The sequence below is a fragment of the Coffea arabica genome, chromosome 11c (assembly GCF_036785885.1).
Source record: "Coffea arabica cultivar ET-39 chromosome 11c, Coffea Arabica ET-39 HiFi, whole genome shotgun sequence".
In the NCBI taxonomy this organism is placed as follows: domain Eukaryota; kingdom Viridiplantae; phylum Streptophyta; class Magnoliopsida; order Gentianales; family Rubiaceae; genus Coffea; species Coffea arabica.
In genome coordinates, this window is record NC_092330.1 from 31383760 (window position 1) to 31455848 (window position 72089).

At 34.7% G+C, this 72089-nt stretch overlaps 4 protein-coding genes, 2 long non-coding RNA genes and 1 other non-coding gene across 13 annotated transcripts; 4 read left to right on the top strand and 3 right to left on the bottom strand.

The window, feature by feature from the left end:
* Window positions 1-4816: 4816 nt before the first annotated feature.
* On the top strand, window positions 4817-8106 carry LOC140016546 (transcription factor MYB119-like). The gene is made up of 3 exons (XM_072070088.1): window positions 4817-4882; window positions 7198-7533; window positions 7594-8106. Exons 1-3 carry the CDS (start codon window positions 4817-4819, stop codon window positions 8104-8106), a joined length of 915 nt encoding a protein of 304 aa, XP_071926189.1.
* Window positions 8107-12453: 4347 nt separating this feature from the next.
* Window positions 12454-16121, bottom strand: LOC113717218 (clathrin heavy chain 1-like). 2 transcript variants are annotated; one of them, XM_072071032.1, is made up of 8 exons: window positions 15985-16121; window positions 14787-14899; window positions 14431-14683; window positions 14210-14346; window positions 13857-14135; window positions 13478-13667; window positions 12883-12922; window positions 12454-12776 (listed from the first exon to the last, which is right to left on the bottom strand). In XM_072071032.1, the coding sequence occupies exons 3-6, from the start codon at window positions 14557-14559 to the stop codon at window positions 13646-13648; spliced, it is 567 nt and encodes a 188-aa protein (XP_071927133.1). In that variant the 5' UTR covers window positions 14560-14683; window positions 14787-14899; window positions 15985-16121; the 3' UTR covers window positions 12454-12776; window positions 12883-12922; window positions 13478-13645. The 2 variants fall into 2 exon arrangements, with proteins under 2 accessions (XP_071927133.1, XP_071927132.1); XM_072071031.1 differs by having other exon boundaries at window positions 12454-12922.
* A 2008-nt stretch (window positions 16122-18129) lies between these two features.
* Window positions 18130-22400, top strand: LOC113716447 (uncharacterized). 6 transcript variants are annotated; one of them, XM_072071420.1, is made up of 6 exons: window positions 18130-18810; window positions 19971-20154; window positions 20534-20807; window positions 20986-21077; window positions 21430-21695; window positions 21772-22400. In XM_072071420.1, the coding sequence occupies exons 5-6, from the start codon at window positions 21471-21473 to the stop codon at window positions 22306-22308; spliced, it is 762 nt and encodes a 253-aa protein (XP_071927521.1). In that variant the 5' UTR covers window positions 18130-18810; window positions 19971-20154; window positions 20534-20807; window positions 20986-21077; window positions 21430-21470; the 3' UTR covers window positions 22309-22400. The 6 variants fall into 6 exon arrangements, with proteins under 6 accessions (XP_071927521.1, XP_027096581.1, XP_027096578.1 ...); XM_027240780.2 differs by having other exon boundaries at window positions 20534-20768; XM_027240777.2 differs by having other exon boundaries at window positions 20534-21077.
* Window positions 22401-24770: 2370 nt separating this feature from the next.
* On the bottom strand, window positions 24771-28553 carry LOC140016547 (uncharacterized). Its single transcript, XM_072070089.1, has 6 exons — window positions 28062-28553; window positions 26381-28008; window positions 26186-26264; window positions 25810-26074; window positions 25133-25638; window positions 24771-24989 (listed from the first exon to the last, which is right to left on the bottom strand). Exons 1-6 carry the CDS (start codon window positions 28551-28553, stop codon window positions 24771-24773), a joined length of 3189 nt encoding a protein of 1062 aa, XP_071926190.1.
* Window positions 28554-32206: 3653 nt separating this feature from the next.
* On the bottom strand, window positions 32207-32311 carry LOC113717515 (small nucleolar RNA R71). The gene has a single exon (XR_003454430.1). It is a non-coding gene; the product is annotated as a small nucleolar RNA R71 (small nucleolar RNA).
* A 4495-nt stretch (window positions 32312-36806) lies between these two features.
* LOC140016682 (uncharacterized) lies at window positions 36807-39067 on the top strand. Its single transcript, XR_011822881.1, has 3 exons — window positions 36807-37213; window positions 38342-38398; window positions 38799-39067. It is a non-coding gene; the product is annotated as an uncharacterized lncRNA (long non-coding RNA).
* A 3342-nt stretch (window positions 39068-42409) lies between these two features.
* LOC140016702 (uncharacterized) lies at window positions 42410-44429 on the top strand. Its single transcript, XR_011822898.1, has 3 exons — window positions 42410-42575; window positions 43704-43760; window positions 44161-44429. It is a non-coding gene; the product is annotated as an uncharacterized lncRNA (long non-coding RNA).
* The last annotated feature ends 27660 nt before the right edge of the window (window positions 44430-72089 follow it).

Consider the following 72089-nt stretch of genomic DNA (forward strand, 5'->3'; position numbering starts at 1 on the left):
ACTAGAAAAATCATCTAAAAACTATATTTACTCATAAAAATTATCGGAAAAATTTTTCTAATAAAGAAAATACAGAAAACATGCCATTAAAAAGAATAAAACCTCAAAAATGAGAAAATTACGGGTTCTCACAGGTTTAAATCCAGGGTAAGATTCGAACCCAGGACCACAAGAGTCCTTAAGAGCCCACTTACCGCTGGATCGCCCCCGTGAAGGCATTTATTTATTCGTGCTTTCCATAAGGGATCAGTCCAATGTTTCTATCATTCCCTTTCTTGTATTTTGTGGTGTTAGTTAAAGGATTATTATCACTTTATCCTCTTAATGTTCGGTATTAATATCAATTTTTCCTTAATATTACATTTTAGTCATTTTACTCGTAAAACTAATGATCAAATTTAATAGAGTTTATTAATTTAAGTGAAAAAACATATTTAATCCTTAAAATTATTTTCACTTTATGCCCTTATTATCAGTTTACACCCTAAGTTATTTTTTAGGCAATTTATCCTACCATTAAGTCGACTTAGCAAGTTAAAAACTTAAACAAAGGTACCCTTCTCTTTATATAATAAAAACAATAAAAAATTTAGAGTGGCTTTTCTCTTTTTTAGTATCAAGAAAAAAAATGTCAAGTATTAATTTCTTTCTTCTTGACAATCTTATTAATGTTGAAAAAATAGAAAAATAGGGGGGGAGAGAGAGAGAGAGAGAGCTCAATTCTTTTTCTTTAAAAAATACAAATAAGAAAGATTTCAATATTTTTATTATTTTAAAATTATTTTACTTTTCTGTTTACTATGTAATTTCAATCCTAATTCCAACAATGTTAAATTAATACGATAATATTATTATTTTTTCTTATTTTCTTTCTTTGTAAAATTGAATTTTCTATCTCCTTCTCTTCTATCTCTTATTCTTTTTCTAGTATTAATAAGTGTGAAAAAACAAATTTGAAAAAACTCTTTTATTTTTATGTTTTTTGGACTCTTAGATTGAAAAAAAAAAGAACAACCATTCCAACTTTTTTACTTTTAATTATATATAAAAAAGTATAAACCTATTAAAAAATTTTCAACATACTAGTTAGATTAACGATGGGGTAAAATGCTTAGAAAATAATATTAAGGATTAAAGTGATTGTATCAATATAATTTAAAGGGATAAAGTGATAATAACAATGTAGTAATGCTACAAAATAAAAGAGTATTTTGTCTAAAATTGTTAACATGTTGAGTTATATCACCTATGGGGGTAAAGTGACCAAATATAACATTGGAGGATAAATTAATAGTAGTGATATTATTTTAGGGAGTAAAGTGATAATAACCCTTAGTTAAATGATGACATGGCAAATAATTGTCCTTTTAACTTAGTTTCCTTTAGACAATTAACCTGTTGATTCTGTGACGTGAAAATATATATTTTAATAATTTATCATGTGTTGCATTTTTACAAAATTCCATGTTCCTAAATGGGATTGAGTTTAGGTAAAAAATATCTTGGCGCTACGTTCTTAAACGGTTAAACCTTCTAGTTTTGTATTTTTTCAATCACTTGGAAGCTTGATGGACTATTATAAAGCAACTTTTAGTGGCTCACATTCTTATACTTTTTATCATTCTCTAACCATTTTGCCTGTGTCTAATATTCAAATTAACCATTTATATTTGCGGCTCAAGATTGGAGACTTCATTAAACACAATATTATATCAAATTACTTATTGATACATAGCATGAGTATAGGTCAAGTAAGTGGAAGAATATTGCTTCATATAGCCAAAATATATAATAATTTGAAATGTTCATTGTTGTCAACAACTTCAATTGGTGTGTAAATCATAGGCAATTTTTTTTTTTTGGTTCCAAAAATATAGGTTACAAAAGACAATCCGCAAACATGGAAAATAATTTAGAAGGAAATCTTTAAATATTGGATCAACACATGTCGGATAATACTCATTCTTTAAATTGTGTTCGTAAGAATAAAATTTAATAATTATCCATAAAAAGTAGAAATATGTATTATTCAGCACATGAGGAAAGACACTATTATGGAAAGTAAGTTTTATTCAAGATAAGAGCATATTGGTTTTTCTTTTTGCTTTAATCAATTCAGAATATACTAGCATTCACACACATTTTAGTGTTGTAAATGATATGTAATAGCAACCATTCATATTTATCATCAAGAGAATATTGACACAACTTTGTCAATAAATACAACATAATGCTAAAAAATTTTTATTCCTTTTATCTTTTTGAAAGTATTGAAAGAATTCTAGAACTCAAAAAGAATAAGATTCCGTTTGATAGAACTGAATCTAAATTCTGAAGTCTGAACTCTGAATACTGAATCAATTAATTTGCTGAATTTTAAATACTAAAAGGAAATATATGAATGTCTGAATTTTAATGTTAAACTTATTTATACTGTTTGATAAACATTTATAACTAAATGCTTAACAAGTTAAATTTGACAAATTTGCTCTTATATCTTTTCATCCAAAAAAGAAATAGAACCTATGATTTAATTAGCTAAAAATGTTAGGTATGAAAATAACAATATTTATTTTTAAATCAAATTAATATAAAAGATGAAATATATTATATAAGGAGTATGGAGAAGATATGAAAATCATTCAAAAGGGAGAAAAAAGAAATAGAAAATTATTAGAGAGAGAATATTAGATTGTTTAATTAGATAAGAATTTTGAATATAATTAACAAACAAGGGTAGATTTGGTAGATAAGATAAGGTAATTGAAGTAATTATATTGATTCCTATTAGAATTAAGCATTCATTTAGGATTCTTGTGTTGAAAAAAATACACACAAGTTCAGCAAATGGATTTTCATTTATCAAACACTCAAAACATCTGAATATCTGAAAAAATTCAGATTTAGCACTTTTTATGTTATCAAACAGATCCTAAGTAAGAATGAGTACACTTTTTCGAGTACATAGGCGAATATTCTCTCTATCTAGGGGATGGAGTTTTGTCTTTTTTTTTTTATAGATATTTGTCCTTGATATACTACTAAGAATATTTCAATCATTTTATCACGTTAGAAGTTGCTACTTAAAATGTAATAGAATTTATAGATCCAAGAACGTGATAGTTATACTCTTTTAAAGTTTCATGATTAGGAAAGAAGTAATTTAGCCAAATTAAAGTGTGACATTCGAAAAGCAGAGATTACTTTCAAAAAGAAAAAGAAAAAGAAGAACAGAACTATATTCTTTTCTTTTTTATGTATATACATAATAAGATTACATCGTTAGACAATGATCTTTCTGGATAAGCGGTTCATTTTGTTCTAAATTAGGCAATAGGGAAAAAGAGAAGGAAACGCAATTTCATTTTGCTTTTCAATCACCAATGGTCAAGAATAATTTATATAATTAATATATAAATTTTATTGGAGAAGTTTGATATATAAATTAAAGTATGATATTGGAGAAACAGAGATTACTTTCAACAAGAAAATGAAAAGGAAGAACGGGAATTATATTCTTTTCTTTCTTTTTATGTATATCCATAATAAGAAATAAAATACATCATTAGACAATGATCATTTTGGATAAGCAGTCCATTTTGTACTGAATTAGGCAATACGGAAAAGGAGAAGGAAATGCAATTTCATTTTGCTTTTCAATCACCCGTGGTCAAGGATAATTTATATAATGAATATGACAGAAAAAACTGCATTTCTATTTCCCCCTTGTTTAAAAATTATTCATGTTTCTTCTTCGGTTAGTTGTGTCTAAATACACGTGTTGGTCATTAATAGACTACCTAAATCTTTTGGGTCAAGACGGTAAGTTGAAATTTGCCGAACACATATGGTAACAGCATGAAAGGTGCTAGGCAGAGCAAACACTAAGGAAATAATTAAATGTTGCAGCTTAATTGCATAATTATACACCTAATAAACTCCTTGAGCTTAATTGCTTAATTATACACCTAATAAATTCCTTTAGACTAATATGAAAAGAAACCCCGGTATCCTTCCACATACCAATATTACATCTCACGTAATAATCATTTCCTCCTCACCTTAATTTTACCTCGAGCATTAACCAACTTTTTTCCCATAACAAACAACTAAGACACAGGAAACATAAAACCGAGAGCAAGGGGAAAGGTGAAAAGTCATGGAAGAAGTTTCTTTTCTTAAGCCAAAGCCAACCCTCACAGCCATAGATAAATTTTTATTGGGTCAGAGCCATTTTTGTCAACCTGAAATTCTTGCCAATTTCAAGAACAAAGGAAACCTTGTCCCAGTGAATTTTGATTTTGTTTCCTCTTCAACAAGTGGTGGTGCAATCCATAGCCATGCAAGAGAAGGAGAAGGGCTATTCCCACGGCCAACTATTCTACCTCCTCCTCATGGCACAAGTAGTTTTGTCAATGGAGTTTTTTTCAATGAAGAAAGTACTCCAAACTTGAGTCAAGAAATGAATCTCAATAGTGGCTTTGGAGAGGAAGAAGATTTGGAACCAAGAGTTTGTAGAAGAGTTGGAAGGAGAGGAAAAAGTGGCCCTTCTGTAGCTTTAATCAAAGGCCAGTGGACTGAAGAGGAAGACAAGTAAAAGTCACAGAATTCCCTATTAGTCTCTTCTATTGTTATTGCTACTTCTATCTATTCTTTTTCCATGGATCTTTATCTTATTTGTGACGTGCAAAATTAGTTTGATGTCCAAAGTGTTGGTTAATTTTTGGTTTGCTTTTTTTTTTTTTGGTTATGCAGCACACTGAAAAGGCTGGTGAAGCATTTTGGAGTGAAGAAATGGGCTCAAATTGCTGAGAAAATGGTGGGAAGAGCCGGTAAGCAGTGCCGGGAGAGATGGCATAATCATTTGCGCCCTGATATCAAGGTTTTTTCTAACTTGCCATCTTTTGTACTTCTTTATTATTTTTTAAACCCATCTTTTGTCACTTGTTGGTTAATATATGATTTTCCATGATATTCAGTATTATCTTGATCCGTTGTTGTTTTTTTCACATGATCTGATTGTTTATTTTCCATTCTTGGCCCTCCCCTTATGAAGTAAGGTTCAAAATCTTCTGATAAGAAATAGTAATGAATCTAAGAACTTAGATTCACAGCAGATTCAGTGCTAAATATTTTCTGAAGTTTCTATAAGAAAAACCCCAAATTTTAATTTTTCTGCTTTTTTTTTGGGTCAGAAATATAATTTTCTCCCAATTTCCTTATAAGTAGATATACATATCAGAATTTTGATTAGTGAAGTTTCCAAAACAAGTGTACTATTTGTTCATTTTCTGGACATTTTTGAAATCTTTATCATCTCTCCTTCATATTTGGTATGTACAAAAATCATCATCAACATTACAGCTTAGGGTTTTGTTTGGAGATCATGATCACACGCATATGGTGAGTTGTTAGTGCCCCTAGATTTTTGCTTTTGCTTTTTTTTTTTTTTCATTCTATGGAGATAGCATCATTTGACTCTGAATATGATTTTTTTTTTTAGGGTGAATTACAATGATCTTCCTTCTAGATTTTGCAAAAGTCACACACCTCCCTTGTTGATTGTGAAATAACAAAGTCCTCAATTGTCAAGATTTTCCATCAACTGCCCTTCACTATGGCTCACATTTTACATTTATATCCTTTTGTTACCTTTTTTTAATAGCTTGCCAATTCTCCAAAATAAAAATAAAAAAAAAAAAAGAAAGAAGGGGGGGTGGGTGGGGGGAAATTTTCTCCGCAACTGGCAAACGAGGGCTTGCTCCAAAAAATTGAAGACCAAAAGAGGAAAAAAATAGTCATGATAATTCTGGTAATTGATGTCTCATTGTTTCAATTAAAAGGTAAGGAAGGCTATATGTTGTGCTTCTAGACAAAGGGGTTTTTAATTTGAAGATCGTTTAATAATTTCTTCTTTTAGTTTTGAGGTCTAAAAACATTTGGAGTTGTGCATTTAGAAATCAGGAACCTAATGGATATTGTAAACATGCAAATTTTCGATATAAAGCTGGGTCATTTTTGTACTTGTTAGCATACATCCCATGTTTATTATTTAATATGCAAGGTAGAGTTAACATCTGAGGAAGGAACTAATTTTGCTTGTCAATATGGAGATCTCCAAGTGCAGAGAGAACCATGTGTTTAGATAGTTAACAACAATATCATTTTGCATTTCTGGCTTTAAAGAATCGACAAAAGTTTTTTTCTTAATTACCAAAAAAAATTGTTCTTGCGCTAATATTAAAACATGAATTTTATTCATATGGGTTTTTTTTTTATAAAATTTCTTTTATATTAGAATAGCAACAAAATAAATACACGAGGAGATTAGTTGAGTTTAATTTTTCGGATTGTTATTCATATGGGTTTTGCATGAACTTGGAACTTATGAGTTTGCGTCTATATGTGCTTAGTAAATTTAGTTGGTATAATTTATTCACAGAAGTTTAGTTGGTATAATTTATTTGTACACTACTTACAACTATGAATTTTGTACAACATCAGTACAAATATTCCAATCTCAAATTTGAAGTATAAATAAGTATTTGTAGTTTTAAAAGATTTACATTTGATATGAAAATGAAAGTGTAAATATGTTAAGATGTGTATCATGCTGCCTTAAGAGCTAAAAAAAACTCCTTGCCATCTTTTTCAATTTTATGGAAAAAGAATATAAGATGTCAACATGAGGGCATATTGGGATGTAGGATGATATATACTATTGGCAAGACTAACTAACTTCCATCATCTAGTTAACACAGGGTAAGTGATTGATATTGTATAGCAATCTAGAGGGAGGTCCTTGTTATTTCAAATCAAGAAGAGAGGTGTGTAATTTTTGTAGAAACTAGAGGTGAGATAAATGTAATTTACCCTTTTATATATATCTACCATCATTTTTTTGGGTTTTCTTAATTTTCACCAACAAGTGAGGTATATTTTGCTACATTTTATCATATTCACCACCCTTCTCCTATTGTTTGAGTCCATTTTTCATGTAACATTAGAAATTCTTTTTCTGACAGTGGAATCATGTGTTATGAAAGTTTTTTGGTGAACAACCAAGTAAAAGTTATTGTTAGAAAATTTCTTTCTTGGATGCAATATTACTTTTTTCCTCATAATATTTCTACATTTGTACTGGAAAGTTTTCTAATGTTCAATCTTTGCTGTTCATAAATATTAATCCTATTTCAGAAAGACACTTGGAGTCTGGAGGAAGAGAGACTCTTGGTGGAAGCTCATATGCAGGTTGGGAACAGATGGGCAGAAATTGCCAAAAGAATTCCAGGAAGGACTGAAAACTCCATAAAGAATCATTGGAATGCCACAAAAAGAAGGCAAAATTCAAAGAGAAGGGTCAAGAAACCCGAAGGGGCACAAAATGGGAGAAATCAATCAACTATTTTGCAAGAATATATCAAAAGTACTTGTTCCAATAATAATTTCTTAACTACCATTAGCGCAGACCTCAGATCCACCACCGTGACACCAGCCAACAGTGCAACCACCCACCCGACCCCGCCCAATTCTGTTGTACCAGAGGACCCCATATCACCTGATTTCAATCTGCCTTATCCAGAGGTATGTCAGTCCACCTGTGATGATTCTTCATTCTATATGACTCAACAGTCTTATGATGATGAGATGAAATTCATGCAAAATTTATTTGGAAGTAATAATCTCAATGCCTCATCATTTGGTGAAAATGATAATAGAAAGGCTCCTCTAGACACTGGGATTGATCGGAAGAACAAGTGTTATATTTCATTCAATCCTTTTGGATACAACAGCTCTAATAGTGATAATCAGAGTTTTGGTGGAAATTGGGATTATGGGATTTTTCCATCTTATGCCGAACCAAACATGCCGACCAAACCTCATTTAGGTGATCAAGAGAATATTCAATCTGCCAGTATGTACTTGGACCTCTATCTCCCTCGTATATTGGATGGAAGCAATGCCATAACTGCTCTTTCTGACCCTAGCAAAATGAGCATGGAAACAGTGATAATGGATCATGCTAGCCCTTCAGTTGGAAAGGAGGTGGACTTGATAGAGATGGTCTCAAATTCACAATTTGCTCACAAGAATGCTGCAAAATAACTTTGTGTTCTCACATTGTCTTAGTGAAGACGATGCTTAGATTTCAGTGTCTCAAAGGGCTTTTGGAGTTTTACAAGCTTTTCATCGTTAATGTAGAACCAAAATTTGAACACCTCTAGCTTGGCATATTCCGGACAATTTGGACAAGACCAGTCAAAAAAATCATGTTTAGTGACGATTATATTATATTATGTGAGTGTTTTTCTAGTTTTCTCTTGAATCCTACAATGTTTTTGCTCCAGGTGTTAGTTTTCTGTTTTCAGTTTCATGCATAGCTATGATCTTTTTCTTGAATTGGTGTGTTATGCTTTTCTATTCCTCAGTTTTATATTGTTTCTTCTGTCTCAAATGGCTGGTGTCTTTCTCCGGTTTCTGTTTGACAAGAGTTTTGTTTCCTTTGTCAGAAAGAAAAATGCAACACTATCAGGTCCATTTATCTTGCATTCTGCGAAGATGTTGCCTATATGGTAAAGAAAACGTAGAGTAATAACAAAAACAAAAATGCATATAATGGAGCAATTTGTGTCGCAACATTTCTGACGATGGCAGAATAATACTGCTAGTTTTATTGACACTGGGCGACGGTTTGTTACCAAAACCAATTTCTCTTTTTAGGATTATCAAAATTTTGAAACATTTTAAAAATTAATATTAACGGTCTTAAAACTTTGTTCATATGAAAAAAATTTGGTAGGTTAATAAATGCGTTGATTAGCGCCTATCTCAAAGTACTAATCAATTTCAGTCCACCAATAATGCTAAAATTCAAAATGTTTTTCTGCACCTATTTTGGTAGCAAGGAGGGGTATTACATTTGTATACCATTTTGCAACAAAACATAGTCTCTTTTTAGATAAATAAAAGTCTAAAATTTTTGAAAATTAGTGCTAACAGTCGTAAATAGTTAATTTTAGCAGTATATTATCACCATTATCTAAACAATAATTGACAATTTCTCGATAATTAGAATGATATCATCCTCAACGTCAAAGCTTTGTAGACATGAAAAAAGTTTGGTAGCACAATAAATAAGTTAGTGAGCACTATCTCTCAAAAAAATTTAATCAACTTGGTTGACCAATAAAGAAATTCAAAATGGTTTAGTGCAATTATTTTCTTAGCAAGAAGGGATACTTCAGTTCTGTTTACGAATTTTGTAATGAAAATCAGTGGTCTCTTTTTAGGATAAATAGAATTTTGAAACTTTTAAAAATTAATATTAACAATCTTATATGGTTAAGTTTAATGGTATATTGTCTTTACTACTTTAAAGACAATTAATGACTTCTAAGATGACGTCATGTTGAACGTCGAGATGGAAAAAATTTGTTAGCATAGTAAATGTAATAACTAGCACAATCTCAAAATTTAATCGGTCCACCAATGATATTCAAATTCAAAAAGTTTTGGTGCATTATTTTTATAGCAAGGATGGAAACTATAACATCTTTTGATGTGATATATATGAAATAAAAAAGTAATTAAAAAATATGTTGATGATACAATCAAATAAAATTTGACAAATAATTTACTATCCAAACAAACTCATATTTCTATCACCGTTTTGCAACAATCAAGTAAAATTATGAAACTTTTGAAAATTAATATTAATGGTCTTAAATGGTTAAGTTTAATGGTATATTGTTGTGGTTACTCTAATTATAATTAACGGCTTCTGGACAATTGAAATTATGACATCTTTAACTATAATTAATGACTTCTCGACAATTGAAATGGTGACATCTCAAATGTCAGAGATTTCGTCAACATGAAAAAAAAAAAAAGAAACTGGTAGCATGATAAAAGCGTTAATCAAACTTTGCTGCCTAAACTTTGGAGGTAATCGCACTTTGCTACTCTCAATTTTAAAATTCTACAATTTAGTCCTAATGAAGACTAGTCAACCATTGAAATCTTAACTCCATAAAAAAAAAAAAAAAAGTGAATGTTTTGACAACATTGCCATTTTTGTGGCTTAAATTATCTATAGAATTCTATTATTGCCCGTTTATTCCCAGGAAAATGTTAATTTTGATCTAATCTCTATTTTCCTCTTCTAAGTTTAAAAATAAGGCATGTTAGTCATTTTCACAATTTTAATTATGCATTTAATAGTTCAATAATTTAACAAACAAAAGATGAAAATAATATTTTTCTAATAGTTTGCACATAAAGTAAAATGATAAAAATATTTTTTTTTTTAAAAAAAAGAGAGAATTGTAGTTTTGATCTCAAATGTTTAGGACATGAGCACTTCTAGTTCCTCAAGTTTGGATGGAAGCAAATGTAATTGTAAACATTTCAATTTCTAAGTACATTTAGTCTTACTGATTGATTTTTACCAATAGTTACCAGCATTCTATCACGTGTTGTCACGTGTTGGCAACTATCTTTTAGAAAAAATTTAGAAAATATGAAAAATAATGTTAGCCATAATTTTTAGCAAAAGAGTATTAATTATTTGTATGCCAATCATGTCAGTAATAGTCTTTAGCTCGAAATATTGGTTGACAAAAAAATTTTGGATTAAATACTAATTATTCACTTGATTGGCATATGGGCAGTTAGTCATTTCTCTTTATACATTATGGCTAGTAATGTTTTTCAATTTGTTTAAATTTTTTTAAAAGATTAGTTGCCGGCACGTGACCTGATTCTGATAGTAATTGTTAAAAATCAGTCATTAAAACTAAATATGTTTAGAAATTGAAACATTTATGGCCAAAATTGCTTTCGCTCAAATTAAACTTTGGCATCTAGAAGGAGGACTCATGCTCCAAACATTTGAAATCAAAATTGCAATTCTCTCAAAAATTAACAAGCTTAATGCTGCCTTAAGTTTTCAAATTTTTGCTAACTATAGATATTATTAGCACTATTTTATTTATCCATATGGTTTGACTTAATGCCTAATAAATTTAAAAAAAATGTATAGACAAAATTAATGTTCATTTAACAAGAGTTATAAAAAAATTTTTAAAGATAATAAACTGAAGGTAAATTGGGAGCTTAGTCTGCATTGGGATTTTGCACAGAAGCAATTAGTATTGCTTGCTTTGGTTGCTAGTTTGTAGCTGGTAGTTATGTGCTCCTTAGCACTAGTACTGCTTTATGCTCGCTTACGCTATTTCGGTTTATTCAATAAAAGCCTTTTACCTAAAAAAAATAAAGGTAATTTTTTTTGCTTTTATCAATTTGATATTTTTATATTGTGGATACTATTGAGAAAATGTGCATCTTTTAGCAATAAAAAGAAAATAATATTAAGTTATAAAAATTTCATAAATAAAAATGCAATCATGTCATTCCATTCACCATTTTTCGCAGGAGTTGAGATTTCTAATTTTGATTAATCTTCATGGGAGTAAAGTATACAATTTTAAGATTTAGAGTGCTAAAGTATGACTACCCCCAAATTTCAGGGAGATAAAACGTGATTAATCCAAAAATTAATCCACTCACTCTTTGTGGTTGAAATTCAACAGTTTTGGTAAACTTATTTTCATATTAAGGAGAGAAAAATACAATTATATCAGCCATTTTACGACAAAAACAAGATTCTTTTTTAAAAGATAAACAAAATTCTGAAACTTTAAAAATAGATATTAACGGTTATAATGAGTAAGTTTAACGGTATATTTTCATCATCACTTTAACTATAATTGACGATTTCTTGACAAATAGAATGATTTCATCTCAAATTCAAATATTTGTTGACATGAAAAAAGATTAAGTAGCACAATAAATATGTTAATTAGTTATATCTAAAAAAAATTATTGACTAAGTCCATTAATCATATTAAAGTTCAAAAAGTTTTGAAGAACTTATTTTCATAGCAAGGAGATGATACATTTCTGACAAGAATTGTTAAAGTTAATTATTCAGCTATTTTGCAACAAAAACAAAGTCTATCTTCAGGATACACTACAACAAAAATGACCTTTAACGGCATTTAAAGGTGTCCGTATACATAATCTAACCTGACACTTTACCTTTCCTCACACCTCGGACGAGTGTCGTCCCTTCCAATGTAGGGATAGGTATGTAGTATTCAAATATGTCAGGAAAACTATGATGTTATAACATCTCATCTGCCAACGAAAATTCGTTTTCTTGATAATCGAAAGTGTCAGGATAGTTATAGTTAGTAATAAGTAGGAGTTTTTTTAACGGAGCTATGCTGACACTTTTAACTGCCAGGAGTTTTTTTTTTTTTTTTTTTTGATATAGAAGCAACCTGCGGGTAGTGCTCCCTGCATTACATTCCGTCAATCAAAAAATCCAAAGGACTTGTAAAATTATCCCAAAGAACAGAATGCATATAGTAATCTAAAAGCAAAAGTCAATGCTCAAATATAATTTGTTAAACTAAAAGTCAGTAACAAGTACAAACTTGAAAGATTCCCTAACAAGTATAATTTGTTGAACTAAAAGTCAGCTAACGTAATTGTACAACATTAGCAACGATTCGCGAGAGGTACAATATATATAGTACATTGTTTGGGCGCCTATAAAGCAGGATATTAAAACCGAGCAACCCATACCGTCAGCGAACTAATCAAAGTGAAGTCAGCTCCATGAATTTCTGTCTAATGTGATAATTGTCTGCACCAGTAATGTACTTTACGGGCATTTTCTTTGAACATTAGAAGCTCCATGTTCCTCAAACCTGTTAATCGAGAGATAAAATAGACTGAAAATGGGGAGAAAAAAAAGGAGAAAAGTTGAATATTGAAAGGTAGAGTGGATGTAAAAGCTTAGATTTTGAAAACCACATTTGCTGAAAGGAACCAAGTGACGCCAATATACTCCCACCTATCCAAACAGTGAATGCGACAAGTTAGTCAACGCGCAGCATACTGAGATGCATCTAAAGCAATGTAGCTTCTAAATGCAAAGAAATGTCCACTTCAATCATAAAGCAAAAGCAAATTGGTCTAAACATGCAACTTTGGAGGAAGCACCGAGGCACATCTAGACTATATCGTAAGTAAACATATCAAATACTGTAAATTTTTGTATTTGGAGAAATCTAGCAATTTGCTGACTATAACAAAGTTAATTCTCCTAAAACATCATTTAAATGTTACACGCAAAATTATTGCATAAATTTGCCCTGTAAATTGTATTCTTCCCCATTCAAATTCTCTTACCTTTCATTTTTAAACATCCCCAAATAAAAATTCAGAAAAAATCAAAGCATATAGTTTTGAGAGGGCTTTCGACTTTCTAAGAAACTGATGGACCATTTCTCAAGTTGGAGAAGAAAAGTTCATGAAGAATATATATGCAATTAGCACAAAGAAATTAGTCCGAAATGACGATCATAACAAGGTGAGTGTAAAGAGATGTAGAGTGACAACTACATACCATTTTCAAATAGAAACTCAACTTTTTCAAGAGAACCACGTAATCTCCTTGCAGTAATTTGCAAAAGAGCACCATCTATAAGCATGTGTTGTACCACTCTTGCAATATTTTTGGTATCATCAATTCCAAGATGGTGACTTCCTAGCAGCGGATTTTGGAGTTCCCTCATCATTGAAACCATTCCTGGAGCCTGACAATCAAAAAGTTTATCACTACAATCTGAGAAGTTTAACACAACTTGGTCTAATCAACAGCAGCTGCAAACGAGCATTGGGCTGAGATGAAACACTCTATAAAATGCATAAACTCACAGACCAATCTCACACTAATGCAACGTATTATCTTTCAGCACAAAATTAAGCACAGAAAACCAACCAACCTGGCCTGCAACTTAAACAGGGAGTTCTTATTTGTTACATTGATGAGTTCATCATCACACTGCCCTCTCCGATAGGCAACAACAGCAAGGGTAGGATCACGCTTCTCACAGTATTTGCCCACGACACGTGAATCATAATATGGGTTGGTAGTGAGAAAGTGCTCAGGGTTATTATTACTGTCTATAATGATCTTTCCAAGTGCATTGTGCACATACACATCCTGGCTTCCTTCGCTCACAAGATGCTCCAAAAATTGGGTAAGTAACCGAAGCCGGTTCCTGCAATCAGAAGTTCACAGTTAATAAGTCCACCGACATGCTAGGTAAAGGTTGTTTTAGCAACGAAAAAGCACCTTTTCTCACACTCGTCCACGAGAGGCTCAACAGGAAGAAGCGAACGGACAGAGAGAATCAAGCCTTTAATAAAATCTTCGGGACATTCATCGTCTAGCAGCTGCCCCACAACTAGTGGAGCATTTCCAGGATTGACCTATGTACACATGAAAAAAAGGAATTCAGCTTCAAAGTGTATGCACCATTTACCAAAAATTGTAGGTTCTCAAAAGCAACTGACCTTCTGCACATATCCTTCAATATACCGGAGCATGTTGTTTGTATACAGGTAGTGTGTCAAATCTGGAACAAAACCAAATCGATCGCACACATTTATTAGGGGTCTAGCATCCGGAAGCTTGGCTTCCATCAAGAAATTTTTAGTCTTCTCTAGGTCATAGAAATTTGATTCCCTTGTAACACGCTCAACCTCCTTGATCTGCCCTGTCTTTGCAGCTGCTTCAATATACTTAAAATGGATGTCAGGGTCCTCACTGCAACAACCAGAGTTTAAAATATGAAGGCAACAGACTAAAGACAGAGAAAATGGCCAAGTCAAAAACGAAGAAGAGTCACTTCATTTCCAACATATCTCACCTTGAGCTCAGATAAGACCCCAAGAAGAAGTACAATCCTTCATATGATTTGAATTGCTCAAAAAGTTTTATACAAGGTTCAACACCCAATTGCTCACAATATTCTTTGGCAACCTGCAAGCACCGAGAGATTGGTAAGCTGCGTTCTAATGCAAGGTTTAGTTCAAGGGAAGAGCAGAGGAAGGGAAAGGAAGAAATCTACTGCTTGAAAGCAAGGAGTTGGAGACAAAGGTAACAAGAGAAACAAATCAGCAAACACACAAAATTTATCTTTCAGCACAAAGTATTATCATAGTTACAGAAAATGTACACCAATTAAGTGACAATGAAGTTTTTACATTTCAATACGGTTTCTTAAGCAATGTACTGAGTAACATAATTACTTGGGTATATGATGACAAGCAAGCAGAGCATACTGCCCCCACGTAGATGTTATTTTTTTCTACTGCAAGATTTAGAGGAAATAAAGTCTGCTATTAAACTGAAAGACTACTTGATTGTGTTTGGATAAAAATATTTCGTAGTTAAGTTAGATAGGAGCTTACAACATCACAATAATAATTTCTTTAGCACGAGTAATGAGTTGCTTGCTTAGTAAAAGGGAAAAATACAAGTGATAAATTTCTCAATAGAAAAAATCTGAACAAAAAAAAAATAATTCCCTCGAAAAAGTTGAAGGTTGCACGGCATTATCAAATTGTCATCCATGATCCATCCACTATAATAAGGAATAAGGGTATTTGGAGGCATATGAAAGTGATGGGCTCATTGCTTCTGAACCTTTACAATTGGGTACTATTTACGTATAATTGCTGCATACCTTTCCCTCACAATTGGGCATTGGTTCCAAGGAATTTGATTCGTGTCCCTGTTTTCTTCAAGAAGAATTACGCTCTTTCCTTGTCTTTACTTTCTCATCCCTCTATTCGCTTCCTTGCAAATTTTTTTCTTTTTTCATTCGAACCTTCCGACAAATAGGTAGTGAGCATGAAAAATTTTGAAATTTCTTTTTCATCAATTCCTTATACGGCCTGAGCTTGAATTTTAAATCTAAAGCTCTACTCAAACCTATGATCAATTCCAACCACTTAAAATCGAGTAACAAGATGAAAGTAAAGCATAACCGACATGATTGCAGACAAAGAAGAAAACAATACAATTAAGGGGGGAAAAAGGTACAAGAGTGTGGGAAACTTTACAGTGATGATTTCCGCTGTAGTGGCTGGACTCCAGTGAAATGATAGCGGCAACCTTCGCCTACTCTACTCCTTGGCGCGCTCAACCTGAATATCTAGTCAGTAAGGAGAAGCATGGGGATGGGTTTCAGAGGAAAGAAGAAAAAGGAAAGAGCACGAGTATCTATTTTCTTATTCTTTTTGTCCTAGCAAAGAGAGTGAAGGCTTAATGGTGCAGGTGTCGTGGTTGACTAAACAGGGTAGAGAAGCGGCCGAGTTAGCAACTGAAAATAGGGGAGTGGGGCGGCGGCGAAGGCGGAAGACGGAAGAACCAAAATGGGGGAGTTTTGAGAGAGAGTTTGCCGAGAGAGAGAGAGAGTTTGTGAGAGATATGAGAAGAACCAAAATTTCGCTGGCTTGCGAAATAAAAGTTTTGAAATTTCACTAAGTGTTTTGGCAAAGGAATCTTCCGCCAAAATCAAACAACATCATTTTATGTTTTAATTTTTTTGGTGTATCTCACATTTTTTTCAAGTGTCATGATAGGGAATCTAAAGACACATTATTATTTTTATATCAGATAAAATAAAACAAAATTAAAGTATATATTATTGAATTGATAATAAGTGTCATGATAGAAGTACTATAATGACAAAAACCAGCAAGTGTCCTTTTAGGCGTGTCAGAAAAAGCCATTTTTGTTGTAGTGATAAATAAAATTTTGAACTCGTTAACATTAATGTTAATAGTCCTAAACAGTTTGATTTAATGGTATGTTATTGCCACTATTTCATGATAATTATTAGATTTCTCGATGTGTTGGATGATAGCATCTCGATTGTCAATGTTTTTTTTTTTAACATGAAAAAGCTTTTATAATATAGTAAATGCATTAATCGGTGCGATCTCAAAAAAACTAATCGAATGGATCCCTAATAATATCAATATTCAAAAGGTTTAGATGCTCTTATTTCAAGGTAATGAAAGAAAAACATTTATTACTAAAATTTTGAGGTTAACTATTGAACCATTAGCTTTCAAACTAATTATTCAGTTAAGAAACTTAAAATTGGTAATGACCAATGGTTTTTAGTACTGATGTTAATCCATGCTCTCTTTAGCTTCTCAACAATCCTGTTTGGGAATTAAAAAGAAAAAAAAAAACCGAGAGATACACAAAGATAGGTTGTTTTGGCCATTGAAACAAACTTTTTTTCTAGTGTGAACACTTTGAACTAGTTCTTAGATAAAGTTAAATGGCCCTTGGCCAAATGCATAATGGTGCTAACAAATAACAAAAAATAATAAGAAGGATAAGAGAACCAAACTTACCATGGTTTCCTTGGCTTCGATTTGAATTTCCTTTTAACAAGGTTTCCTGAGTGTATTCTTGCAATATTTATTAGCCTAAATCATCATGTGCCAATTTTTTGTTTTGGAAGAAAGACAATTTCTTTTGTTTATCTATCCTATCCATACTATGTATCATGCAACCTTGTCTACTTAGGGGCACACAAACGATAGGAGTTGTGTACCTAAATGTTGCAGTTTCATTTCTTGTGTTTTAGTTGCTCATTATGGGAAAAAGTGGGTTATTGCTTGAGGTAAAATTAAGGTGAGGAGGAAATGATTTTTTATGTAAGATATAGTATTGGTATATGGTACGATACTGGTGCTTTTTATTCATGTCAATTTCAAAGAGTTTATTGGGTGTATAATTAAACAATTGAGCTGCCACATTTAATTATTTCCTCAGTATTTGCTTTTCCATGTAGCTTTCATGCTATTACCATGTGTTTAGGCAAGTATCAAGTTGCCCAATGACTGTATTTAAACACAATCAAGAGAACAAGAAGTATGAAAACCTAAAAGTGGTCTTTGTTTTCCGAAAAGGCAAATAAAATTTTTGGGGGCAACGGGAAATAAAAATGTAGTTTTTTGTCGTATTAATTATATAAATTATCCTTGACAATTGGTGATTGAAAAGCAAAATGAAATTGCATTCACTTCTCTTTTTTCCTATTGCCTAATTCAGTAGAAAGTCGATTGTTTATCCAGAATGGTCACCGTTTGATGAGGTATTTTAGTAAAGGAAGTGGTAGTCATGCAGAAAGAAATGTCCTTTTTTTTTTTTTTATAAAATGATTTTATTGATTCTAAAATGGACAGAATACAACTCTCACCGCAATCTTCTCCTTCGAAAATTGGGAAAACCTAACCGCTCCAGTTTAATCTCCCCCCTAACCCTATCAGGCAATTCGCGGTAACTCTCAAAAATTGTATCTTCCTCCGTGTTTGCCCCTAGGTTAGCTAAACAGTCCGCTGGCTTGTTCGCCTCTCTATAGCAATGCGTAATAACCCGGAAATGTCTTATTATGGATATATATATATATATATATATAAAAGAGAGCACAAAATTAATTCCCGTTCTTCTTTTTCTTTTCATTTTTGAAAGAAAAATTTGCTTTTCCTATATCGCACTAAATTACCTTTTCCTATTCATGAAACTTTAAAGGAGTATAAGTATCATGTTTTTGGGGTCTGTAAATTCTATTACATCTTAAGTTGTCACTTTTGACAAAGTAAAATTATAAAAAATGTTCTTAATATTGTTTCAAGAACAAATAGCCAGGCCAACCCGATGGCTTCATTGTTGCTACTGAGTCTGCAGCCATGCCCGCTGGCAGAATTGAAACCTTGAACCAAAGAAACTGATAGGATTCACTACTAAGGTCACAGCTTTCCTTCCCTACTTATTTGCCCTTTAACTTTCCTCTTTGTGATGTCAAGGGCTTATGGATCGGTGACAAGGATTAGTGCAGGAGCTCTGATTGAGTTGAGCTGCTTTCTGTAAGTTCTCACTTGGACCTATTTTTCTTTGCGTTTGTTTTTGGACCTAATTTTTTGCCTTAATATGCTTTAGATTACCTTGATGTACATTATGAAATTTAGTACGAGAAAAGAATTAAAGTTCACAATTGCTACTTGAATTTGATTGAGGCAAATTAGCAAAAATTGTCATGTATCCACTACTGGAAGGGGTTGGGGGATTAAAAATTGAATATCCTAGAAACGGCTTGATTAGAGTGAAAGCTATACCATTTATAATTATCATTAATCAGGTCCAGTTCTTGTTATTAGAATGATGGCACCCTTGATGGTTTTTTAGTTAATATGAATTAAGTTGATAATGTTTTAAAGACGGGTAATTTTTCCTTACTTGGCACATAATGTATATTTAGTTAATGGATGTCTATCAAAACAGTTAGTATTATTACATCTCACGCAAAACATTCTGGAGTTGATTGTAATATCTGTGTGTGGCAGAGCGCATGCTTACCTAATTGTCTACTCCCACTTCACAGTGACACATTTACTTAGAATTGTTAGCTGTAGTTTGTTAAGTTTGATACAAATTTCAACTATTTAATGGTTAATGTATGACTCTCTTTGGATAACTCTTGTATCAAAATCAATTTTTCATTTTTAGTTTATATAGGGAGGAGAAAGAGAACCTGGCTTTGATTCACTACAACAAAAATGACCTTTTCTGACATGCCTATAAAGGCACTTGCTGGTTTGTGTCATTATAGCACTCCTATCATAACACTTATTATCAACTCAATAATATATACTTTAATTTTTTTTATTTTATCAGATATAAAAATAATAATGTGCCTTTAGACAACCTAACATGACACTCGAGAAGATGTGAGATGTACCAAAAAAAAAGAAGACACCAAACGGCATCTTTTGATTTTGGCGGAAGATTCATTTGCCGTAAAATACTCAAAATTTTCATTTTGCCGGCCAAAACACTTCCTCAAAATTTTCATTTTTTAGCTCCGCCATTTCCAGCCCCCCTCCCCCTCCCCCTCCCCCTCCCCTTCTCTCTGTCTCTCTATCTCTCTGTTGTCAGATTCTGATGTAGTTGGTGGGAAAAATGGGTAGCAGCCAGGCAGCAGTTTCGTTCCTGACCAAAATAGTGACGGTTTCCTTTGAAAGTGTAGATGTTGAAGGGGATCCACTACCAGTCGCTGAACTTAAGGCCAATAAAGCCTTGTCTTGTTAATGGGAGAAAACAATGAGTTGGTGAAATCAACTGTATCTAGAGAAGAAGTGAAACGCAAAGGAATCAAGAAAGGATTCTTTGGGAGTCTTGAGAAGATGGCAAGCCAAATAATCTCACTTGTGGTAATTGAACTTTCTCCTTTCTAGATTCCTGTCTCATGCTTGTGTGTCTGTCAAATTATGCCGGAACCATTTCATCTATTTGATCGACACAAACTAGATTTGGTTTCAATTCTTTTGTGTTTGCTTAATTGCTTTTAGCTAATGATGTGTGGTGGGTATACGGTGGACTGTAGGAGTTTTGTGCATTAGTGCTTGATTCAGCAGACAATCTTTATCAGAGTGCTTTTCGTGAGATGAAAAATCTGGTACTAGATTCATGTGACTATTTTGTTATGGATTTGTTGTCCATAATCTGTTCAATAAAATGTCAAATAGATGAATAGGAACGATTAGGCATTCATTTTCTGTCTATCCAAATTTGCTTCATACTTGTGTGCAGAATTTGGCACAGAAACTCATATTACAAGATAAGAGGTGAATCTACTTGAAAGGAAAAGTGAAGCAAGAAGTGGAAGATAAGTGTGTGACTTTAAATAGGATTGGTACAGTTTTGAAATGCATATCTCACAAGGTTTCTGTCAGGTCAGATGGGTTCTTACAGTTTGGCTACAGACACTAGTCTGATTGTAAGAGTTCTACAAATCTATAGCTGCTACGCTATTCACTTTTAGCTTGTAAGTTTTCATCCAGCAAATGTGACAGGAAACACTGAGGTCTCTTTCTTTATTCTTATCTTTTTATACATGAGAGACAACAAATGTTTTATTACCTCGAAATGTCATGTGGGAATATGGCTGTTACTTAAAAAAGTTTTCCGATTAATGCATTTAGTCCAGCTAAATGCAGTACTATCAATTTCTAATAATCTTTAAGTCTGATTTGTAATTTCAGAAATAAGCAAGCGAAATAAGGAGGCTCGAAAGAAGAAGAACATGAACCACACAACCGGGAAGAAACCATTTGCTGTGCTTCGAAGCAAAATGGTACTAATATATTTGTGCTACGACTTTCAGAATTTTATGTTAAACTATCACTTGTATATGCTGGACTAAACAAAATTATATAACTACTTCTAGACAAAGGAGTTGGGGTGCTCTACTACAAGAGTTGAAATGTTTGATAAATTTTATAGCCATGCTGATGGGACTCCATCGAGTAGTGTGGTGGTTGAGAATTTGATAAGTGAACTAAGAGCATTTGTATGTTATTTAAGTCATGCTGAAACTGATAATAACTACATTTTGCTTTTCTTTTAAAGTAAAATGAAAGAAAAGTAAGCTAAACTTCCACCAAAAACTGATGACTTAGTTGGCCAAAATAACATATTTGCTTAAGTCATTGGACAAGACAAACCTGGCCACGTCCGGTTGCAGAAGATGACCCCAAAAGAGAAATCTGCGGAGTCCAAACTCATTACTGCAAGGGAGAAGACACCTGCTAGATTGACAACGCATATGCTTCGTGGACAAGCTCTTAAAAGCCTAGAACATACGGATTCCTTAAAGTTGCAGCAGGGCAATGAAGATAACCATAAGTTGGAGGATTGGTCCCAGAGCAATTCACTTTGTGTTCCTGCTCCTACAAAAGAGGAGAGAAAAGAAGTAAATGGCTCTGAAAAATTAGATTTGCATTTATTTCTTATTCTTCTGCGCCTGATTATGGGATTGTATCTTGCAGGATTCCCTGGAGTTGGAGGATGACATAAGCTTAAGATGTGCGTCTGAACCTTTGCGTGAAGGGAGAGAAAATCAAGAAACATCTGCTACAAATAAAAGTTCATCTTCTGCTGAAAAACTGGCACCAGAGAGCGCTGGAGCTTTGCCTGAAATAAGGACATCTCCAGAACTTATATCTGGTAAAAGAAGTGACTTAGAAATTGGCAATGCTATGGATGTTGGTAAAGAAAAAACTGGTGTCACCATACCTAATATAATTGCATCTGGAACAACTTCCCAGCTAGTTACACCTTTATCACCCTTGGGATCAGAGAACCCAAAGCAAGGAATTCAGGAAGTTACAACATTCCAGAGTTCTTCCTCGTTAGTTACTGAAATTTCGAGCCCCAAAAGCATTCCCTTGGACCAAGCAAAAAGCAGAAATTCCCTTGGACAACTCATACTGCATGTTCTTATAGACTTAGAGCTGATTCTCTCATTTAGTTTCTTTTGTTTATTAGATGGCAATGCTTTTCATGTTAGTTTGCAATTCTTTTGAACCCTTTTACTTGGTTACTTTTGTTGTTGAAGGATATTTGAGCATTGACTTTTGTTTTTAAATTACTACATGCATTCTGTTCTTTGGGATAATTTTACAAGTCCTTTGAGTATTTGATTGACGGAATGTACAGCAGGGAGCACAACCAGGTTTCTTCTTTTTTTTTTTTTAAAAAAAAAAAACAATCCTGACAGTTAAAAGTGTCAGCATAGCTCAACAGCATCGACAATATCCTGACACTTTCGATTGTCAAGAAAAAAGATTTTTGTTGGCAGATGGGATGCTATAACAGCATAGTTTTCCTGACACATTTGAATGCTACGAGTCTATCCCCACATTGAAGGGATAACACTTGTCCAAGATGTGAGGAAAAGTAAAGTGTCATCTTAAATTTATCTATACTGACACCTTTAAATGCCGTTAAAGGTCATTTTTGTTGTAGTGATTCCTTTTAAAAATAAAACTAGAATTTAGCTTTCATATATTTAACTGTTGCAATAACTGACATAATAACCAAATTTTTGGTGTGATACTCAAATTTCTTTTTCCCTTCTTTTTCAAAAAATTTTACCTGCTAATTAGATTCATATGCATCACATACCAAAACTCTTATTCAATATTCCTTGTATTACACGTAAAAAAATTTTTCATCTACTACATCCAGTTTACCACTCCTGTTAGCTTTATCGGTATCGTTGGTTTGTGCGGAAATATGAGGAATTGGGATTCAAGTTGAAGGTTTTACCGACATAAGCTTTTTCCTATATAAGCTTAGCTTTCTGGAACTACTTTAGATTATTTGTAAATATTTTCAACGAAGCAAAAGTAAAAATGAAGTCATATCAAATGCTTGAGCAAGTAACTGCTTTTATCGTGTGAGCTTGACAGTTTTATTCCTATGAGGAGTGCAATAATTGTATTCTTATTTGTGCCTCGTTCTTCATATGCTGTATACAATTAGTTTTCGTTATGATGAGTGATTTGATTTGTCATTTTTAATACCAGTAATTTTTTCATGTTACGCCACTATTCGCTGAACCTTTTTATATAGGTTGTAGTTTAATAATCCAGTAGATGATAGAATGACTGTCTTTATTAGCCTATGGTTGAAATGCGAATAAAGTCTTAGGGTATGTTTGATAATATAAAAAATTGCTGAAACTGAATTTTTGCATACATTCAAATGTTTTGAGTGTTTGATAAATGAAAATCCATTTACTAAACTTGTTAAGCAGTGCTGAACTTGTGTGTATTTTTTTTCAGCACAAGAATCCTAACTTAATGCTTAATTCTGATAAGAATCAATAGAATTATTTCAACTACCTTATTTTATCAACCAAATCTACCCTTGTTTGTTAATTATGTTCAAAATTCTTATTTAATTAAACAACTTGATATTATTTATCTAACAGTTTTCTATTTCTCTTTTCTTCCTTTGTAATTACTTTCACATCTTCTCCATACTCTCATATAATATATTTCATCTTTTATATCCATTTGATTTAAAAATAAATATTGTCATTTTCATACCTAATAATTTTAAGTTAATTAAATCATAGATTCTATTTCTTTTTTAGATGAAAAGATATAAGGGCAAAATTATCAAATGTAACTTATTAAGCACTCAGTTATAAATGTTTATCAAATAGTATAAATAGTTTAACATTAAAATTCAAATATTCATATATTTCTTTTCAGTGCTTAAAATTCAGTAAATTTAAACTTCAAATTTAGATTCAATTTTATCAAACGGAACCTTAGTTGCCTTAGTTGTGAAGTACATAAATATGTGAAATGGGTAACAGAGGTTAAGGATTGCTACAAGAGAATTACTTTTTTTTTTCAGAATTACAATGTGATTGGAAACCTATCAAGTCTTAATTTAGCATATTGATTGTCAGTATGAAAATTGGGTAAACGAATAAAGGTTTATATGTATACTATCTGGTCACTCAACTAGACTTTGAATGAGGCCCAACTGATTATTAACTTAAAACCTTTTAAGAAATTTTGCTGCTTCATAAAATTCTATTCTTGGTTCTTGTGCTTGTGGATATTTTCAAGTAAGGATGGCAACGAATAAAGATAAAGCATAAAGTAAGAGGTATATAAAATAAGATCGATTTATCGTCAGTAACATCTACCTATTCTGCGCAGAGTACATTGAATGTACAGAAATGGCTATAATAGAGTTTCTCTTATTCATATTAACAGAGTTTTCCCCGCCCCTTGCCCTACCCCCCGCTCCCCCGCCCCGCCCTGCTTCCCCTGCGGGTATAAAAATTTATTATATAATTTTATTATAGTTAAATTTTATTTATTTATTTTTTTTATTAAATAGGGATGCGATCCCCTAATTTATTCATATCCGAAAAGAGTACAGCGAATTAGAGGGGGGTCAAACCTAACCTCCGTTAAAGTAAAAGGGACAGCTTCTTTCTCTTTTTTTCCAAAAGAGCAGTCTATGCTCGCCTTCTCCTAAAACTCGGAAATCCTAATTTATCCAGTCGTATTTCTCCCCTAGCCATAAGGGGCAAGCTATCAAAGGAATCAAAAAAGATATCTTCCCCCCGGGTCGCCCCCAGCTTGGCCATCCTGTCCGCAGGCTTATTCGCTTCCCGCAAGCAGTGTGTTATTGACCGATCACCTTTTTGAAGCCGTAGAAACTCGTCCACCTCCACCTGCAAACGCCAGGGGCATGCATGATCCCCTGATAGGATCTGAACCAGTGTTAGAGAGTCCACCTCCAAGTGTAAAGGCGTAAATCCCCGCACAACACACTGCTTGACTCCAAAAACCAAGGCTCGTAGCTCTGCGTGCAGACTTGTGGTGACGCCAAAGCAACAAGAGAATCCAAAGAGGAAACCCCCTGGCAATCCCGCAGCAAGCCTCCCCCGCTACTCCTGCCCGGGTTGCCAAGCGAGCACCCGTCCGTGTTTAGCTTATAACCCTCTGCTGGAGGCAACCACTTCATGGGCCAACTAATCCACCGTTGTGGCCTCCCTTCCAAGTCCGAGTGCAAAGTCATCCAAGAGGCATGGTCCCATGAAAGTGACGGGAATTGCAAAAGCAATGCCTCCCTCATCCGGGACAGGGTCCTGGCTATCACCACTCCCACTTCTAATCGCCCACCATGCATGAAAGCGTTAGTCCGAGCTGTCCACAACTCCCAACAAATTAGAGAAGGTATGAGACGGTAGACGAATGCCAGATACCGATTTGAAGCAGGTCGTATCCACCACGGGATCGCCCTATGTCGAACTGAACTAATACAAGCAGCCGACCCACCCGGGAAGTCAAACGCTTTCCACACTTGGCGTGCAGTCTCCCCTGTGCAAAATAAATGATTCAATCGTTCCTCCTGAGGATTGACGCAGCAACAGCATCGGGAAGGACCCTGGACTCCAAATCATCGTAGCTGCTCCATTAATGGTAACCTGTTGGACAGGAGGCGCAACATGAAAAAGGAAATTGTTATCGGCAAAAATCTGTGCCAAATACAAGCGGCGCCAAAGGATCCATTGGAGTGGGTGCGAACAAGCGACAAAGCAGAGGCAACCGAGAACTCCCCACTAGGGGTTAACATCCACACCATCCTGTCCTCCCCCTGAAGTGCTGGAGGTGGAGTCGCCATCACCAATCGAACAACCTCCGGCTGCAATGCTTTTGACAAAAGTCTAGCATTCCATTCCCCTCCAATAACAAAATCTGCTACTCGATGGCTCTGGAACTCCTCCACCCGATGACACAATGGACCGGACCCTGCCTAGTTATCATGCCAGAAATCCATTGTTCCTGATCGAACAATCCAACCAATATTTTCCTCCATTACTCCCTGAACCGCACACATCCTCCTCCAAGTAAGAGAACTCCCTACCCTCTCTTCTGCCAGGCAAGGGTGCCGGCCCCTACAGTACTTGGCCGCTATAAAGGACGCCCAAAGCGAGCGACCCTGTCTGAAAGCCCACCATAGCTTCATGGAGAATGCTTGAAAGACTTCAGTTAACCGCCGGAGGCCTATCCCCCCTCCTCATACGGCCGACACAGGTCATCCCATTTAATCCAATGAAACCTCGGGCCGAACTCTGATGAGCCCCATAAAAATGCTGCCATCTCCCTCTCAATCTCTCGTAAGACCCCCTTGGGAGGCGACGCTGCTGCCAATAGATGAATCGGCAGAGAGGAGAGGATGTGCTTGAGGAGCACAACCTTCCCCCCTGGCGACAAAATCCGCTGCTTCCAAGAAAGAATTCGGCTGACAATGGCCTTGGAAATTTCCCCAAAATACTCCTTCTTTCGTCGACCTGTGTACAACGGGCAACCCAGATACCGGATCGGGAAGCTTCTCTTCTGGAAACCCGTTAGTTGCCTGATAATGCTGCAGCGATGCGGTGAGATGCGGGGATGCACAAGGAAAGCACTCTTTTGCTTATTAATCTTCTGCCCCGATACCTCACAATAATCTTCGAGAACCCTCACTACGAGACATAGAGAAGACTTTAACCCACCGGTGAAGATAACCATATCGTCGGCAAATGCTAAATGTGTGATAACCGGGCATCCAATCGGAACCTTAAACGGTTGAAACTGACGCTGCTCAGCCAAAGCATTCAATGCCCGAGAGAGAGCTTCGGCGCCAAGTACAAATAAGGCTGGAGATAGTGGATCGCCCTGTCTCAACCCACGCGTTGAGCGAAAGAACCCCTGGGGTGTCCCGTTGATCAGAACCGAAAACCAAACATTAGAGACTAGGCGCCAAATAACATCAATCCATGTCTCGGAGAACCCGAACCGCCGCATCACCTGCAACAGAAAGCACCATGACACCCTATCATAAGTTTTCATCATGTCCAACTTAACCACCACATTTCCTCCTCGAGACGGCTTCCCAATATCCGTCACCATCTCTTGCGCCAGTAAGAAGTTGTCTACAATTTTTCGCCCTTTAACGAAACCACTCTGTTGGAGGGAGATGAGCCGGGGTAAAATTTGGGCTAACCGATCCGACAAAATACGTGAAAGCACTTTATTTATAAAATTGCAGAGGCTTATCGGGCGATACTGAGTGAAGTCCTGGGGACACTGAACCTTAGGAATCAAAACAATATTCGTAGCGGTAATGCTCCTTGGCAGCTCAGCCCCGCAAAAGAAACTTAAAACCGCCTTGTAGACATCCTCCGCAACCACATCCCAAGCAAATATGAAAAACTCCCCCGTAAACCCATCCGGACCAGCAGCACTCTCTCTATCCATCGAGAAAACCACCTTCTTAACTTCTGCCAGAGTGGGAGGCTCCATTAGCCCGGAGTTGTCCTGATCTGTCACCAGCTTTGGGATAGCGTTCAAGAATTCATAAGTTGAGGGATACGACTCTGCTGTGAAAAGTCCCTGGAAAAAAGAGACTGCCTCCCTGCCAATGAGATCCCCAGATTCAACCCAAAAGCCATCCGCGCCACGGATCCTATGAATGATAGCCCTACTCCTCCTCTCTGCCACCACCGCATGCAAGTACTTAGAATTCTTGTCGCCCTCCTTCAACCATCGCACCCTAGCCTTTTGTTTCCAAAAGCCTTCTTCTATGGCCAAGGTAACCCTGAGCCGCTCCCGAGCTACATTTAGGTCGCGTTGCACAGAGTCGGAGGAGTCTTGCTCCTGGGCCACTTCCGTCTCTATTACTGCCCTCTTTGCCTCTTTAACAGCCTTGAAGATGTCCCCAAAAGACTCCCTAGACCACCCTTCAGCGCGTGCTTGACCGCCCGCAACTTGGAAGCTAAAATGCCTAACGGCGCACCACCACGCTCCCCTGACCATGCATCACGTATGACATCCAGCAGCCCCGCTTTGGTGGTCCACACATTGAGGAAACGAAACGGCTTCGGTTTATGGTCTAAACGAGAAGAAGCGATCATCAAGAGCGGAGAGTGATCCGACGGATCCCTAGCCAAATGCTGCACCAGGAAACTCGAGTCCATCTGCAGAGCCTTCAAGTTGAGAAGCACCCTATCAAGACGTTTCCAAACCCGAGCCTGCCCTTGCCTATTATTACACCACGTATAATTGGAGCCAGAGAATCCTGCGTCCATCACTCCAGCCTCCACCATGAACCGCGCAAGTTCCAACCCCTCGTTTGGACAAAATGGCACCCCTCCTCGTTTCTCTTCCTCCTGAGCTATCACATTAAAATCTCCTGCTAGGAACCACGGGGTCTCTGTTGGCTTGTCCGACAACAATCCTGCCCATAACATCTCGCGGTCTTGCACTGTGCATTTTGCATGGATAAAAGAGAAAACCAAGGTAGATGGGAACAACGGGCAGTGGGCCTGAAGCGACACATGTTGACTCGACTCGCCAACCACCGAGCAAGATAGAACCGATTTGTAAAAGACCCAAACGGTGCCCCCACTATTGGAGACACTCGCATCCATCCCCAACTTTAAGCGGACAGCAGTAATATTGTCTAAAGCTACCTTCGGCTCACAAATTGCCACCAATTGTAAAGAATATAGTTTAACTAGTTTCTTAAGCCTCCGTAAGTTTGGGGCTCAAGAGACACCCCTAATATTCCAAAACAGCATTTTAATCATTGGAAAGAACCACGAAGGAATTAGATGAAGACTTCAAGTTATTATCAACACAACGCCAAGTTATTATTCATTGTAATTTCACAATTGAAACTCATAAAAACAATCAAACAAAAGTTATTTGAATACAATTCAACATGATAAAATAAATACAACTAAAGTAGTCAAGTTTTTACTTTTGGCACAAATACAATCATTAATTCATTATTGTGCTTGTGCTTTGTTTTTTGAGAAAAAAGTATTATTGTATTAAGTGTAATTAGGAATTTAGTATAAATGTATTAGTAAATTTAGTCTAACTAATTAATAATTTTTATTAGTAGACATATATAATTATTAGTATAATTGATAATATCAACTATATTACATATACTAATATACATTAGATAATACATATAACTAATAATATCATTATCATAAGTTTGTAACTAATTAAATTAAATATTATATATAATTATATACATATATATATTTTATTTACTTATATATTTATTGTTTTAGCGGGTGGCGAGGCGGGGGTCCCATTTCTAAATAGGGGGGAAAAAATTCCCCCCGCCCCATTAGTCCCCCATGGGACGGATGCCCCCATTGTCATCCCTAGTTTCAAGTGTGATAATCTATTTATGGGTCTAAAGCATCTTGTGGGTCAACTGGTTTCTTGCTTTTTAAATGGAAACTGTAGATAAGATGCTGGTTTGGGATTATAGTAGGTTTGTACATGATAAGAGAATATTTTACGTGTTTTTAGTGTGTTTTATTAGTTAGTTTTGGTGTGTTTTATTTAATTTTATAATTAATTAACTAGGATTTTGGTAAAAATGTTGTGGTTTAAGTGGCAAAAATTACATTTCTATGGATTTAAATGGTGAAAACTTCATGTTTTTGTAGATTTAAGGATTTAATCATCAAATGGCATGAATTGAGAAGATAATTGGATAATTATTGATGATTTGAAATGGTTTAAAGAAGACATAAAGTGCAAAATATTCAAATGAAGAAATACAAGTGAAGATAGTTTTGACACATTGTGGTATTTCGACAATTTCTTGAGATAAAAGTATCAGATTGAAGTGATCCTTACACCATTTTGAAGCTAAGAGATAGATATACATTTGATATGAAGATATCGAAATCTAGTTCAGTTGTCTTCCTTGTCAAAAGGTCACAATACAGAAGTGCATGTGCACGGTCGAAAGTTGAGATAGGGCTCTGACTAGTTGATGGTATTTTGGAAATATCTCGATTCACAGAGCTCTAACTTGGATAATTCTTGAAACATTGGAAAGCTAATTCAAAGGGCTACAATTTTCATGTTTTGTACAAGAACTAGTTCGGCTTCTATCATTAAGAAAATAGCAGTTGAAGTGAAACCAAATTCACAGAAGTGAATACGTGACTTGGCAATACGTGAGTTGAAGTCGCGTATTCCAAAGTCACGTATTGTAGCCTGATTTCTGCAATTTGCTCAGCCACTTGCTCTACTTTGACACTACTTTCCAACTCAACTCCAGACAAGAATTTCGGCTGCACATGTTCAAGGAACTTTTTGGAAGAAAAAAAAGGAGCTTTATGTCTTGTCAAAACACCACTTTTTGACTCTCTTAACACTAGAAATCTTAGAATCATTAGAGAGGGGAAAGAGGGGAGAGACTAGAAATAGTTCTCATAAGATTTTAGCATAAGTGTTTAGTAGTTAGTTTTGTTTTGTTCTCTCTAGTTAGAATTTTTGTGAAACAATTGGAGACTTCATTGTACAACCCATTTTGTTGAAAAAATAGAAGATCATTGGGACCTTCTTCACTAATCTTGGCTAAGCTTTCTTTATTTATCTTTCACTTATGATTCAATATGTGTTCATGCAATGAAGCCATGCTCTTTCTTGTTATACATTATATGAGTAGTTAAATTTCTAGATCTATGGAGTAGATGAAACTTATAGCCATTTGATATGAAGTGAATATGATTTACACTTGTTACATCTTGTATTAACTTGTTTATTTATGCATGCTTATCATTTGTTGTTGTTTGATCACCAATAGCAAGCTTTTAGTTATTATTATTCAATGAAAGTTGGCAATAATAATGGAACAATATAAATAGAGTTTGAGTAGTAGACTCATGAAAATAGAGATATCTTAAGTGGATTAAATTTACATTTCATGAAGGAACAAGAGTAGATCTAGTTATTCACTATGAGAATAGGAAAAACTAGTCTATTTTAGGCCATTTTATCACGAGAATGAAATTTGGTAATATTGGAAATGAATCCCTAGTTGAACAAGAGTTGTAGCAAGAGGTAAATTGATTTACTTGTATCTTTTATGCCATAAGTGGAATCTATATCCCTAGACTCAAGTATTTAGTGAATTTTCTTCATTGTTACCTTGCAAATATCTAGTTAAGACTAGTTAGATAGTAGTAATAATAATAACTTCTCTTGCTTAAATCGATCATTAGTTTAAATAGTAGAGTAAGTAAGGACCTAGTACTTGTAAAGTTGCTCTCTGTGGGCTTGACCCGATATTTATCTTAAACTACTAATTTGACCTGTATACTTGCAGTCAAAACGGGTATAATTCGGAATTAAACTTGTACTTATATATAAAAAATCCATCAAATTTTTTGCGCCGTTATCGAGGAGTGGAAATATTAGGGCCAATAAGTTTTATTAATTTAGACATTCTCTATATTAGTTAGTTAAATTTTGTTTCTATTTAAGTTAGAATTTCTAGTAGTTTTGTAAAATAATTCTATATAATCTCTTATTTTTTATTGTAGTGTATGCATCGGGTTTTACGGATAGTAGCATCTTTTGATCCGAAAATTGAAAGGACACTATGTAGACAAAGAACGCGTACACCACAATAAGAAAGAGAAGATGTTTGACAACAAATAAAGGGAATCACAATAGAGCTACCTTTTGAAGAAGAAATAGCGGAAAACGAAGCAAATAGGCGAGCTCTTAGAGATTTTGCTCAATCGAGAATCCAAGGATCTTAAATAGGTATAGCATGACCGACGGTAAATGCTAATAATTTTGAAATTAAACCATCAGTAATCCAAATGGTGCAACAATCTCAATTTGGAGGTAATGTCGTAGAGGATCCAAATGCACATTTAGCCACATTTTTTGAGATATGTGATAAATCAAAATGAATGGAGTTGATGAGGTTGCTACAAGGCTAAGGTTGTTCCCATTTTTATAAAGGGATAAGGCTAAAATTTGGCTACATTCTCATGCCCTTAACACTTTCACTACTTGGGATGATTTGTCTAGGGCATTTTTGAAGAAATACTTTCTACCGAGTAAAACGGTTAAGTTTAGAATGGATATTACTAGTCTTAGTCAATTGGATGGTGAGTCATTATATGAAACATGGGAGGTTTTGAAATTTGTTTCGGAAATGTCCACACCATGGATTTTTCGATTGGCTAATTGTACAAATCTTCTATAATGGTTTATTTTTTTTCTACTAAAACTACTATCGATGCAGCCGCAGGTGGAGCATTGATGGCAAAATCACTTCAAGAAGCTCAGGGTTTGATAGAGGAAATAGAGGCAAACAATTATTAATAGGCTAATGAAAGAGGTAACCAAAGGCGCCAAGCAGGTATGATTGAAATTGATACCATGAATATGCTTCATGTTCAAATGAGCAATATGATGAAGGTGTTAAATAGACAAGTTGGATGTGGTCCAAGTCCTTCTTCCAATGTGCATGTAACTTGTTGTTCCATATGTGGAGGAGAACATGGTACTAACGAGTGTGTTGATCTTGGGCAAGCTCAATTTATCAATAATTACAATAGGAATGCTCAAAACAATCCATACTCGAATACATATAATCTGGGGTGGAAGAATCATCCCAATTTTAGGTGGAAAGATCAAGACAATCCACAAAAGCCGACCAATCCGCAGGAATACGAATACCAAACCGGATTGGGAGATTGCGGTGAAAAAATTGGCAAATGGTACTTTGGAGAGATTCGAGCGGCTAGAGGGGTGGTTGGACCAATTAACCAGAATGTATAGAAATATGGAGATCCAGATTGGTCAAATCGCCAATTCTATTAATAATTGAAATCAAGGGGAGTTGCCTAATAAAATGGAGGTGAATTCGAGGGAACACGTTGAGACCATTACTCTTCGTAGTGGTAAACAACTAGAGGATCCTCTGGTGATAGAAAATGGAGGGGACAATGAGAGTAAGAGATAAGGAGATGAGTGAATAGAGCAAGAGGTAAGCGTGGGAAAAGGTAGTAAAGAAAAATCAAAAGAAGAACAACCTACATCCTCCACTACCGTTTCGATACCTCCGGCAGTTCCATTTTCTTAACGACTCAACCCAAATAAACTTGACAAAGATTTCGAAAAGTTTATCAAAATTTTCAAACAATTGCATATTAATATTCCTTTCGTTGATACTATTGTGTATATTCCTTTATACGCCAAGTTTCTCAAGGAGATCATGACATGAAAGAGGAGATTGGAGGATCGCGAAACGATAGCATTAATGGAGGAATGCAGCGCCATTATACAAAACAAGCTGCCACCAAAATTGAAGGATCCGGGGAGCTTTTCTATACCCTGTACTATCGGTAACATTGAATTTTCTAAGGCATTATGTGATCTAGGTGCGAGTGTATCATTAATTCCTTTAACGGTGGTTAGACAATTAGGGTTGTATGAGTTAAAACGCACTAATATTTCGGTCTATTAGATATCCATTAGGAGTTTTGAAAAATATGTTGATTAAAGTGCAAAAATTCATCATTCCTGTGAATTTTGTGGTATTAGATATGGAAGAATATATGTTTATGCCAATTATTCTGAATAGACCATTTTTAGCAACTGTGCGGGTACTATTATTGATATAAAAAATGGCAAACTTAAATTTCAAATAGGTGAATAAGAGGTAGTATTTAACTTAAATGAAATGAAAAAGTACATTTCTTTTACCAATCATACTTGTTCAATTGGCACTATTGAAATGTTAACCCAAAAGTTAAATCGAGTCAATCTTGATTTGATCCGCTTGAGTTTTGTTTAATAAGTACAGGGATGAAGGAGAAAAATGATGAAGAAATTGAAGCATTGGCCCAATATTTAGATGCACAACCTCCTTATAAGAAAGGGCATATGTACGAGAATCTTGGACAAGAAGAGGGACTTCCACCACTTTCAGAGATAGAAGTTCCAAGACTTGAATTCAAACCACTTCCTAGCCATTTGAAGTATGAGTGAAAATGAAACTCTACCAGTGATTGTTAGTGCTTACTTGGAAGAAGAGTAACTTAATAGGTTGGCACAAGAAGGTTATCGGATGGACCATCTCTGACATTCAAGGAATTAGCCCTTTTATATGCATGCATCGCATTCTTTTGGAGGATAATTGCAAACCGGTGGTCGAATTGCAAAGAAGGCTTAATCTAAACATGAAAGAGGTGGTAAGATTAGAAATTATCAAGTGATTGGATGCAAGTATAATCTTCCCTATCTCGGATAGTGTATGGATTAGTCCAATTCATGTTGTCCTAAAAAAAGGTGGAACTACCATAGTTAAAGGAAAAAATGATGAACTCTCTCTAGACTTGTGGTAGGATGGAGAATGTGTATAGACTATAGAAAGCTAAATGCAGTCACAAGAAAAGATCACTCTCCCCTACCCTTTCTTGATCAATTATTGGAACGTATTGTTGGTTATGAATTTTATTGTTTTCTTGACGAATTTTCAGGTTATAATCAAATAGCAATAACTCCTGAAGATCAAGAAAAGACCACCTTCACTTGCCCTTATGGCATATTTGCTTTTAGAAGGATGCCATGTGGCCTTTGCAATGCTTCTGCCACATTCCAACGTTGTATGATGGCAATTTTTTCTGATTATATTGAGAAAATTATGAACATTTTTATGGATGATTTTTCAGTATATGGTTCATTGTTTGATCATTGTCTTTATAATTTGGACTTGATTTTATAGAGATGTGAAGAGACAAACCTCGTGTTGAATTGAGAGAAGTACCAGTTTATGGCCTAAGAAAGAATCGTCTTAGGTTACAAGATTTTCTCAAGAGGAATTAAGGTGGACAAAGTCAAAATAGAAGTCATCGAGTAAATGCCACTTCCAAACAATGTCAAGCGGATTAGAAGTTTTCTAGGACATGTGGGTTTTTATAGACGTTTCATTAAGGATTTTTTCAAGATAGTTAAGCCGTTATGTGATTTTTTGTGCAAAAATAACCCATTTCATTTTGATGATAAATTTTTTATGGCTTTTGATAGGTTGAAAAAAGAATTGACCTCAACACCGATTATAACTTCACCGGATTGGTCTCTACCATTTAAATTGATATGTGATGCAAGCGACTATGCAATAGGAGCTGTGTTAGGTCAATAGAAGGAAGGAAGGTTGCATGTGATTTATTACGCAAGTGAAGTGCTCAATGAAGTACAAATTAACTATGTGACCACGGAGAAAGAACTTTTGGCAGTGATATTTGTCTTAGATAAATTTAAATCCTTGGTAGTAGGATCTAAGGAAAATATCACCGCCAAAAGCTCTTTCTCCGTGGTAGTAGGATCTAAAGTCATCATTTATATGGACCATTCAACTCTTAAATATTTACTCCATAAAAAAAGATGCAAAATCGCGATTAATTCATTGAATTCTCTTATTACAGGAATTTAATTTAGAGATTAAAGACAAAAAAAGATCGGAGAATCTTGTGGCGGATCATTTATCTCAATTAGAGTATATCCCTACCAATGATCAAGTTCCAATTAAGGAGAATTTTTCGAACGAATTTGTTCTAGTACTAACCAAGTCTCCATGATATGCGAATTTTGCTAACTTTTCGGTAAGTGGTGTACTTCCGAAGGGTTTTAATTTTCACCAAAGGAATAAATTTTTGCATGATATTAAAAACTACTTTTGGGAGAAACCACTGCTTTATAAGTATTGTGCTGATAGTATAATAAGAAGATGTATTTTCAAAAGGTAGGTACGTGATATTTCACTTCATTGTCATAATTTAGAAACAAGTGGTCATTTTAATACTTCTGAAACCGTAACTAAGGTATGGCAATTGAAATTTTATTGGCCTACCATATACCGAGATGTTCGGGAATATGTTAAAAGTTGTGATGCCTATCAAAGAACTAAAAATATTTTTAGGAAAAATGAAATGCCCTTAACCACTTTCTTAGAAGTAGAGTTATTTGATATGTGGGTTATAGATTTTATGGGACCGTTTCCTAATTCTTTCAATGATAAGTACATCTTAGTAACTGTGGACTATTTTTTAAATGGGTGAAGACAATTGTTTCACCTACAAATTATACTAAAGTAGTATTTCGATTTTTTAAAAAGAATATTTTTAGTAGATTCGATATTTCTAAGACCATAGAAAGTGATAAAGGAAAGCACTTTTGTAACAAACAACTTGATTCTTTGTTGCTCAAATATGGTTGTAAGCACAAGACATCACTTCCGTATCATTCACAAGTGGAATTGACTAATCAAGAAATCAAACTCATCTTGGAGAAAACGGTGAACAACTCAAGGAAAAATTGGGCAAGAAGATTCGACGTTGCACTGTGGGTGTATCGAACGGTATTTAAGATGTGAGGACCCATAATTTTATTATTTCAAAATATTGTTAAATTGGTCATTTTAAAAATATTTCGTACTCGAGTTACCAAAAATATATATATATATATATATATATATATATATATATATATATATATATATATACTAAATTACATGAATTTCTCGAAAATAAATTTTTCCGATTGGTTCTGTGACGCCCCGAAAATTAGGGTTTTCACTTTACGGATATTTTCGTTGGACGAGCGAAGGAGTGCAGCTTTTAAACTTGGAAAAGAAGAGAAAATTTTGGAAATGTGAAGGGGGGCCAAATTCGGCCGGAAATCCGGCCAGTTTCTGGCCGGATAGCTGGCCGGATTGCCCAGCCGTTTTGAAAAAAAAATTGAGGAACTCTCTGCCTTGAATCCGGCCAAGAATCCGGCCGGAAATCCGGCCAGATCCTGGCCGGATTCTGACGTGGCACAGCCGGTCAGAAGCTTTGACCGGCTGTTTCTTCCCTTTTTATTCCACTTTTGCAACCAAAATATCTCATTTCTTCCCTGGTTCTTCCGTGAGCTTTGAGAGAAAAGAAACCTCTTCAATTTTCCAACTTCAATTTTGTCCCAAATCTTGTGATTTCACCGATGGTTTTGGACAATTTTTCATACAAGAGTTCACTATGGTGGATTGTTTTTGGATGGGAGGCACTAAGTTGGTGGTTTTCTTGATTTTGAGGTAAGTGAGATAAACAAGTTCCATTTTGTTCTAATATTGGTTAATTACTGGTTTGTGGTGGTCATGTATGTTATTTTATGGAGTATTTCATGGGTTTGTGGAAATTATGGTGATTTTCTGATTTATTGGGTATTTTTATGATTTTATATGAAAGTCTTGGATTGGATTTGGATTAGTGGTTTAAATGGTGTTAATGGAAGCTCTCGTACGTTATTTATGGTTATTGCAGAAAATTTCCGTATGTGAAGTGAATTTCCGGTTTCTAGGGTTTCAATTTGGGGATTTTTCTAAGGTTGGCTTTAAGCTTTTAATTGGCTTTGAATGAAGGAAATTATGGCTTAATTGAATGTATGGTATTGTTTATGAACCATATGGGTGACTATGGTTAATTGTTATGAGAATTGGTATTTGAATGGTAGGTTGGAAATGTGCAAAAATCTAGAGGTTATGCCGTCCAGTTTTTGAGAGTATGTGTTTGTTTTGAATTGGAATTGATCTTGATTCATTTTATGGAAATTCTTGTGATTTGGACATTGGGAGGATTAAGTTCCATATTAGGGACATTTATAAACTCTGTTTAAGTTAATTCATCCTTGTTTTGGCATGTACATGATTGGTATAGGCTAGTCTCATGTTAAGTGGGGCTTTCTAGCCTTAATTGTGATTAGTGATGGTTGTATGCAAAAGTTGGTTCAAGGAGGGTCATTTCAGTTTTTCCCTGTTTCTAGACTGAACTTGGACTGTCATTTTCTCTGTGCTCTAGACCAAATCAGCTTTTGCTTAAAACATGAAACTTGTAGGTATAGGAGTTAACTACTTGCCTGCAAAATTTCAAATTGATTGAAGTACTGTAACTTGTGAAATGACTGAATTGCCCCTGACTGTTCATAGACCCTGTTTTGTGGACTGTTTTCTGTCCTCTCCTAGATTTCGATATTTGACCCTGAAAATGTATAATTTGGCCTTGGAGGTCTTCATAAGAAATGTTGGTATATGTCTTAGCTTCGTAACGCCATAAGATTTACGTCAACCGGATAAGTGTAGCTTTCATTATGATTAAAATGCCAAAAGGTGGCAGGAGCTTATTAAGTTAGAATTCCTTTATTTGACTTGATATTTGTAATTTAGGACTCCGACTTGAACAAGCCAATGAGGTACGATGGATGGTTCCTGAGCTGTGTTTGGGTGAGTGAACTTTAACTATTTCTCCAAAAGTTCCTCTTGAAATAATTCTTGCATTGCTTATATGATTGCATCTCATTGTGTATGTGTGTGTGCCATAACATTTTGGCTTTAATGAGTTCTTGGGAAAATCTTGTGCTTAGAACCAACCTCTCCATTACTGTGTATGCTTTCTTTAGAGCACGATGGCTCCTTGTTTCTGTTTATTTGTTTACTGGATCTAAGGGAGTGTTGGATTTTAAGTACAAGGATTTTCACTGGCTCCAAAGAGCATTATTTGCACATTGGACCGCTATTCCATGATAGCCTTGAAAAACACTACTGTTAAGTTTATTTAGTTACTGCTTTTACTGTTCACTCGCTGAGCTTCTAGCTCACCCCCAAATTTTTCTTCTCCCCACAGGGATCGAAGCAAAGGAAGCGCTTGTATTACGTTATTTGTGTGCCTGGATGGCATGTATTTTGTACAGCTTAAGATTCGGATCCGTTTCGTGTAATAGTTGAGTTAGGGTGATTGTTTGAAATGGGAATGGATGGATTATACCGTGTACGGTTTGAATTTGGATTGCCTCTTGTGTAATAGCTTAGTAGTAAGGTTTGTAATGAATGACTGGACTTGAATGGATGTAAGTGTACATTCCGCTGCGTTTGTGATATGTAATTCTTGGAGAATTTGATGTATATATTCGAATCTTATATTGTAATTTATTGGAGAACGTTAGTGATTGACTGAGTCCTGGCGAGAGCTGGGCAGGCGGCCCGTTGACCCCTCTGGTTCGCCTTAGGGGAAAATGGGGTCGTTACAATTGGTATCAGAGTTTAGGCTTCAGATCTCTGTGTCGTATCCTAGGCTTGAAATTGAGAATGCCTGACTGTGAGATTTATTTGAATATTTTGTGAACGAGGATCTATGGTATCCTAGTGGGTCAAAGAAAATGATTATTTGAAATTTCCTATTTGGGACTTGTAGGAAAAAAATGAGGAATTTGATGACTAGTGAAAGATTGGACGAATTTGAATTATCCTGATACTTCTAAGTGTGGAAAGAGTTGAGGTACTTATTGTACGGGCTATGGAGGATAAGAGACCGAGATTTGATGGTTAAGCTCCATGTATGATGATTTTGAACTAAGAAAAAAAAAGTACCAAAGGAGTAAATGCATTTTTCCGCCCACAGACCTTTTAAAGAAGTTATGCTTTGGAATTTTAAAGAAAACTAGGATGTACTAGTTTTATTTGCAAACAATGATGGAAAAAAAAAAAGATGTATATGCTTTAACTTTAAGTATATGTAATTTGCCGATTTTAGTAAAAATTTGAATTTTGCTTAAATTTCAAATTTAAAAATTTATGAATACCCGATGAGTGATTGAATTTTGTATCTGGTCAGTGGTGACAAGGTTAAAATTTTCTATACTAAATTTTTTTTCCCTTGATTGTAAATTGGTATATGCTCACACTTGAATTGTCTCTGCTTTGTACGGAAATAGATATATATATAGATGGAAAATCTTGTGTTTTTGAAATTATGGTGAGCTTACGGATGATAATGCAAATCTTGAACTTGATAAGTTTCGGGTTATTTCATATACTCTACTTATGGTTTAAAATTCTTGACTGGGTAAGCCTATCCTTAAGTGTAAGGACTGAGGGACTTATATAGAGTAATCGCATTTAAGAGCACGAGGTTAAGGTAAAGTGACTTGATTCCTATTTGACACGTAAGTTGGCAAGTTGTACTTGTTTCTTGGGTTTGAACTGGGAAAGAGGGCTTTTACCTATAAAACCCTAAGACGGGTTATTCTTAGAGATGATAGTACTCTGGCTGGTGGCTTTGGTGGCTTGGTTAGAAAATTTGAATTTCGAAATGACAAACTGTGGTTTTAGCCTGTGTTATGGATTAATTGGATCTACCTTTGTAAGGGTAGGGGATTTGATTGAAAGTAGCAATAATTGGATCCTGTGGTTTAACTTTAGCCTAGGAAGGGTGGTGCACGTCCTAAGGCTTTTGTATCCTGCTTCCATATGCTTGTATCTTTCGTGGCACTTAAATGCCTATATGCCATATATAACGCATTGGCCTTATTTCGTAACTTTTAAGTCATGCTATAACTTTTGATACATGTAAAGAATCATGATCTGATTTCAAATATTTTTGCAACTTATATATGCATTAAGCTCTTTTATGCTTACTTATGCCTTTTCCTGTGCTTATAGACTTCTAATAAGTAGGGCGGCAGGAATGGGAAAACGAGATCGTGGCCGAATGCCTAGACAACCCTACACTAGTGAGACAAATTGATGGATAGTTTTATGTAATGTAATTGGTCCCTAGTACGGAATATGAATCGAGATTAAACCAAAAGATTAGAGCTACCGGGGTACAGTGGAGCGACTTAGTCGGAAACTTGGTGAGATTTTCTTGGTGCAACATATGTTATGGTTGGTTCTATGCCAATATTTCAACCTTAGAAAGTTTGAACTCCGAAAGTATTGTACTAGACTGATAAGAGGACTCGAACTGTCTAAAACCGATTAGACTGAGCTTACTTGAGACTTGAACCTGTTTGGGCTAAGGTGCCATACGGGCCCTTAATGGATCTAATTTGACTGAATATATGGATTGTGGACTTGAATTTTGTGGCTGCTTAAGAATGTGAATTGCTGGACAGAGGATAGGCCAGTGTGTTCTTACTCGTACTCATGACCCTTGAATTTGAACTTGAACTTGCACTTGAACTTGAACTTATACTTTTCTTCGTACTCATGCACCATGAACCTGAAGTATTTGGCTCTGCTTTGACCCTACTCTTGAACTTATTCGTACCTGTGTGGTTGTAGACCGGCTACTACTCTTCTGTAGCGGTTGAACTGAACCTCTCTGGTGAGGCATTGCTTGTTGTGTTGTCCAGCACCGCCATTCTCCTGGCGAGGCATGCCTGTTGTGTTGTCCAGCACCACCAGGGATGGAATTATGAACTGAGGCTCTCTGGCGAAGTTTAGCCGTTGTGCTAACTTGTTGTGTTGTCCAGCACCGCCAGGGACAAATACATGAACTGAGGCTCTCTGGCGAAGTTTAGCCGTTGTGCTAACTTGTTGTGTTGTCCAGCACCGCCAGGGACAAATACTTGAACTGAGGCTTTTGGTGAAGCATAGCCGTTGAGCTAGCTTGTTGTGTTGTCCAGCACCACCAGGGCCAACTTACTGAACTGAAATTCTTTGGTGAAGCGTAGCCGTTGTGCTAGCTTGTTGTGTTGTCCAGCACCACCAGGGATGAATTTTCGCTCTAAAGCTTTGCTATATCCTGAATTTCTTCCAAATGCCTGGGACTTTGCCTCCGACTTCAAGCCTTTTGCCTGTTTTATCTAATCACTTGATTAACTCCCTAGTAGATCATGACCATTTGATAAGTTGAATTGGCGTGATATTTAGTACTTGAATTTGATAAGTGATTATTTGATAAGTCATGCTTTACTGGATCATGAAAATACGATAAGTGAGATTAGAATGATTCTTAGTATTTGACTGATTTTGGAGAAACTAATTGGAACTGGTGAATACAAGTTGGATTAGATTGAAATCTAATGCTTGATTGGTTTCTGAGCGATATCTTGACTGGATGTATATGAGATAGAATGTCGAGGACGACATTGTTTTAAGGAGGGGAGATTGTGACGCCTCGAAAATTAGGGTTTTCACTTTACGGATATTTTCGTTGGACGAGCGAAGGAGCGCAGCTTTTAAACTTGGAAAAGAAGAGAAAATTTTGGAAATGTGAAGGGGGGCCAAATCCGGCCGGAAATCCGGCCAGTTTCTGGCCGGATAGCTGGCCGGATTGCCCAGCCGTTTTGAAAAAAAAATTGAGGAACTCTCTGCCTTGAATCCGGCCGGAAATCCGGCCAGATCCTGGCCGGATTCTGACGTGGCACAGCCGGTCAGAAGCTTTGACCGGCTGTTTCTTCCCTTTTTATTCCACTTTTGCAACCAAAATATCTCATTTCTTCCCTGGTTCTTCCGTGAGCTTTGAGAGAAAAGAAACCTCTTCAATTTTCCAACTTCAATTTTGTCCCAAATCTTGTGATTTCACCGATGGTTTTGGACAATTTTTCATACAAGAGTTCACTATGGTGGATTGTTTTTGGATGGGAGGCACTAAGTTGGTGGTTTTCTTGATTTTGAGGTAAGTGAGATAAACAAGTTCCATTTTGTTCTAATATTGGTTAATTACTGGTTTGTGGTGGTCATGTATGTTATTTTATGGAGTATTTCATGGGTTTGTGGAAATTATGGTGATTTTCTGATTTATTGGGTATTTTTATGATTTTATATGAAAGTCTTGGATTGGATTTGGATTAGTGGTTTAAATGGTGTTAATGGAAGCTCTCGTACGTTATTTATGGTTATTGCAGAAAATTTCCGTATGTGAAGTGAATTTCCGGTTTCTAGGGTTTCAATTTGGGGATTTTTCTAAGGTTGGCTTTAAGCTTTTAATTGGCTTTGAATGAAGGAAATTATGGCTTAATTGAATGTATGGTATTGTTTATGAACCATATGGGTGACTATGGTTAATTGTTATGAGAATTGGTATTTGAATGGTAGGTTGGAAATGTGCAAAAATCTAGAGGTTATGCCGTCCAGTTTTTGAGAGTATGTGTTTGTTTTGAATTGGAATTGATCTTGATTCATTTTATGGAAATTCTTGTGATTTGGACATTGGGAGGATTAAGTTCCATATTAGGGACATTTATAAACTCTGTTTAAGTTAATTCATCCTTGTTTTGGCATGTACATGATTGGTATAGGCTAGTCTCATGTTAAGTGGGGCTTTCTAGCCTTAATTGTGATTAGTGATGGTTGTATGCAAAAGTTGGTTCAAGGAGGGTCATTTCAGTTTTTCCCTGTTTCTAGACTGAACTTGGACTGTCATTTTCTCTGTGCTCTAGACCAAATCAGCTTTTGCTTAAAACATGAAACTTGTAGGTATAGGAGTTAACTACTTGCCTGCAAAATTTCAAATTGATTGAAGTACTGTAACTTGTGAAATGACTGAATTGCCCCTGACTGTTCATAGACCCTGTTTTGTGGACTGTTTTCTGTCCTCTCCTAGATTTCGATATTTGACCCTGAAAATGTATAATTTGGCCTTGGAGGTCTTCATAAGAAATGTTGGTATATGTCTTAGCTTCGTAACGCCATAAGATTTACGTCAACCGGATAAGTGTAGCTTTCATTATGATTAAAATGCCAAAAGGTGGCAGGAGCTTATTAAGTTAGAATTCCTTTATTTGACTTGATATTTGTAATTTAGGACTCCGACTTGAACAAGCCAATGAGGTACGATGGATGGTTCCTGAGCTGTGTTTGGGTGAGTGAACTTTAACTATTTCTCCAAAAGTTCCTCTTGAAATAATTCTTTCATTGCTTATATGATTGCATCTCATTGTGTATGTGTGTGTGCCATAACATTTTGGCTTTAATGAGTTCTTGGGAAAATCTTGTGCTTAGAACCAACCTCTCCATTACTGTGTATGCTTTCTTTAGAGCACGATGGCTCCTTGTTTCTGTTTATTTGTTTACTGGATCTAAGGGAGTGTTGGATTTTAAGTACAAGGATTTTCACTGGCTCCAAAGAGCATTATTTGCACATTGGACCGCTATTCCATGATAGCCTTGAAAAACACTACTGTTAAGTTTATTTAGTTACTGCTTTTACTGTTCACTCGCTGAGCTTCTAGCTCACCCCCAAATTTTTCTTCTCCCCACAGGGATCGAAGCAAAGGAAGCGCTTGTATTACGTTATTTGTGTGCCTGGATGGCATGTATTTTGTACAGCTTAAGATTCGGATCCGTTTCGTGTAATAGTTGAGTTAGGGTGATTGTTTGAAATGGGAATGGATGGATTATACCGTGTACGGTTTGAATTTGGATTGCCTCTTGTGTAATAGCTTAGTAGTAAGGTTTGTAATGAATGACTGGACTTGAATGGATGTAAGTGTACATTCCGCTGCGTTTGTGATATGTAATTCTTGGAGAATTTGATGTATATATTCGAATCTTATATTGTAATTTATTGGAGAACGTTAGTGATTGACTGAGTCCTGGCGAGAGTTGGGCAGGCGGCCCGTTGACCCCTCTGGTTCACCTTAGGGGAAAATGGGGTCGTTACAGGTTCTTTACGCGCATATTATTTTAATGTCCAAATTTATTCAAGATGAATTGCTTATCGTGATTTTTATTGTTATATATATATATATGGATTATCATACTTTAGAGTTTTAGAATCGAATAAGTTGAATTTCCAAATTCAAACGAGAAAATCCTTAAGTTTGACCTTTATACGCGTGCGTGCCGAAAAGACCCCGACAGGCACATTAATTTGATTAATTGAAGATTTTAAGAACATGATATTAGACTACTAGTAATGTACTATTAATGTACTAGGGAAATTACCTCAGAGGTTTAGTGCACAAAAGTTACAAACGAGCGCGAAAAATTGGAGACGCGAAGACCCTAAACGGACCTAGCATGAGTTGACACTTAGACTTAACCATTAAGTCACCAATTCTCTCCACTTTTATTACAAAATCTAATTTCACTCTCTCTCCTCTCTTCACTCTCTCTGTTTGACTGAAAATAGGAAGAAAAAAGGGAAGAAAAATCTAGCCAAAATCCTTACAAAATTACTTCAATCCACTTCCAAATTTCATCATCCATTAGAGGGCTTTGATCCTAGCTTGGAAGAGGGGGCTGTTCATCGGTTTTCTTGGAGGAATTTCGGTCAAGATTTCTGCTCTAAAGCTGTCCAACTAAGTTCTTGAGGTAACTCACTCACCCACACTTCAATCTTGCAAAATTATAGCTCAAATGGAGCAAAGGTAGCATGGGTTTGCAACCTATGGTAGAATTTGGGTTGATTGGTTGAGTAATTATGTTCTTGCAATTCCATGACATGCTCGAGGGTTTGAGGATGTTTATTGGTGGCTGATGTGATGAATTAACATGTTGTGGTTGCTGATATTGTGCTATGTTACATGTATATAGAATGATTGATGGAATGAAGTTGGAAGAAAGTTAGAAATTTGGAGAAGGTACCGTCTAAAATTTCTGATTTGCTGCCGACTTTCTTGTTTTCTGCTGCCCTGTAATTTCGAAAATTTTCTGGTGCTAATTGAGCTTCCAAATTGGTGTGGATATGTTGTGCTATGTGTATTGTGGTTGTCTACCAAAAATCAACCCAAATGGTTGGTTAAATTTTGAGTTACAAGTAAAGAAGCAAATCTGGAACAAGCTCCAAAATTTTCTGACCAGCAACATTTGTGTAGCTATAACATTTTACTCGTTGATCGAAATTGAGTGCCATTTGTGGCATTTGAAAGTAGACTCTTAGAACTTTAAAATGGTATCAAGCTCATTTTCTAATTCGTCCCGAGCGATTCGTGGCAAGTTTTGAAAGTTGGCTGCCTGTTTATTACTGTTCATCCAGGACTGTCCAAAAAAATCCATTTTGTTGCTTGATTTTGAACCGCTCATGTCTGGATTTTGGAAATGATTTCTTCTGCATAAATATATCCTTTGAACCTAGTTTCTTACACCACCAACCGTTTTCAATTTCACTGAGAATCGAGTGAGATACGGCCTAATTAGCGAAGTGCATTAAATCTGGAAAATTTCTGGAAAGGCCAACAGTCCAGGAATTTTAGTGAACTTCAACTTTTTATTTCTTGGGCTAGGAACATCGGAATCGAGTTCCATTTTTTTTATTTGAAACCTGGATTGGAAATTTACATGCATATCAAATTTCAAAGGCTGGTTTTGATTCTATGATTTTGGCAAAAATTCCAAAGTTATTGGAAAAACTTGGACTGTTTTGACCTATCTTCAATGAATAGTAAACTTTCTTGGAGAAATTGACTTGTTTCTGATTTGATTCTTGGAAAGTGACCTTCTACAAAGTTGTTATGCTTTGAATGAAGTTTTTGACGGTGTAAAATTTTCCATTTTTAGACTTTTCAAACTTCCGGACTGATATCTCCAAGAATGACTCGAAAAGTGAAAATTTCCAATTTGAACCTAAGTGTTCTTTTAGGGGCCTAGGTTACATTTTTACAACTCGTAGAGCATTTCAAACCTATTTTCATGGTGAACTTGAGTTCACCTATCACTTGAGACCTCATTTGAAAGTCGGTTCCTTATGGACTGAAATACTTTGGAAACTGGAATATTGGAGTCAAAATTGACTGTTTCTTTTCTTTACACGAATACTGTATGGCCTGGAATTTGATATACAATGCATTATTGCATACCTTCAGGATCTCAAGAGGACTTCGAGGGAACTCCCGGCGAAGCGTTTTAGAGCTAATTTCTCAAACTTTGACTTTTGATACTTGGTGAGTGTCAAGTGCATGTTTACTTGTACTTCACTTGAGATTTGTTGCCTACATGAACTCTACTTGAACTTGTTGTTACATGAACTATACTGGTTGAGGGAAGTGTGTACTTTACTGCACTTCATCTCCTTTACTTGGATCAATACATGACTTGCGACATGAATTACATGAAATTACTGGATTTTACATGTACATGATCTAAAGTCGAATGCAGAAAAAAATCTCATCAACTAAAACTTGATTTGTTTTGAAAACCTGACCTATGGGGATGCCCAAACCCAATGGTTAAACCTCGTGATCTCGCAGCCAATTGTGAGGTCTTGGTCGGGAAAACTTGGTGAACCTTGGGAAGTGTTATAGCTTGATCCAAATAAGGGGCCTTGCTAGGTATACTTGTTAAGTGATACCACCTACATGCTTGTTTGGTTATAGATCCAAGAGGGTGTCATGGTGGCTTGAGGTAATAAGTGGAGTTTTACATAGATAACTGTGAAAGTTGACGGAGGGTCAACTACCTGAGCTTGGATCGCGCGTGGATTAGCTCTTGAGAGCTTCTGTATCCTTTTATTGTGATTAAATTCCCTAGTTGCTTAATGTTTCGCAGTTACTTGTTACTCGAGTTATTGCTTTATATTGTGTCTTTGCTAGCATGCTTTCATGTTTTTCCCTTGGCCTCACTGAGCGTTAGCTCACCCCAATTTGTTTTCCTTAACAGGTTTGGAAGTGGAAGTTCTGAGGCTTAATTAGTGACCCCCAAAAATACTTTTTCCCCACAGGGCTCGAGGCCAAAAAAAGCGCTTGTATTGAGTTATTAGTGCCTGAAGGGATATCTCATATATAATTTGAATTCGATTCACTTGATAAGTATTTGATGTAATTATTGGAGAACTGAGGACTTTTGTCTTATTCGAGGAATGATACCCTTACTTGAGATTTGTAATGTATCTTATCTCATTCTAAGTTTGAAAATGTTATTTCGTTTATTCTTGAGGTTGTACCCTATGTTGTTGGATGTGAGTGGTGTATTTTATTTGAGAACTGTAGTGAGTCCCGGCGAGAATTGGGTAGGTGGCCCGCCAAACCCTTTGGTTCGCCTTAGGGGGAGGTGGGGCTGTCACATAAGACACCTTTGGGGATGTCGCCGTATCGATTAGTAGATGAAAAAACTTGTCATTTGCTTGTAGAAATTGAACATAAGTCACATTGGACTATTAAAACAATTAATATGGATTTTCATTTTGCAGGTGGCAGGAGACTACTTGAGTTAAACAAACTTGAGGAACACCAGCTACATGCTTATGAGAATGCTAAGATCTATAAAGATAAAGTGAAATATTGGCATGATAAATATCTTATATCCAAACAATTTGAGGTGGAGCAAAAAGTGCTCTTATACAACTCGTCCCTTAGGTTGTTTTCCAAAAAACTCAAATCAAGGTGGTCGGGATCATTTGAAATCACTCAAGTTTTCCTTATTTGGCCGTTGAAGTGGTTAACACAAGAAATGAATAGTTCAAGGTCAACAGACAATGATTAAAACCCTACTTGGTGGGTGAAATCGTTTCCAAAAGACTTTTTTACTCATATGTCCTTTGGGTGACTCGTCTTCAACTCAATGAGGCAACCTTTTTTAGTCGAGCCAACGACTATAAACAAAAGCGCCAATTGGAAGGCAACCCAATGTTTAAGTTATATATGTTAATTTGGTATGATTTTATGTTTAATGCATGTATTTAAATTAGTTTGTTATTTTGTGTTATAGGTTCGGCAAATGGAAGCAAAGATGACCATTTGAGATGAAAAAGACGAAATTTGATCGAGGAACCCAACCTCTCGATTTGTGTTAAAGGTGTATTTGATCCATTAAAAAAAGATAAAATGCATGTTTCGATTATTATACATGTGCATGTGATGATGAATCTGGCAAAAGAATGATTTAGAATGCATTTTGAATAATTGAGGTACTATGTGTAATTTTTAAAATTTAACATTTCTACAAATTTCGTAGAAAATACGGATTGCATGAATACGCGACTTCAAGTCGTATATTACATTAATCACATTTTCATTTCTATAAAATAAACGTAGAAAACGTGACTTGAAGTCGTGTATTCATGAAATCACGTTTTCAATGTTGCATGAACAAAGCAGAATACGCGACTTCATGTCATGTATTCTTGAAGTCGTGTTTTTAGTCCTGCAAGAAATGTGAAGAAAATGCAGCTTAGTAAAACACGAGTTGAAGTCACATTTTGCGAAGTCGCATATTCTTCCCTTGATACAAAACCCTAACACGCGACTTCCATTTCAATTTTCTTCTTCCTTCATCTTCTCCAGCCGTGTTTTCTCTCATTTTAAGACTCACACCATTACAAAATTTCATTTTTACTCCATTTTCTTGATAGAAATCATCAACCCATCATCATTTACCCTTTCATAACATCTTTTTGACCGATTGAAATCCAAGAAAAATAATTCCATATCAATTTTTAAGAAATTTGGGACTAGCGTTTGTAGTTCTTAAATTCAATAATTGGAGGTCAATTGGAGTGCTTTTCATAAAGTTTTTTGCATAATCATCATCTCCAAACATTACTCTTCGCAATTGAGATAAGTTTCTTCATCAAATCTTTGTATTTTAGAAATTGATATTTTTTAACTTTCCTGAGTTTTCTGACATCTTCTAATTTCGAAATTTTGATGATGTTTATTGAAGTTTTTAGCCTCCATTATGATTATTTAGGTTGTTTAAACATGTTTACACGTTCAAATGTAGCAAGTTAATGGATTATTAGTTTTTAAAATTTTTAATTTGCTATATTTGGCTAAAATTGGAAAGTTAGTTTGGAATGTTGTTGAGCCATTTGTGATAGATGATTATGGTTAGTTGATGATGTTTTAACATGTGCATTGGGTATAGAGAGTGATTTGATGAATTTTGTGAGTTATTAAGATAATTTTTACTTAATTATTTTTATAGTTAAATGTACATTATTATTGCCAATTAACGACTGCTATAATCATGATTAGTGCTAATTTCACTGATTGGGATATATTTGTTGCCTATTTTGATAGCTTGGTGATTTTAGCAAATTTTGATATTTTTTATGTCATTTCTCGTACGTCATAATAATGGTCATGTACGTATGTTAATTGATTTATTATGACATGGAGATATGTCTTTGTGGTTATTTGTGTCAATTGGGATTTGTTATTGCCAAAGTTATAAAATATATGTTAGTACATGTGGATAATTGAATCTCTTTTCTTAGGTACTATGGCAAGGAGAAAGCAAGTTGTCTATTCGTCTTCTAGTAGTGACGAAATGGAGATGAGTGAGGATATCTAAGATAGTGAGGAGGAGAGGTCATCTTCACCTCAACCAGTGAGGAGACGACAAGGGGAGGGCACTTCTTGTAGTGCCGAAACTGCCATCTTTGATAGTGCCAAATTTACAAGTCTTAGGTATCAAGAGTGACACGAGCCGCACGCTAATTTGGAGTTTCTCTTTGAGATGCATGTGTGCCCAAAAATTGAAATGGTTTATCGTATCTCGAAAGTGTTTAACCAAGTTGGTTGGATGCCAATTCTTACATTTCCAACTCACTACTACCCTGACTTGGTGCCCAAGTTCTACGCCAACATTGATTACAAAGCACGTCACAGTGGTGAGTTGGTGGAGTCATGGGTGCGTGGGCGATGCATTGTTTTGTCATGAGAACTTTTAGCTGCTATTTTGGAATGTAGCAACCAAAATCGGGCAGTCGATCTGAAGAAGGGTTTTGTCGCGCCCAATAGGCAGTGGGATCTATCGCACGCCATGAATAGGTTTGGTCTTGAGTACCAACCTTTTAGGTCTTCAAGGAAAGAGACAATGGTGACAAGTGTTTTCGAACCTCGTCATCATCTTATTATCTATATGATGGCACACAATATCATATCCAAAAAGACGGGTCATACGGATGTTCGAAAAAGTGATATCTATTTTCTTGACTATATATTTCGTAATTGAGAGTCCTCCTACGCTCGAATTCCGTTGCCGAACATCATCATTAGCTACATAAGGTCTATGGCGAGGCGGCGGACTGCTTCGTTCGAATTGGCATTTTCTCGACTGCTCTCTTTGGTGTTCGAGCGTTTCGACGTTAACTTGCAGAGTGTAACTCGGGAATTTGTTAAGCCTAGAACCGAGTTATCGGTTTCTTTCCTTCGTCGTTTAGGTATTGATACAGAGAATATTCCTCAACCTGCTCGAGAAAGGCGACAAAAGACACGACATGGCCGAGAAAAAACCGGACCTTCTACTACTGCACCTTCTCTTCCACCACAATAATTGAATTGGCAGCGGCTCTTTACTCGCTTGGACGATATCGAGTATCAGTTGAGACGAATGGATACTCGCTTGGAGAGAATTGAGTATCACCTAGGCATCCCTCCAACTCATGACGGTGATGGAGATGAAGATGATGATTGAAACTGCACCTCTAGGATGGCTCTTATTATTGTTTCCTGATTTTTTTTGTCATTTTTAATCTTTTGTTTGTAGATGTTTAACTTGCTCTTTTCCTTTTCAATTTCATCTTTTGAATAGTGTTAGTAGATATTTGTGTTTTGCCGAAGGTTCGTGATTTATGGTTGATCTAGATCTCAGCCATTGTATTGGGAAGTATTTCTATCTTTTGTTGTTTTTCTTTCCCTACACATTGAAGACAATGTGTATTTTAAGTGCATGGGAGAAAATATGTGGTACTTGTAGTATTTTTTGTATTTATTGCTTGGACTTGATGTTTGGAATATGAATTGCACTTAATTGCTGTTAATCTTGGGTTGCTGGTAGGGAGTTTTGTCCAATTTTAAGGGGAAACTCTGTCAAAATTTTTTCAAAATCTTGTCCAAATTTGCAAAAGTGCCCTAAAAAGTTTCAATTTTTTTTTAATTTTATCCTAGGGGTAACAAGTTTCATACCATGAGTAACCCAAATTCTTTCTACTTTTGATATAAATATATGTGGTTTGACAACTTCTTTTCTCATCTAACTTGGAAATATCTATTATGTAATTATAATTATTACATATATAGGAAAGTATATCTAGTAAAGTGGAGAAAATTATACCTAAGTTTTGCATGTTTGATGAAATTTCTTCTCTTTACTTGATTTTATAGGTTAAGTGATAAATAGGGTCAATAATTGCAATACTCTTCTCATGATTATTCTTTTGAGGGAATTTTTATTATCTTTACTCTAAAAAAATAAAAATTTAAAAAAATAAAAAGCTATTTTATTCCAATTGTTCTTGTACTTAGTAATTGAGAGTTTTCATTTACAAACATCAACTTTCGCGTAAAACGGTATTCAAATTAAGAGTATGCAAAGCAATTTAAGTATGTGAAATGTTGAGTAACCGGCGATTTTCATCTAAAAATGTCGATCTATGCGTCAAAAGATACTTTCACAACTTGGGTAATATTTAATTATATGATATGAATAAATCCCTCTCTAAGTTTAATAAGAAAATGATCATGGGATTAGATAGCACTTTTATTGACCATATGAATTACTTACTTGTGATATTGGGTGAAGGTGAGAAATTGAGTTGAACTAACATAATTAGGATATAATTAGCTCTCCTTTACTTGATATTATGAGTACTTGAAGATTAATGAATGATTGCATAATGGTTGTTTACCTTGTTTTGAGAAAATGAAGTTGAATGGTGCACATATGGTTATTTTCAAAAGTTTGGATCATCGTTGATTTGTATTTCTTATTGTTTGAGGACAAGCAATGGTTCAAGTGTAGGGGAGTTTGATAACAGAATATTTTACGTGTTTTTAGTGTATTTTATTAGTTAGTTTTGGTGTGTTTTATTTAGTTTTATAATTAATTAACTAGGGGTTTATTAACAATATACAGTTTGTGGTTTAAGTGGTAAAAATTACATTTCTATTGATTTAAATGGTGAAAACTTCATGTTTTTGTAGGGTTAAGGATTTAATCATCAAATGGCATGAATTGAGAAGAGAATTGGATAATTATTGATGATTTGAAGTGGTTTAAAGAAGATATGAAGTGCAAAACATTCAAATGAAAAATGCAAGTGAAGACAGTTTTGACACATTGTGATATTTCGGTAATATCTTGAGTTACAAGTATCGGATTGAGTGATTCTTACACATTTTGAAGCTAAGAGATAGATCTACATTTGGTATGAAGACATCGAAATCCAGTTCAATCGTTTTCCTTGTCAAAAAGTTGCAATACAGAAGTGCATGTACATGATCGAAAGTTGAGATAGAGTTCTAACCAGTTGATGGTATTTTGGTACCATCTCGGTTCATAGAGCTCCAAATTGGATGATTTTTAAAGTATTGGAAAGCTAAGTCAAAGTGCTACAATTTTCTTGTTGTGCATAAAGTTAGTTTGGCCTCTATCATTGAGAAAATAGCAGTTGAATTGATGCCAATTTCACAAAAATGAATACGAGACTTGGCAATACGTGAGTTGAAGTCGCGTATTCCAAAGTCGCGTATTGTAGCCTGATTTTTGCAATTTGCTCAGCCACTTACTCTGCTTTTGCAATACTTTTCAACTCAACTCCAAATAAGAATTTCAGCTGCACATGTTCAAGGAATCTTTTGGAAGAAAAAAAAAAAGGAGTTTTATGTCTTGTCAAAACACCACTTTTTGGCTCTCTTAACACTAGAAATGTTAGAATCATTAGTAAGGGGAAAGATAGGAGAGACTAGAAGTAGTTCTCATAAGATTTTAACATAGGAGCTTAGTAGTTAGTCTTGTTTTGTTCTCTCTAACGAGAAATTTTGTGAGAACAATTGGAGATTTCATTGTACAACTCATTTTGTTGAAAAAATAGAAAATCATTGAGAGCTTCTTCACTAATCTTGGCTAAGCTTTCTTTATTTATCTTTCACTTGTGATTCAATATGTGTTCATGCAATGAAGCCATGCTCTTTCTTGTTATACATTATATGAATAGTTAAACTTCTAGATCTATGGAGTAGATGAAACTTATAGCCATTTGATATGAAGTGAATATGATTTACACTTGTTACATCTTGTATTAACTTGTCTATTTATGCATGCTTATCATTTGTTGTTGCTTGATCACCAATAGCAAGTTTTTAGTTATTATTATTCAATGAAAGTTGGTAATAATGATGAAACAATATAAATAGAGTTTGAGTAGTAGACTCATGAAAATAGAGATATCTTAAGTGGATTAAATTTACATTTCATGAAAGAACAAAAGTAGATCTAGTTATTGACCATGAGAATAGGGAAAACTAGTCTATTTTAGGTCATTTTATCATGAGAATGAAATTTGGTAATATTGGAAATGAATCCCTAGTTGAACAAGAGTTGTAACAATAGGTAAATCGATTTACTTGTATCTTTTATGCCATAAGTGGAATCTATATCCCTAGACTCAAGTATTTAGTGAATTTTCTCCAATGTTACCTTGCAAATATCTAGTTAAGACTAATTAAATAGTAGTAATAATAACTTTTCTTACTTAAATCGATCATCAGTCTAAATAATAGAGTAAGTAACGATCTAGTACTTGTAAAGTTGCTCTCTATGGGATCGACCCGATATTTGTCCTAAACTACTAATTTGACATGTATGCTTGCAGTCAAAACGGATATAATTCGGAATTACACTTGTACTTATATCAAAAACCAGTCAGTACATTTATTTGCTATTACCTAGATATGACTTCTTGTATTACCTAGATTCTTTTTTTCAGATATGTGTGTGTTCATCATTGTAACCCTTTAGAAAGTTTCTTGATTTCTGAGGTATGACTTCTCATTTAATCCTGTCTGTTAAATTGTTATTCATTTTTTACAAGCTAATTCTTATCTTTTAATAATTGCATATGTCCTTCATTTATTGTGGTACTTTTTTTGATGTAGCTTTTAGGCGCTCATAGAAAGTCTTATGATGCATTAAAGAAGTTCAAGCACAATCTTGTTGCATTCTACAATAATATTTTAGAGAAACGTAGGAGTAAGAAGTTAAGCAGCAAAACAATGGAGGAGATGGAATACCCCTTACTCTAAGATAAATTTTTGGGTATATTGCTACTCCATTACATGCTAAAACCTCTACTTTCATGTCAAATTCTGTTCAGATTTGTTTCATGGAAGTATTTAATTGAATCAAACAGAGGCACGTACAGAAAACTACAAATATACATGAATTGTGTACGTGCAGTAGGATGAAAAGTTTGAACCTGAGGTAATGTACCTTTTTTTTCGGCTAACGCCGTATATGGGGATGGGTGCAACTCCAAATTTTATTCAAAATTCCATCAGCGTACATCGGATGAGGCTAGCATTCCGCCAGTAACATAATGACCTCGATGCAAATCTAAGTCATGTGTACATAAGGCATCTGTATCCTATCTAGGCGTGCTAACCCCCTTATATGCTCTGGAACTTGAGAAGTAGAAAATCTTTGACAAACATGCGTGGAGCTTGCTAGATTTGCAAGGGCATCTGTAACTGCGTTTGCTTCTCTATAGGTGTGAGTCAAGGTAACCTGGCCACCCAGCGGTAATGTACCTGATTGTAATAACCTATTGTATACTTTTATATAAAGCATTTTGATCCTAGTATGGCCTAGAAGGCAATTCTGTTGGTGGTCAAGCAATGGAAGCCAGAGCTCTCAGATAACTAAGTTAAAAAATTGCACAGGATGGAACCAAAAGTTTCACTGGTTTAACTTCTGTAATCGAATGCCAAACCACGTTTAGTTCTCAGTTACAAAATGAGTTTATTACTTAGTCGAGATTTTGCAACACCAGGGATATTATTCGTCATGCCACAACATATATACTTAATACAATAGCATATTCAAGCAGACTCGCGCATTGCGTGAGCCCTGTTAGTAATAGCCTCAATTGAGACTTGTCAAAACACAAATTCAAAAGCCCAATAAAACATTTTCTTCAAGCTTTACAAATATCTTATTTTATTAATTCTAGAAGATCTCTTGAATTCGATTATCCAGTTTCTTTTCCCTCATTCTATCTCACTCCAATTGTCCACAATCAACATTTTTTGGGTCGATTGTACAAAAGAAAGAAAGAAGAAAGTACGAAAAGATCTTCACAAATAATAAAATTCATACTAAAATATACACAAACTTCATCCCTTTTTGGAAAATCCTGAGGCTCCAAGTTTCATGTCTCTCTAATAATGATATTTTTTTTCATGTTTTAACAACAAATAACTAGTGTTTAGACGAACCTGGCTATATCATTGAGTTTCTCACAATGTGGATTGGGTGTATACATATCGAAAGTGTGGAAATAAAATCTGTGTTTGAACAGGAGATTATTTGCCCAAATTTATTTGCTTACATCACCATTACAATTTTCAATACACCTTTTTATCTTTCCAATTATCTTTTTATCTTATATACATTACATCACAAAAAGTGCTACAGTAAAAATATTTCAAATAATTTACAATTCAAACACAAAGATTATTTATCATTTTCAACGCTCAAATTTTCTAAAACTCCTTTTTACATTGCCCCCATCTCTTCCTCCCCCTCTCCCCACCAAAAATCTTTTTCAATTTTGTTTATTCTCTACATTGCCCCTAACATAAACAAAAATTTTACATCTATCCCATTGAAAATTTAAAAATCACCAAAAAAATCTATTAGTTAACATCACTGACAATTAAAACTATTCTTTTGCCATCCTTTATTAACACTAGTAATAGTTCACATGATTATAGTATCATAAAATATATTATTCTTTAGAAACAAAAATTTTTTTGTGAAATTTTGATCATCAAAATCATAATATAGCATTTTTTAATTTATTTTCTTTAGGTAGTTACTTTTAAAAAAATTATTAAATGGAAAGAGACAAAAAATGTTCCAATATGGTTAGCATGTCCCTTAGGATTAAATTTGGAATCATAAACCAAACATTTTTTAATCTATAGCTTGAACTCTAACATATCAACTATTGGTAATATCACGTTTTACCAAAATTATTGTATATTCATGATTATATTACATATAAACCACAATCTTTACAATTTTTTTTAAACAAAGAATATAATTAAGCTAGAAAAGTAAACATACATGTAATTTGAATTCTTTCTATTCTCTTTATTGATATTTTTGTCAATAATTGAGTATAAATGATCCATCACGTAAAGTTTCTTTTTTTTGCTAGTACATTCTGACAATTGAAATTTCGCAGGTAGAGACCCTTGGATTTTTTTCCTTTTTCCTTTTTTTTATTCATATTTTTTAGCACAATCCAATGCATAACAAAAGCAACAAATCTACTTTTTTCATATGAGCACAATATTTTTGGTTTCTGACGAGCTTTTAATATGAGTGCAAGTTTAATTCTAAATTACACCCGTTTTACTGCAAGCATATAGGTCACACTAGTAGTTTCGGGTATATATCGGGTCGATCTCACAGGGAGCAACTTTACAAGTATTAGGTCCTTACTCTATTATTTAAACTAATGAGTAATGATCAATTTAAGTAAGAGAAGTTGTAATTACTACTACCTAACTAATCTTAACTAGATGGCAACAATGGAGAAAATTCACTGAATACTTGAATCTAGAAATATTGATTCCACTTATGGCATAAAAGATACAAATAAATAGATTTACCTCTTGTTAGTCAAAGCATCCAAAAAGGGTTATTATCACTTTACCCTCCAACCTTTATAGCTAATTATCAATTTACCATCTAATGTTGTTATCTTTTAGTTAGTTTACTCATTTCTGTTAGCCAACTCAGCATTTGACTGAAAAGTTGGCCATGTGACTTTTTTCTATGTCATTGCTAATTTTTAGAACGAAGATACCCTTAAGCCTTTTTATTTTCCTTTTTTGCTTATAACATTTTGCAACTGCCTTGATTTTATTTTTAATTCCTTTTCTCTTACAACAATACCCAACCCTTTTTATTCTCTTTTTTCTTAAATTATTCACAACTCCCTCAATTTTTTAACTCTTATTTTATTTATTTCTTGTTTCTTCTCTTAATTTCTTGGTTACTCTAGCTACAAGGTTCTAATATGAAAATTTTCTAGACCTATCTAAACTTTTTGTAAGTGTTAAAAAATCATTTGGAACTTCTTGTACTAGACTCTATTTTTTGAGACTGATAAATCCTTTTTGCATACCATTAGAAAAAATTTGAATTTTTTTGTCGAAACGATAGGCTTATATTGTTTGAGGCAAAAGTATTTACAAAACAAGCAACGAGTCGATACTTACATTGTGCCATTAGTACAGCAGATTAGGATTAACCCATTCTACATCTTGATAATTGCTCAATGCTTGAGTACTAAACTGAACACTTAGATCATTCATATTCACTATTTCTAGGCAAAAGGAGCATCTGCAAAACAAGGTACTCAGCTCTTGGATGTCCTATATCAATGTTGTTGTCCATGCATCCATCAACTTTTCCCGTTGGATTTGCTGTAGAATATTTTTGTCAGGAACTCCAATGTTGACAAGTCTCCATCCCTGTTCTATTGCTTTGATTAGAGCAAGCTTGACATCTTCAGCAAACTATTGAATTTGGTTCTCACTTGCTTTTTCTCTCAATGCCCATTGCATTAGGTCTTGCTCTCTTTCATCACTTGTCACAATACCATATCTAATAACTTTTCCTTCATTGTTCCATTGCACAGCAAGCCTCGGGTGCTTCCCTACTGGTGTAGTTTCAGCTCTTTGCATTGCAATTTGGTCACTGTATTGCTAAGGCATTGTTGTTTTACCTTTGCTACATCTCCTAGCTCTCCCTACTGCATTGTCGAATTCCTTCCAAGCAGTGCATGCTTTGTTAACTACTGCAGTTGGATCTAGTAGGTTACTGTTGAACTCTTTCTCATTCCTGCTCTTCCAAATTTGCCAGAGAATATAGGCCGTGAGGCTTATGTGATCTTTCCCTTGTACTCTAAATCTTGCTTCAGTCACAAATGTCTACTAGATTTGAAGTTTCTTGGCAGATTCCCAATTCCATCCCATTGCACTGGAGCTGACTTCCATTTGTCTTTGGCTCTTTTGCAGTTTAGCAGCATATGTTCCAATGTCTCCATTTGCTCACCACAGCCTAAGCATATTGGATCTCCAACCTTTACCCTTATCCATATCAAGTCCTTGATAGGTACTGTTTCCCTAAGTCCTTTCCAAATGAACAATTTAATTTTGTGACTGATGTTTAAGTTCTATAGTACCTTTCAAACTTGCTGGGTTATTGAGTTGCAACTAGGTTAACCTCACTTTCTTTCTTCCTTGCCTCTACCTCTCTCCTATCCATTGTAGTTTTATACCTTGATTGCACTGTGTATTCTCTAGTCTGATTCCCTGGCCAGAATGTGCTATCCTTTCTTCCAATGATGCTAATAGGGATTTTTAGTATGTTGTCAGCATCTTCCTCGCCAAAAATCTTCAAGATGAGAGGTCTGTTCCATTTGTAATCCACTATTAGGCCAGCCACTTTATCAATCTGACAGTTTGCTAGTTTAGGTGTTTTTGGCTTTTCTTGGTGGTTATTGGGCAACCATTGGTCTTCCCAAATTCTGGTTTTCCTCCCATTTCCTATTCTCTTTCTTACTCCCTACCCTACCATAGGTCTTCTTTGCTCCTCAAGATACTTTGCCAAGACCAGGAAGCATTCTTTGGGACTTTGCACTCCTGTATGCTACTTTTAGGAAAGTACTTTGCTTTCAAAACTTTGCTAGATGATAGATTTGGATTCCTAATTATTCTCCAAACCTGTTTGGCTAGTAAGGCTTTATTAAAGCTCTGTATTCCTTTAAAGCCTAACCCTCCTCTCTTTTTCTCATGTGCCATCTGCTTCCAGGCCACCCTGTCATGCTCTCCTCACCAAAAATTAGACGATAGAGAACAGATGTCTTTATATAACTCGCAGGGTAATTTAAAAGAGGAGGTAGTATAAGTGGGCATAGCCATTGAAATTGCTTTGATTAGGATCTCCTTTCCAGCTGAGCTTAATAATTTGGATTTCCAGCTTTGCATTCTTCTTCCAATGTTGTCTTTGATAAATCCAAAGAGTTGTTCCTTGGTCCTGGTGATCACCATTGGGAGTCCTAAGTATTTCCCTTGAGACACATGTTGGATCCCTCTCAACTCTCTGCAAACTTCTTCCCTAATTGTTTGGCTGACATTTTTGCTGAAGAAGGCAGTGGATTTGTCTAGGTTTATCACCTATCCTGATCCTTGTTCATAGAGTTTTAGGATCTTCATTAGCTCTATAGTTTCTTGACGATTAGCCTTGCAGAATATGAGAGAGTCATTAGCAAAAAACAGGTGAGTTACTGAAGTGCCTTGTCTGCTTATTTTGACACCACTGATTCTTTTCTCCTGAGCTGCATTTTTCAAAAGGTTAGAAAATCTTTTTGAGCAAAGAAGGAAAAGATAGGGTGATAGATGGCCCCTTTGTCTTATCACTCATTGAGGTTTGATATACTTTTTACTCTCTTCATTTATGTTGAAGGAAAAGGAGATTGTGATGATACAATTCATGATCCAGTTGATCTATTTATCATAAAAACTCATTTTGCTCATCATAGATTGCAAAAGGTTCCATTTAACTCTATCGTAGGCTTTAGACATATCAAGCTTCACAGCCATAAATTCGTCTTTCCCTTGTCTTTTATTTTTAACATAGTCCAAATACTCATAAGAGATGATTATGTTATCTAGGATATATCTCCCAAGTATGAATACAGATTGGTTAATGCTAATACAATGATTCAGCATAGGTTTGAGTCTATTGACAAGGATCTTAGCAATGACCTTATATAGATGACATTACAAAGGCTAATTGGTCTATATTGTTCAATGGCCATGTGTGACGGTCTCACCTTCTCCTATGGCGTACCCTAAAAGTTAGCGCCAGGACTCACTCACTTACGTTAACTACGGAGATAAACATTACCATTGAACAACTAAACATTTACTCATAAGTACAATTCCAATCAGCTTAAAACATAAATTTGTCTAATAAAAGAAACAAAATACATGTTCTAAACATCCATTCTTTATATCACACCAAACTCAAAACAAAAGATTCAACCATCTCAAAATACAAAAGAAACCATGACTACAATAGATACATAGTAACGGATCTTCCCAAAATAACTTTATAATTCAATCCAATCGCTCTTTAATCTCCAACTCCTTTAAGGAAAACAAACTACAAAGTTGAGCTAAAGCTCAGTGAGGTTTGCCGAACAAGTAACATTCAATAAACATTTAAACCAATAAAATTAAGCAAGTAATGAACATTTCATTGTATAGTAAGGCGAGGGGTGTACTTTATCGCACTCGACTTAGTTGAGTTTGAAGGTTGATAATTGACCAAATGTTACTATAAGTGTGCATGAATGTAAGTCATATGTGTACTTTACCACATCGGCTGAATTGGGCCCCAAAACCCTTTGTTCAACGGACTATTCGAGACAGCAAAGGGCTCGGTCGGATAGGACGGAAGCTTTGGGTAAATGTTTGGTTTACTCGAATATTACCCTGAAGTTGGGAGATTATTGAACTGATTATTGAATATAGGGGATTGTTTATTGTTTTAGAGGACATAAGGAGGTGAATTGGCGGAGTGTGCAATGATATTGAAATAAATGTGCAGTGACATTGAAATGAGTGTGCAATGATATTGAAATGACTCCCAGAAGGAGTTTATATCTTTTTGGAAGTGACTATACAGTGAAATGCTCATTACTTGTTTAATTTTACTGGTTTAAGTGTTTATTGAATGTTACTTGTTCGGCAAACCTCATTGAGATTTAGCTCAACCTTGTAGTTTGTTTTCCTTACAACGGTTGGTGGTCGAGAAACGAACGAGGGAGCTTAGGGAGTCAACACGAAGTCTTTTGTGATTGTAAATTATCTAGTATCATATTATGGCTGAAGTTTTGTATTAAACTTGGCATTGTCAAAGATTTGAACGTGTGGTTTTAGTATACCAAACGTTATCTCTGAAGTTAATGTGAAATTAATAAGTCCTGACGAGAGCCAGACAAACGATCCGCTAACTTTTAGGGTACACCCTAGAAGGAGATAGGAGCGTCAAACCATGGGGCAGGGGACATTGGATATGAGGGAGATGATAGTGTGATTGATGGCTAAGAGACGATGGAGAAGATTAACCATTGTTATCCTGGTAACAATAATAATTACGTTTATAAGATGCTACCACTAGATCAACTAATAAAAGTTGTATCGACCGGTTTTTTTAGACCAAAAGTTGTATCGAACTTGAATGTAAAAGTCATTGACCTTGTATATCAACATAGCATGAACTCACAATATCAGGTTTAGCTAACTGTCACATATGCATATAGCATAATCATTGTCTACTTGGGCCAAAAAAACCATTCACTATCCACCATAGGTAGGAATCCACCAAAATTAATAACAAAATATTATCAATACATCTAGAAAAAAGACATAATCATCAAATTGTTGACCATCAAAAACATCATATTTTGCTAACTAGTACATTCAACTTTGATACAACACTTGATGACCCTTTAAGGGGGGTGCCACTGGGTCAATATTTGATTTCACCCACTTGCTTTCATCTGGAATTGGTATAATGAGGTTCAAATTGGCCCTCTTATACATATCAACTGTGTGCCAATCATGAACAAAGTCAGGTGGCTTACAATTCCCATTCATAATTGCCACAGAAGCATGAACACATAGAATGCCTGTCAGTTTAATTCCCCAGTGCTACAATTTTGCGATAGCTCCTTTACGCTCAAATCCAAAGGGTGAAAGCAATAACTCCTAACTCATATGAAGAGGTCTTGACCTCTTGGGATGATAGGAACAAACAGGATAAAAGTATGTACGAGCTTGCAAGTGAGAAATTGTCAAATGCAAGAGAATGTATCAAACAATTTCCCATATCCCACTTCCTAATTCCCGACTTTCAAAATATGGCTGATGCGAACCCAAATTCCCAAACTCCTACTTTTGAAGAAATGAATTGCTTACACATTAAAACGATCTATCTTGACCAGGTTATGGAACAAAATTGATGGAAAACCTCGACCCCTCTAACCCCCGAGGTGTGAATCTTGAATTTAATCTTGACTCACAACTTAATGAATTAGCGAACCAAGAGTTGTTGGTAGAATGGCGCCACAATTCAACATGGTCTTGAATTGATAAGCCAAACTTGAACAAAGGAGTTACAACTCACTTTGTATCAAGAGCGCTCCCAAAGAACAAGAAAGAAATGTTTCTCTCAAACTTTATTTCTCATAATTGTCTAACTACTAAAAACATCATAAGTTTGACTATTTATAGCCTTACAAAAGACACAAACTTAATCCAAGATGGAAATAATGCAAGTTTTCTTATTTGACTTGACTTCTAAACTTGACGGGCCTTGAACTAGAACACGAATAACTCTTAGGATTTGTATCATTCCCTCCCTCTTGAAGATGATTTGTCGTCAATTGAGTGCTTGCCTACAAAGAAGCAATTCGGGGAATGTTTGCATAAAAACGATCTAAGAAGCATGTCACCAACTCAACTTGATCATGAACACGAACCAATGCACATGCTTCCTTCGCCAATGATCAGTTCTAATATCTCTATCACTCCCTCTCCCTTGAAAATGATTCGACCTCGAATCGATGCTTGGGTCAAAGATAAAGAATCAGTTATAAGTAGGAGCGAAAGAATTATAAGTACTAAACTTACCTAGTTGATAGCAAGTAGGGAAAACTTGGATGCCCTGCATCATTCAACAACTTATAACAAAATTTAACAACACACTAGAACTGCTAATCAAACATGCAGGACAACCACTAATACAAAGATCACACAACTCAACGACAATAAATGAATCACAAGAGCTCAAAATGAGACTCTCACAAGACAAACAATTACAACGCTGAAAAGGACTCAATTCTACACTAGAACTATTAACACAATGAAAACCAATATGACAAACACAAAAATCAGACTTAAAAGAAGTAAGTTCAACTTCAAAGTTATTCAAAAGATAACTCCCTTCTAATGTAAGAGTTGGTCTACTAAGACAGAGCACTTTGCCATAGATTGATAGTAGGAATTTGCAACTCCTCGAAAGATCATCAATCCATCAAAAGATTTAGAAATGGTGCATGTCAAAACCATCTTTACTTCACCTCGTTCAACCTACAAAAGACCATTAACACTAAACAAAGCAAAGTTAAAATCATTAGAAGAAACATAGGACCTTGCACCCTTACTCAAAGTCATTTTCAGACTTTTCACTCTATTTTTCTAGTTCAATAGCCGACTCAATAATTGACATTTCTCGCTCATTACTCTCAACCTCTTTCCTTTTTTTTTTTTATCTCTCTTGGATTTTACCTCATCAATCACTATTCATTCAACTAGCTCTTTCTTCATGCTATAACGCTCGTGCTCACTTTTCATACATGTTAGATCAATACAAAGCTGTTCATAAGCAAGTGATACAAGTGCAGAATGATGACCATTAAATACGAAAGAATACTTATTAGTATATCCATCATATTTAACTCCTCGCCTCAACATCCACGTTTCACCCAACAAAACATTCATTACTTGAATTGGTACTACATCACACAACAACTCATTCATGTACTTGCCAATTTGAAAAGGTACAAGTGTGTACTTAGTAACCCAAATATTACCATGAGCACTCGACAACTTAAACGGTCGAAGATGATCAATGGTTGAAAGATTTAATTTCTCAACCATGATAGCACTTGTGAGATTGACTTTACAACTCCTATCAATGGTTAACCTACAAATTTTATCTTTGACACCACAACGAGTATAAACCCAACCATGCGACTGAGATTGAATGATGTCTAATTGTTCATTTACATCACGTAAGGCCACATCTCTGACTGCTTTAGAATCAAGAAGATGATGTTGTAAGTTAGTTTCTTAAGTTAGTTTTCTTACGCTTCATATCCTCCATGATGTATGAGGGAACTTGCAAAAGTTAGTGAAACAAAAGATATTTCCTCACCATACAAACTCACATGTTTTCACTCACTCTCGTATGACACTCTACCCAATTGTACTTTGCTGAAATTTGGAAGTTTAGTTTGATTGGTCCTTGGATTCACTTTTAGAAAGAAAATTGTGATTTTAAGAAACTTTTCTAAGTGTGTTTCAAGCGGCTAACACAAACCAAGATGAACAAGGATTAGGTGTCCAGGTTTTGGCAACAAATCCAAGTCAACGTTGGTTTCCAATTCAAGCCTATTTTCTTGTTTCCAAATTCAAGGCTATGATCCATTCAAGAACTTGTTCCTTTCTTCTTTTCTTTCTCTTTTCTTTTCACGGATCAGAATCTTTTCTCTTGTTTTTTTTCTTTTTTTCCACAGATCAAATCAAGAAACAAGGATAGCCGCAATTCCAAGCTCAAGAAGATGAACTAGGGTTTTTTCAAGAATCACAAGATTTTGAAGTTTTGATTCTAGATTTCCAAGAACCCAACTATGCAATCCAAGAACTTCAAGAAAACACCAACCAACTACAAAACTCAAGAACAACAAGAGACAAACACAAAATTGTTTCAGATGAATAGTAACTGCTACAATAACTATGAACAGTAATTGCTACAGTAATGATGTTACAGTACCCGATAAACAGTAATAATGCTACAGTACTGGTTTTTTTTTTTTTGCTCAATAAAAAAAAAATAAAGATGACTCAACAAGAAACAAGAATTGAACAAACGATAACAAAGGTGATCACATGAAATTCAAACCCTAGAACGATGAACAGGTTTTTTTTGGAATTGGGTAGGGTTTGGTAGAATAACAAAGAGGAAAACAAGAAAAGGAAAAAGATATTAATTTGGATCAAGAGCCGAAATTATAATACCAACTAATGTGAACTCGAATCCCCAAACTCCCGCTCTTGAAGAAACGAATTGCTTGCGTAGCAGAATGATCTATTTTGACCAAGTTATGGAACAAGGTTGATAGAAACCTCGACCCCTCTAACCCCCGAGGTCTGAGCCGTAAATTTAATCTCAATCCACTACCTAACGAATTAGCGAACTAAGAGTTGTTGGTAGAATAGCGCCATAATTCAACATGGACTTGAATTGATTAGACAAACTTGAACAAAGGAGTTACAACTCACTTTATATCAAGAGCGTTCCCAAGGAACAAGAAAGAGATGTCTTTCTCAAACTTTATTTCTCATAATTGTCTAACTACTGAAAACATCATAAGTTTGGCTATTTATAGCCTTACAAAAAACACAACCTAATCTAAGATGGAAACAATGCAAGGTTCCTTATTTGACTTGACTTTTAAACTTGACACAATTTCCTAAACCTTAATAACACTATTATTTGTGCTAAATATGCTTGATATGCCTTAATAGATTTACAAGTCTTAAAAGGACTTTTGAAAATCAACAATAACTTGAAAATCATGAAAATTACCTAAAAAATAAAATTCTTGTCCGATGAGTAACCGCGGCCGGTTTCTCTCGCGGTTTAGAGGTAGTAAAGATGAACAAACGGATGCGACATGTAATCGCGGCCGGTTTCGCTCACGATTTCTCTCGTAGTTTAGCTTCTGAGCTGTTTTTCTACATTTTATTTCAACAACGAACGACACAATGCCTTCCAATTTCAAAAACCACTCGAACCCATTGTCGGGTCTTGAACTAGAACACCAACAGCTTTTAGGATTCGTATCAATGGCACCTTAGTCTTATGGTTACTATTTTCTCAACTATTCTTGGGCAGATTTTGGACTTGACTCTTTTAATCCATTGTCTTTTCTCATGATACCTATGCATAATTTGTTTTCTAACATTCTCAAACATGGTCAAAATAGGTTTTTGCCTTGCCTCCTTAACATATTGATATTGATTGAAACTCTCGCATATATTGAAGGTCACACTTGATTCTACTAGTAGAACTGTGTCTTGCCCATAGGTTTGTCGAAACAGCTCTTAACAATGCATGAGCTTCGGGTGATATTGCTTGTAATTCCCCCATACTAGCCTCAAATCTATCGGGCATATAGGCTCTAGCAGTAGCCCACATGATGTTCCCCAATTGTTTATCTTTGAATTGTAGCTTAAAGTTGGTGTACATATGCCTGACACAATATCTATGCTTAACTCTAAGAAATCTGTTCTCCATTCTCTCACTCAATCCCTGTAAAAACAAAATACATAATTAGCACCATGTGTAAAATAAATGAAAAAAATGTTGTCAACTAAACCAAAATAATATAGGACTAAACTTTTGTCTATTAGAGATGAAACCCCAACCCTGTTTACATGGTAAAGTTTCCTCCCCTTCCAATGGATCACACTCATCATTTGATCTATCACCATTAAGATAAAATTCAAAATCAAAGTCATCACTTCATCCACCTTCTTTAGCATGATACATTTTGTTGAAAGAATCACTATACTCATTTTCATTTTCTAAACCCTCAAGAATTTAAACTCCAGCACCATTTCACTCATCATTGGCTGCATTTCCAACTTCAAGGTGCTCCAAATGAGCATTGTTGTCAGCCTCATTATTAAGCACAGGTTCCTCAACAAAAGCATCATTATCAACACCAAACCAACATATATTTCAATCATATTGTGGTTCCTATTAAATTCAAGCATTTCTAAGACATTACTATCACTGTTAAGTAGTCTAAGCCCATGTAGCAAGTCAAATCTAGCAAACTTATAGTACTTTGGAAAATTTTCATCCACATTAACTTCCTCAAACAACTGAAAATTTCAAAATATGACATGAGATTAGGATCAATGTCTGGAAAGTGTGCCGCTTTTTCTCCCACATGCTCAAAAGCAGGAGCATGGATAAAATGGCATCATAATAAATCTCGTAAGTGTGCACATGTGACTCTGATAAGTCAACCATAATAGACAAACAAAGACTTGAGGCACAACCAAGATATATGATACATCCAACCGAAATACACATAAAAGTACGAGAATAGAAAAGACTTAGGCCTTTGATTCACAAATTCATAAAAAATCCATATCCTAGGCTAGGAATATTCTAGTGTACAACAAATGGTAGGTAGGCTAGGACTAGTACAATTTTAGTTATAGCAACCAGTAAGTTACAAGGCTGTGTTTTACTTGAATTTCACTTGATTGATTTAACGATTACTACCTTGGAACAATTAAATCATTTCAGCATATTGAAAGGATCAACATGTAGAAGACATACTACATACTTCTTCAACCTACCGTTAACAATTAAAAAACCGAGGTAACCTTTCCTTTCCCTTACCTTGTTGCCTTTCCTTACTCTCTATTTAAATGAAGAAAAATATATGAAACCATCTCTGTCAATGCAGCGACCTATAAACTTTGCATAACATATATAAAATTAGTATTATCACTATTACCAAAAAAATTATAAACCTTGGATTTTTAAATGGAACATATGGAACTTTATAGGGTGGAGACGCAAATCCATTAAAAATCCTTATCTCTAAGAAATTATTAACCCTAGACATAAAACCACTAAAATGGAATATATGGGACCACTATACAAAATAATCCAATTTGGACCACATTGAATGCAAAAAAAAAAAAAATGCTTAAATATTCGTGGATTCTCTTAAAACCAAGAGAGCATTTTGGCTATTTTGTACTTCTATTTTTAAATTTTTCTTTCACGCCAATAATTCTTAAATCCTGCTACGTCTTTCTTTAGTGAGATCTTTCTTTGGAATTTTTTATCACTTCATCCTTTGATCATTAAAGGGCAAACATTAAAGCATAAAAAAACCTAGGTTTTTAAACATCGTAAAATTTTCTTTGTCAGTAGAGAAAGAAACAAGAATCTTAGTTCCATGAGGGAACCCTCCTAAGCGGTAACTCCTTCTTTTGCCTTTTTCACTCTTTTATTTTCCTATGTAAAATGCTTTTCTTTTCCTTCCTAGTGCAATTTTGGAACAAAATGGGCATTTTTTTCATCAACTATTATTTTGGGCTACATATGTCATTTCATCTAAATTATGTAATGCCGTTTGTTTTGCCTATTAATTTTGAAGGTAAACTGACTAAATGATAACATTAGAGGATAAACTAATAGTAGTTAGAAAGGTTAAGGAATAAAGTGATAATAACCCCATCCAAAAATTGAATAGCGAAAAACTCCTCTTAAGGCTTAACCAGTTTGTAGTTTAACCCCTAATGTTATTTTTCCTCACTTTACCCCTTAAACCATTAGTCAACTTTAACATTGTGTAGTGAAAATGTCAAAAAGACATTTATACTCCTATGGGTTAATTACAGTAAATCCCCTTAAATTATAGCTATTTTCTACTTTATTCACTGATATCATTTTTCTCTTAATTTTTCTATTCGTCCCTAAAACCATTAATCAACTATAATATTTTGTACCACTCAATATAAATTTTTTAGATGCAATAAAAAAAATTTAGAAAAGTTTAGCAATTCAAATAAATTTCAATAGCATATAAGCATGGTATATTAAAAGAACAACTCAAAAAATTTTAAACTCCAAATCAACTATGTTTCTGTTTTGTAATATTATCAATAAAAAATGTATACTTTTATATAAAAAAAATCTAGTGATTAAAAGAAAAGTTAGCAATATGCATACTCCTAAAGAGAAACTGAAAATATTCCAATCATTTTTAGACTTTTAAAAATATTTTTCACATTTTAGTTTTTAAATAATAATTTATGTTTGTTTTTGCCCACTATTGAATCAAATTAGCAAGATATTCTCCTCGATCTAAAAATAGGTGCAATTATGGAATGAAATTTAACTAAGACCATATATATATAAATTATTATTATGTTAGGAATATTGATTTTTTTTAGATATGAATTGTTTTGAGTTTAATCAAATATGGAGTTCATTAGTGATTTTAGTTATAAATAAAGAAATTGATTAAAAAATGATGTTATCTTAGGGGTATAAATTTTTTAAGAAATTGATTAAAAATGATGTTATCTTAGGGGTATAAATTTTTTTTGACATTATCATTACATAAAGTTAGAATTGATTAACGATTTAGGGGATAAAGTGAGAAAAAAATACTATTAGGGGACAAAGTGTAAAAGTAGTTTTTGTGATTAATCCTGGCAATAATTACAAGACAAAATCCACGAATGAAATCATCCTATGTCCCTTTCAACCATTCGGATTTGGTCGGTGCGACTGAGTTTTCAACCATTTGTATTAGGTTGGTGGGACTGAGTCTTGTGTAATTGAATGCAATTATCTTGCTTCTTCCAAAATTTATTGTACACTTATAGACCAAGTGGTATTTAAGCATTGGATAGTTGTGCATAAATAAATTTTAGGAGTACAATATTATTATATGGCAGTTAGAAAAGCAACAACAGTGCTAGCGCAGGGAAACAACGATTGAATGAATACCACTATGGTGGGGACTGAAGGAATTTCGTCATTGATGGGAAGAATATATCGGGAGCTCGCACGTATTAGCAGACAAAATGACGAGATAAATTATTGGACCGTACAGGCCATTGAAAGTTTACTGGACATCGGTCCACGAGGTGAAAATGGGCGTTCACATATTAAGGACCACGGGCAGGAACGATCCATTCCTAGCGATTTTGTGCATTTTACATGTTACGTAATTTTATTTGCACATGGTATAATTTTATTTGCACAATGTATAATTTTAGAACAAATTTTTATGAGTCTCACACACATTGTTAAAAATGAGATACAATAAGTGATTTGAACTATATAATTTTTTTGGATTAAATTCTGGCCGTTAACTGTTCAGGAATGGTCCTTTTGATTATCGCCCCTGCCCTGTCTCGCATATTACACGGCTGACAGCGACAAGGTGTACGATTGGCTCTTCAAGTTTTTGGCTGAATATTACACTTTGGCTCTTCAAAAATTAAAATATCCTTTGACATCCCATTATAACATTTAAGGTTTTTTATCAAGTATTTCACTTTCCCCCTAAATTTTTACAAAAAAATTGTAAAAGTATTCCCTAAAAAATATGCATCATTGTCGATCCTCCCTCAAATCTTTTAATCTCTGTTCTCCTAAATTTTTTTAATTCTATAATGATTAACAAATTGTTAAATGTATCTCTTGTTCCCCTAATTTTTTTTTAAATTTTATAATGATTACCAAATAGCTCAATGTAATTTAGGACATCCCACTATTAAGGTTGGATAAACCTTAAAAGGTCACTTAAATTAAAACACAGTAGTAATACATGAACATCCATTTACACTAATACTTTTAGAGCATAGCAAGATATTAATAAAGTGCAAAAATATCAAGATTTGGAGTCATTACATGACCAATACTTACGCATCAATAAAAATTCAAATATTTGCCTGCAAATTTTGTTATCAATTAATTAAAACACTCCTTTTCTTTATGGATTAATCTTTCCTATGTATACACTATCAGCATTAGATGAATGATAACTATACAAAATTTGAATTTAAAATTTAATTTTTGCATACATGTCATGAATCTAACGATGATAGTGTATACACTATCAGTCTAGAAAAGATTTACTCTTTCTTTATACCTTTGTTATAATATAACAACTTTTACCATCTTAACTAAAATAATAGCCAAATTTAATTATGAACCTCTAGTCTTCTAACTTTAATTAAACGATTTGATTATTGAGTGCCCAATTGGCCATTCATTAAGCGGGGTTTCATGTCCTTTGTTTGTGAAAAAGTGTAATAACATTGAAAAAGTGTCTAAATGTAGTGGGTGCATTGATTATAACTGTATGTATTTAGATGGTAAGTTAAGCATAATACAAGTGTGTTAATCAGTGACCATTAAAAAATCCTAAACGAAGTCACTAATCAAAATATAAGGAGATTACAAAAGAAAAGTATAATCAACATAAAAAGTCAAACTATCATTGTAATAACCACAATTTAAATTGCTATTGTATCAGAGATTCGTGTTTTCAACTAAGGTTATCAACACTCCATTACTCCCAAGGCAAGTTCTAAAACTATTTTTTCTTTAAAAATTCGTCTATTGTATTTTTAATCTCTAAGTATTAACATTTAAGCAATTATTTTTATTCTAATTAATTATTTTTCTCAACATCTAAGTTGGACATTTATATTTACGATTTGTTAATATATTAGCTTACTTCAAAATTGAAACAAACTTAATTTGTTGGAATTCTAAGATAAATTTTCACACAAAAAATTAAAATTTCTTATAATTATTTTAAGAT

Coding starts and splice junctions, on each gene's coding strand:
- LOC140016547 (XM_072070089.1), bottom strand. CDS start 28,553: ATGTTATGGGCAGGATTGTTGTCGGACAAGCCAACAGAGACCCCGTGG. Junction 26,265..26,380: donor TCATCAGAGTTCGGCCCGAG/GTTTCATTGGAT, acceptor GTGGGCTTTCAG/ACAGGGTCGCTCGCTTTGGG. Junction 25,639..25,809: donor TGGATCCTTTGGCGCCGCTT/GTATTTGGCACA, acceptor TATTTTGCACAG/GGGAGACTGCACGCCAAGTG.
- LOC113716447 (XM_027240777.2), top strand. CDS start 21,471: ATGACCCCAAAAGAGAAATCTGCGGAGTCCAAACTCATTACTGCAAGG. Junction 21,696..21,771: donor CAAAAGAGGAGAGAAAAGAA/GTAAATGGCTCT, acceptor TGTATCTTGCAG/GATTCCCTGGAGTTGGAGGA.
- LOC140016546 (XM_072070088.1), top strand. CDS start 4,817: ATGGTGGGAAGAGCCGGTAAGCAGTGCCGGGAGAGATGGCATAATCAT. Junction 4,883..7,197: donor ATTTGCGCCCTGATATCAAG/GTTTTTTCTAAC, acceptor ATCCTATTTCAG/AAAGACACTTGGAGTCTGGA. Junction 7,534..7,593: donor ACCCGACCCCGCCCAATTCT/GTTGTACCAGAG, acceptor GAGGTATGTCAG/TCCACCTGTGATGATTCTTC.
- LOC113717218 (XM_072071032.1), bottom strand. CDS start 14,559: ATGGAAGCCAAGCTTCCGGATGCTAGACCCCTAATAAATGTGTGCGAT. Junction 14,347..14,430: donor TTGAAGGATATGTGCAGAAG/GTCAGTTGCTTT, acceptor ATGTGTACATAG/GTCAATCCTGGAAATGCTCC. Junction 14,136..14,209: donor GTGGACGAGTGTGAGAAAAG/GTGCTTTTTCGT, acceptor TTCTGATTGCAG/GAACCGGCTTCGGTTACTTA.